A 72,089-nucleotide genomic window follows, 5' to 3' on the forward strand; every position below is an offset into this window, starting at 1 on the left:
AGTCACCAATCCAAAAGAACCTAGCCATCCTTATACTCACAGCAGTGCTATTCACAGTAGCCAAGAGCTGGAAACAGCCTAAATGCCCATCTGTAGATGAGTGGATCAAAAAACTGTGGTACATTTACACAATGGAATACTATGCAGCAGAAAGAAAGGAGTAACTCATAGTTTTTGCAGCAGCATGAATGAAACTAGAGAATATTATATTAAGTGAAATAAGCCAGTATGTGAAAGACAGATCCATATGACCTCACCTATAATAGGAATCTAATGAGCAAAATAGAACAAAATAAACTGAAGCCAAATAAAACCACAGGCATGGAAACATTAAACAGACTGACTGCAACCAGAGTGGAGTGGAGAGGGGGTAATGGTGGAAAGAAGGGGAAGGAACTAGTCAACGAACATGTAGGCATGACCCATGGACATAGATAACAGTATGGGGATTGACTGTGGGAGTTGGGGTGGGCTGGGTGGAGGACATCAAAGAGGGAAAAATTTAAACAACTGTAATATAATAAAAATTTTTAAATTTTAAAAAGAGAGACTATATGGAAGCATGGAAGCCTGGGAACAAATGTTTACTTCACCATTCCTAAGGCATGCAGATGGGAACTCATGGATTGCCAACCTTGTCCAAGCAAATTCATTCCATGAGGTCTCTTCTGAAGCAGTAAGACCTGGCTAATTTCCTCATCCTGTTTTCTGGATATCTTTTATACAATGAGAAAGAAGTCTAAATTCTTCTTTCAACCAATCCTGGATAAATACAAAACCTAATAAAACAATAAATAAAACATACTGCCATTTGCAGCAACATGGATGGACCTTGAAAATATCATGCTAAGCAAAATAAGCCAGTCAGAGAAAACTAAGGACCATATGATTTCACTTATATGTGGAATACAAAACCAAAAGTCATAGACACGACAAACAGTGTGGTGATTACCAGAGGGGGAAGTGAATGGGGGGGTGGGTAAAGAGCGCTAAATGTTTGATGGTGGAAGATTATTTGACTTTGGGTGGTGGACACACAATGCAATACACAGATCATGTATCACAGAAATGTACACTTGAAACCTATATGATCTTATTAACCTATGTTGATCCTGATTAATTTAATAAAAAAAATTTTTAAACCACAAAAAATTGCAAAGACTGTAAAGCACTGTTCATTAAAAGCTGTTGTGAGGTAGATTAACCCTTTGGAAAACATGCAGAAGAGTAGCAATATCTTGATAAATAAGCCAAGGCTGCAATGTGCTCGTCCTGATAATAAGTAGCATGGAAAAACTTCCTTCTCTGCAGAACCTTGGGAATTATGTTCAGTCTGCATCGGAAACTGGAAGATGCACTCGGCGAGGGAGTGGCGGCAGATGACATTATCGAATCCAATTGGCCACGTCTCCGCGACGCCATATACAACTCCGCCATTATTGCTTACGGGAAGAAAGAGCGGAAGAACGCTGACTGGTACGAGGCTCACTGGGAAGAAATGGAACCCGTGATCAAGGCTAAGAGGAAGGCCCTACTGGCTTACAAGGCCACGCCCACTCCCAGTACACTTCAAGCTCTACGGGCTGCCAGGAACAAAGTCCAGAAGACCGCCCGCCACTGTGCCAACACCTATTGGCTAAACCTGTGCAGAAGCATTCAGGAAGCCGCCGATATAGGCAACGCACGAGGAATGTATGAGGGTATCAAGAAGGCAACAGGCCCAATCCCCTCCAAGATCGCCCCCCTTAAGTCCAAGACAGGTGAGGTCATCACTGACCAGGAACAGCAAATGCGGCGGTGGACCGAGCACTACCTCGAGCTGTACGCAACGAAGAACACCGTAACAGACACTGCTCTTAACGCCATCCCAGACCTACCAGTCATGGAGGAGCTAGACACCCCACCTACTGCGGCAGAGCTCAGCAAAGCCATCGACCGCCTCGCTTGCGGGAAAGCACCAGGAAGCGACGGAATCCCTCCAGAAATCCTAAAGAGCGGGAAACCAGTCCTGCTACAGCCGCTCCACCATCTACTCTGTCTCTGCTGGAAGGAGGGTTACATCCCCCAGGATATGAGAGACGCCAACATTATCACCATGTACAAGAACAAAGGAGACCGCAGCGACTGCAACAACTACCGGGGCATCTCTCTCCTCAGCGTCGTCGGCAAAGTATTCGCCCGGGTCGCTCTTGCCCGCCTGCAGACCCTTGCTTCCCGCGTCTACCCAGAGTCCCAGTGTGGCTTCAGAGCTGGCCGCTCAACAGTGGACATGATCTTCTCCCTACGCCAGCTGCAGGAGAAGTGTCACGAGCAGCATAAACCACTCTACCTCGCCTTTATTGACCTCACGAAGGCGTTTGATCTGGTCAGTCGAAGCGGACTCTTCAGCTTGCTACGGAAGATTGGCTGTCCACCACATCTGCTTGCTGTGGTCATGTCCTTTCACGACAACATGCACAGCACGGTGTCCTACAACGGCGCAACCTCTGAGGCCTTCCCAGTCAGCAGCGGAGTAAAGCAGGGCTGCGTCCTCGCGCCTACGCTGTTCAGAATCTTCTTCTCCATGCTCCTCCAATACGCCTTTAAGGACTGCAGCGAGGGTGTCTTCATTCACACCAGATCCGATGGCAAGCTCTACAACCTGGCCCGTCTACGAGCCAAGACCAAAGTCAAAGAGGTGCTCATCCGTGAGATGCTCTTCGCCAACGACGCAGCTTTGACATCACACTCTGAAGAGGGACTCCAGCAGCTAGTCACTTGCCTTTCCCACGCATGCAAGGAGTTCGGACTAGCCATCAGCCTGACGAAGACGAATGTTATGGCTCAAGGCACGGGGACGCCCCCATGCATCACCATCGACGGATACACCCTGGAGGTTGTCAACGACTTCACTTACCTCGGGTCCACCATCTCGAGCTCTCTGTCAGTCGACTTGGAGGTCAACCGGAGAATCGCCAGGGCAGCCACAGTTATGGCCAGACTGAACCGGCGAACGTGGAACAATTCCAGCCTCACTGAGAAAACCAGACTGCGCATCTACCAAGCCTGCGTACTCAGCACTCTCCTCTATGGCAGCGAGACGTGGACCACCTACGCAAGGCACGAAAGGAAACTCAACAGCTTCCACATGAGGTGCCTGCGACGCATCCTGCATGTCACCTGGCAGGATAAGGTCCCCAACACCGAGGTGCTGAAGCGAGCCAATATGAGCAGTTTGCATGCAGTTCTTAGCGAGAGACGCCTCAGGTGGCTCGGCCATGTCAAAAGAATGGATGCAGGCCATATCCCCAAAGACCTCCTCTACGGCGAGCTAGCAGAAGGCAAGAGGATGACAGGGCGCCCAAAACTGCGGTTCAAAGACATCTGCAAAAAGGACATGACACAATGCTCCATCAATCTCAACACATGGGAAGTTCAAGCAGACGACCACCTAGCCTGGAGGCTCGCGGTCAGGCAAGGTACATCACGCGCGGAGGCTGTGCGCAACGAGGAGGCGGTCCAGAAAAGATCGAGGCGGAAGCAGCGTCAGCAGCAGCAACAACAGCCATCTGCCTTCACCTGTACCAAGTGCGGCAGGGATTGTCACTCCCGAATCGAACTGCACAGCCATTCTCGGCGGTGCAGATAGACTCTCAAGAAGCTACGCCATCGTCTCTCGAGACAGACGGCTGCCGCCGCCGCCGACGACGACGGCATCGGAAACTAGGGAATTAACTCATGAAACTCATTCATCGATACATGGAGAAAAAGGAACCATAGTGCAGAAATGAAATTAGCATGGAATTAGTTAGCTGTAGGACATGAAGAGAGGTACTGGTGTTTTCGTGCATCTTCTATATCAAATATCTTTGGAGAACTCATCCAGTTCATGGCCCTTGTGATTTGTTTCAACATTTTCTACCGAAGGCATTTTGTTCACAAAGTCCTTCAAGTATCATTATGATGAGTCAGGAAACATCTATAATTCTTCAAGAGAATGTGATCATAGGAAGACACTGCTTATACAGAATATTCACAACGTGCCATTGCAGCCTCCAGAACAGTGCATTGCTCTATTTATTAATCCATTGCTACAGAGATCACCACAATCTGACATGGATCCCTAATGAATTTTTGGCACGTTTGGAAAATTGTGACTGTCATTGCCCAGGGAGCCTCTTAAATCAACTGCCATTTTACTGCAGCTGCCTTTCCACAGTGTATATCACATTGAGAAATGAATTACACACCCATAGCTTTAACTATCCTGCATTAGTTGATCTCATACTATGGATGTGTGTTGCACAGTGTATGAATCATGTTGCAGCTAGGATATGTTGACAGATAATTTAAACATGAAATTGATGATGCCTGGGACCGGAAAGGAATAATAGAGAAATAAAGGCAAAAGTTAAGGCAAATGGATGGGAGAATCCAGGTATATGTGATTAGATTAAAACAAACTTATTAGTGAAGCATAGCGTTTAGAAAGAGTTCTAGTTCACCATTCAAGGAGATGATTTTTTTAATACTTCCCTTTGTCAATGGTTTGCATATGGATGTTTTAGGGCAAAGGTAATTTAGTTCCAAGAAGTCTTACTCTTTAAGGAAAGCTGCATCTAAGATAAAAAAAGAGGATCACAAACTTAATTTGCCCAATATATAGGCACACAGTATGAAGTCAGGTGGTATAGGGTCCAGCTTATCTCCAGTTACAAACTTGATTTGAGAGCTGGGCTAAGCCATTGAACTTATCCGTATTTTAGCTTCCTCACCATCAAAATGAGATAATAATAACCAACCTTCTAAACTCATTAACAATGAAATGAGACCTTATATACTCTTCTAACTAAAACATTTGGGAAGCAAGAGGTAGACCTCAGGGTGTTTTCAGGATAGACAGGAATTGGGAATGATGAGGAGCATAATTTGAGATTAACTTTCTGAGCTCATCAACTGTTTAAAGGCTATATGGTATTACTCTCTCAAGTCGGCTCCATTCGTCTGTCTAACTATGGCATACAAATGAGCTCCTCCCACAATGGCAACTCTGAACTTGAATTTATCTCATAACTTCAGTTTGGCTACTATACAAAGCCACCCAGCTTTTTTATTGTTTTTCATGTATGTCAAGCTCATTCCAACACCAGGACCTTTGTACTACAGTTCCTTCTTCCTGAAATGCTCTTGCCCCAACTCTGCCTGGCTTGCTCCTTCACTTCATTTAAACTTCTGTTCAAATCTCACCCTTTTAAAAAGGCCTTCCCTGACCACTCTAATATTATAGTATTCTTTTTTTTATCTAGTTTTATTTTTCTTAATAGTGTCTATCATTATCTTTTTTTTTTTTTTTTGACCTTTATGCCCTCTAGAAATTAGGTTGATGAGGTTTGGGAACTTTATTTTTCATTTTCTTGTTTGTTTTTTACTGCAGTACCACTCTTGCCTAGAGCAATATTTCACACAGTCGACATTGCTTAAATGATACATTTTATGTATAAATGAAATAATGAGTGCCTAACTTCTCAGAATTGTAATTCCAGATTTCTCCAAGAATTAAAAGGATCCATTTCGTATTCTTCAAAAAGAACCACTCCAATCAAATGATAAGCAGACTGTGAGTTGACACTGGTCTACTTGGAGACAATTGAGATGGGATCACTTCACAGAGTACAGAGTGCAGGTACTTACAGTGTTAGGCAAACAGATTTCCTCAGTGGGGCTTAAGTGGCCCAATTCTGATGGCACCTTAAGTTTTGTGAAGCACCAGCGCAGCCTCTAATAGACACAGAGAGGCCTTATACATTTGACTAGAAATGTCAAGGTTAGAAACTAGTTTGGCTCCTCTAGATACTAGCTCTCTGGCCTCAGTGATAATATTCCTTAATTTTATTTTTTATCTACTATGAATTTTATATTAATTTTTATGAGCAATTAGTAGTAATCATAGTTAATATTTTTTGAAATATCCTATGAGCCTGCTGCTACTTTATGAGAATATTTATGTAGTTAACTCTTGAAATCCTCACAATCATCATCTAAGGTAGATGTATGATTATCTTCATTTTGAAGATAAAGAAATGTGGGAATAGAGAGAAAATAAGTTGCCTGAGATCTCATAGTGAGTTAACAGAACCAAGATTCAAATGCAGGAAGTTTGGCTCAACCTCTTCATCTAACAAGACTATTTCATTCACTTATTCCCCTCTGAGGCTTAGCAAGAAGTCCTTATTTTATTAGAAATCACATTCTGAGGGAGTAAACACATGAAAATATGCTCTTAAAATGTCAAAATATTTTGGGTAAGCTATTATTAATAAACACTTAAAATACATCTAATATACCTTTGAGTCTGTGCAGTTTTACAGACTTAAGATCTAGTGTTCTCTATGACCCTTGCATCTGCTTTTATGTATGTACACCAGAAATTTAATATTTTGCCCAAATTGACAGTTTTCAATGAAGACATTTATTTTTATAAGCAAATACAAAGGCCCTAAAATACTGTACTCTAAGTAAGTTAAGGTTTATACTAATACTAGGGCAATGGTTTTGTTGGATTTCTTGAGCTATGTTTGCAGTAAGAATATAAATACATAGGTATAAGAGATACTTGAGATGTAAAGACTTCACTGAAACCTATTATTTAGCACCTTCCATATGCATGGCACCATGTCAAACACTGGGAAATGTACAATGATGTGTATATATATATATAAGTGTTCCAAATTCATGTTGCAGGCTTTTTTTCCCCCTGAATCTCAACATGAAAAGTCAGTATGTGACTTCCCTAATCCTTTGTACTATCTAATGCAGTATAAGCAGAAACCAATAGTTTCATCCCTCGTATCCTTCCACCACCAACTGGCAGATACTCATGGAGATTTTCTTTTAAAAAAGGCTCAAGTGTTCCCATTACATTACACTGAAGCAAGTAAGAATTTATTTATCCTTGTATATTTTATAGTATGGGCTTTATAGGGGTAAGAAAAGACTGTATATATTTACAAATATCCATCTATGGAATGCTATTCTTTTCTATCTTTAAGTAGCATGTTAGTTCTATTCTTGTTTTGTTTTGCAAATGTGCTTTTTAAAAAAGGCCATAATTTACTCTGTAGAACCTTGATTTCCATTGTTTTGGCAAAGTGTTCAAGGTCATCATGGTCCATATTCATCAATCATGAGTGCCTCATGGATTTCCTCTGTCAGTGGTACATATCAGTATGATTAATGACTCAGGGTTCATATTTAGGAAACTGATTGGATAAATGTCATTTCATTTGTTGGAACTTATAATTCAAAAAACATTAATGAAGTTGTCTACGAAAAGAGAGCAATGCAAGCCAGTTTTAGTTACTATGAACAACAAAGCTTACTCATTTGTTAACACAAATAGGTCTGTACTCCAGTGTACTTCTGGGCCTAAGCTAAAAGATTAGGGAGGGACACTAACTCTTTACAGTGGCTATACTGCAGCATTAAGTAGTAACTCTATAATGTGAGTGACTATCATACTGTGTTGAAGGCTTCATTACACAGAAAGTGAGGGTTCATGAGTGCTTTAGTAAGGCCTTACTTTTGTGTTGTTTCTAGCAGGGAGTAATAATTATTTACTTACCTTAAAAATATATTTATTAATTATAAAATTACTTAATTATTTACTTATATAAAGAGATACACTATTTTAATAAGAATCATAGATGTTTATTATTAAAAATAAAATAAAAGAACATCAAATAAGTTTTTAAAAATTCCCTGAAATCTTACTTTCCATAGATGACTCTTGGTCTTAGAAGAGAACTTAGAGACATAAAGGACTATAAAGTACGACAAAAGACTTAATGTTTTCTAGAAATTTAATAAATGATAAGAGGTACATTTTAAGTCAGTGGATTTTTAAAAGTTAATTGTGTTAATATAGCTGGCTTATCTTTTTAACAAAAAAGAGCTTGTTCTCAACCTCACTCATTACACTTATATTAGTTTCAAACTTATCAAAAATTTATTTTTAAATGTAAAACCATAAAATTATTATAAAGTTATTTCTAAATGATTTTAGAAGGCCTTTCAAAATGTGTCAAGAATCGAGAAATTTAAAAAAGAGAGAAAAAACTAAATTTGACTGAATAAAAAAGGAAAACTTAAGTATGTTAAAAAAGAAACAAAACACTATAAAAATCATGGATGAGACTAAAAAAAAAATACGAGAAAAAAGAGCAGCACATAAATTAATTTTACAATGTCCTAAGAGTTTTTACTTTTCATAATCAATAAAAATAAGATATCAACTACAATAATGTACAAAGACAAATACTTCTTCACAAAAGGGGAAAAATTAATAACCATATACTTTTTTCCTGTTAAAAGTATCAAGCATATACTTTATTAGTATTTAAAGAATCCATAGTACATACTTAATTAGTGTTCCAGGGAATTCTAGTACAATCATCAAATGGAAAGAATTTTATTGTTAATAAGCCAGTGGAACTTAGTTTCTCATTTTTTCTGCTGGAGAAGAGATGGCATACGATCAGCAATATCATTTGTGACTGTACGTGGAAGTCCAAGAATGTCTTGTAATTTTCTAGATTTTACATATAAGAGAAAATGTTCTATTTATATTATGAAATGTATTTGTAATTTTAATACAGAAATAAATGATCAACATTGTTTAAAATATAATTTTTGAATACATTCTCATGATTGATATTTATGCCTCAACCACTATGAAACTCAGATTATTATTAAAAAGAACCTTTCCGTCTTTCTTTACACTGAATCCAGGGTCTTGCAAATCTTTCCTAATTTCTGCTTTGAGATCAGGTGGTGCTGTTGTATTAAAGTTGCAGGTTTCTGTCACAAAGTCCCAAAGCAGGTCTCCATTTTCATTGCCATCAATAAAACAGTCAGATATATCCATGGTGGACAGAAGGTCATGACACTCATATGTAATTCCCATCTTGTCCAGCATCTGAGTGAGATCAGTCGATGTGATGTACTGGCAGAGGTCATCTTTGGGTAAGCGGGGTCCATACCTTTTCCATAGCTTGTCCCAACCACTGGTTCCTGTGAGACAGAACGAAGTTCATGCTTTTGTTTATTCATTCTTTCATTTACCTACTCTGCCAAGCAGTGCATTAGATACTTGGGATAGAGTGGTCAAAAAAAAAAAATTCTTACCTTGGTGTAGCTTAATTCAAGGGGTAAAGAGTTTGGGGATATGGAGAGAGAAAGCTAAATCAATCAATCAATCAATCAATCAGTCATGTATCACATGGTATTTAATGCTAATGAAAAAACAAATCAGAACAAAGAATAGTAGGGTCAAAGAGTTGGGTTTCTGTTTTATATATGGAGTTCATAAAAGGTCTTATTACATGACATTTGAGCCAGATATAATAAGCCATGTAGATAGATCAGAGAGAAGATTACTGCTGGAAGAGAGAACTGCAAAGGACTTGAGGCAGGAACATGTTTAAGAACTAGCTAGGAAGCCAGTGAGGTTGGAATTGAGTGAACGAGGGGAAGAGTGGCAAGGGATGGGAGGCCATTGAGGTGCTGTCTGGTAGAACTTTCTGGACTGATAGACTCAAAATGATTTACTCAAACTAAAGACTAAGTAGCTTCTCATGTCTGTTCATTTACTACATTTTGCCTTGAACTGCCAATAACTAGGTGGATTTCTACAGACTTTGTCCCCAACTTTACAATATATTTTAGCAATCAATGTCTGTTGTATTTAATTAAAGACTCAGCCCAGTGTAGAAGCTAAGAGCTGCAGCAGCTGAGGGGAGAGAGAGACATAGATTAGCTTATTCTTTTGACACTTCAAAATCGAGATGAGGTTTGTTATTTAATCTTTACAAATCTCAGTTTTATCATCTATAAGATGGGGATAACCATACTGACCTCAACTGCAACTAAGAGTATTAAATGAGACACTTTAAGTGAATCGTTGCACAATGCTAAGCACATAGCAGATGTGTAATAAGTACTGACAAAATATATGAATATTACACGAAATTAATTTGATAATGTATTTCTACTGGCTGTGAAAAAGCAAAGTACTGTTTAGAATAGCCAAGTGCTGGAAAGAGCCTAAGTGTTCATCATTACATGAGTGGATCAAAAAACTATGGTACATTTACACAATTGAATACTATGAAGCAGAAAGAAGGAACTCCTACATTTTGTGACAGCATGGATAGAAATAGAGAATATTATGCTAAGTGAAATCAGCCAGTTGGTGAAAGACAAATACCATGTGATCTCACCTATAAGAGGGATCTAATGAACAAAATAATGAGCAAAATAGAACCAGAGGCATGGAAACATGGAACACACTGACAGTGACCAGAGGGGATTGGGAGGGGGATAATGGTGGAAAGAAGGGGAAGGGACTAGTCAAAGAACATGTATGAATAGTCCATGGACATGGACAATGGTGTGGGAATTGACTGTGGGATCCGGTGGTGGGCTGGGAGGATGAGGGCAAAGGGGGGAAATTGGGACAACTCTAATGTAATAACAATAAAAAATAAAAAGAAATCTGTGAATTATAATAAATCAAAACAAGTGAATATTGATTTGTAGACTTTCCAATATATGCTTGTAATATTGGGCTGTTACATACAGTCAGTGTAATGGATTAAGTGTGGTGATTAAAGCCTGACTGCTTGAGTGTGAAGCCTGGCTTTTCCTCTTACTAGTCTTTTGAACTTGTGCCTCAGTTTTATCAAATGTAAACAGGAATAATAATAGAATCTATTCACATAATTACTGCAAGAATTAACTGAGTTAAAAAGGGAAGGCACTTAGAACCATGACTGGCACATACTAAACATTGTTGAAGTGTTGGATAATTAAGTTGGACTTGACCAAAGCAATATAAAAGAGAACCTAGATTTTCTATGAAGTTCTAGGCTTAAAGGTGAAGATTTCATTTACATAATGGAATACTATGTGGCTGTAAAAAAAGAAGGGCCTCTTACCCCTTGCGAAAGCATGGATGGACCTGGAGAATATTATGCTAAGTGAAATAAGCCAGTCAGAGAAAGACAAACACCATATGATCTCATGCATACATGAACTCTAATGAACAAAATAAACTGACAAATGAAATAAAACCAGAGGCATGGATACATGGAACAGACTGACAGATCTCAGAGGGAGTGAGGTGGTGGAAGGACTAGAAGAGATTAGCCAAAGAATATATGAGGTCTGTGACAGCCTCGGTTCCCATGCCCTCCCCCCCGCCCCTCGCCTGCTTGCAGCTGCCTGGGAGTTTCCCGTGATAGCGGGGTGCATCAAGCCAAGCCCCGTTTGGCCTTGATCAGCCCGTCATGCTTACAACTGCAAGATATTAAATGACTAAATTCAATAGTTTCTTTTTTCTTCCCCCTATAGAACAACCCCCTCCTTCCCTAGGAGTCCGGAGTTGGAGCCATTCTCTCACAGCGCAGCTCCCAGCCTGCTTGCTAATTCCCTCAATAAACTTCTTTTTCTGCTCATTGCATCTGATAGTTCTCTGAGTGACTCTGCTCTTACATTATGGTGCCGAAACCTGATTGGGATACCGGCTCAATCGGGACTCCTGAGTCGAACTCAGGCCCAAGCTGGCCCTAATCCCTGGGCCCAGAGTTGCTCAGACCTCCATGAGTCGGCAGCTCGTGCTTGCTTCCCCTCTGGCTTGCTGACCCCATCCGCCTCCTTTTTCCTCCAACCCCTCCCCCAACTGCCATTTACTCCCAAGCAACACCTGCCCTCGGATTCATACGTGAGTCTCCACCTTCGTTTCCTCTGGTGGTTCCGTTTCCTGGTCTATCCAAGACCATTCCATGCAGTCTGGCCCTAAATCTCAGCGCTCAGTCAGAACCACTCTCGGGGTCAATCCGGACCCTCTCTCTGGGGTCTGATGACTCCCAGGGATGCCTGGAATAAATCAGCATCTCTCCTCTCGGCCTTTGGCCTTCCCACTCTGGTCAAAAGGGGGGATGATCATCTCAACAGCGTGCGGAGCCGGAACGTTGGCTTGGATTTGCCCTTCTTTTCCTTTTCAGACTCACATTTAACCCTAACTGTCACCATGGGAATCGGCCAGTCCCTCCAACCCAAAGATAACCCTCTTGGGTGTTTAGTCAGTAACCTCAGATCTCTCCAACTAAGTGGAGAAGTCAAGGCTTGTCGACTTATCTTTCTGTCCACTGTCGCGTGGCCCCAATATCCTCTAAATAACCCAAGTCGGTAGCCGGAAAACGGCACACTTAACCTTGAAGTTCTCCCAGATCTCCAGAAGTTTCTCCAGCAGTCAAGTAAGTGATCAGAACTTCTCTGTGCTTAGGCTTTCTGGACTCTTCAGACCAAACACTCTTTCTGCAAACAGCTCACTATCCACCAAGTTCTCCTTATCCGGAAAAAGCCACCTTCCTCTCAATCTTCTGTGCCCTCCGCCTTCCTCCCTCTCCCTCCTTCTCTTCAGTTTTTCTATGCTGAACACTACGGAGTTACAATACAACACAATTAACTAAATTAATTAAGGGTAATCTGGTTATAGGTCTATCTCTTGTCCTTCTTTAGAGTTTCCCTGTCTTGCTTGCTGAGCTGCCTGGCTGCATTTTCCTGTTTCCCAGGATTTAGTAATGAATGTCCTCCCCTCATTTTTCAGATGTCCTTTGTTCTCAGAGGCATTTGTGCTAAGCCATGGAATGTCCCTTTTCTAATGTTAATATTGTTAACTCCGCTCAAAACAAACAAACAAGCAAAATCCTCTAATTACATTTGCCCTTTACTGCTATTTATTTTCCTACTGGTCCGGGAGCCACCAGTTTCCTTGTTTCTCACACTTGGACACTTTTGCTCCCACTCTGCACCACCTGGCCCTGTGCTTCTGCCTCTGCTGCGCTGGTGCCAGATCTCCCCGGCTGCGCCGTGACCAGGCTGCCCAGGGAGGACTGAGGCATGTGGTTTCTCCGCCCTCCGCCCCCTTTAGGATCCCAGTCCCTGACTCCTCACAGTTCCCAGCCCTCCAAGACACTGGACCTTCTCCTCCCCATACCCATCACTACACTCAACATTTCTCCTCCTTTTTACACCCCTTCCCCAACATACAAGACACCCCTCTACCCCAGGTGGGATCCTGGTTTATAGATAGAAGCTCCTATAAGACTGGCCCAAAAGAAGCAAAATATACCATAACTACCCTCACCTTCATTAAGTCATTAAGTTGGAACACTTGCCCTCCGGTACCTCTTCCCAACAGGCATAACTTAGTACCCTAATGTAGGCCTCGGCCCTTATAAAAAATCATCAGGTCACTATATACACTGACTCCAAATATACCTATCACATCATACATTCACACATAAAACTCACACAAGCCCAACCCTCCTCTAAATAAGCCTTCCACAGGCCCTACTCTTTACTCACCTCATCTTGCAAGAACTCCCCCAGACTATGTCTCAGTTTTTAGAACGCATCTCAGATGCACGGCTGTAGGGCACTCTCAGCAACTACACCCCTGATGAAATTTACTTTTACCCTTTCATCCTAGTTCTATCGCTTGCTAACTTACTCGAATCACCGTAACCATACTAACTCCCCTCACAATTACAATTATCGCCCTTCTAACCTTTACCATCACCTCATATCAACATCCTTTAGCCCCCACAATACAGCAAAAATGTGCTTAACCAACAAAACCAACTACTAAATCTGCCTCCACTCCTCCCACCACCCAGACATTGAGGTAACAGCCTTCCCATCCAATCTCGCCACCTCATATAACCTTACTGCCTACTTTCTCCCATCCCCCTACTACACGGGTTCAGCAGGTCTCCCTGGAGCAGCCCAGCCAGTAGCCACAGTCACTCATATTATAGGTCCTGCCGCTCTCTGCATCTGCTTCAGACATGTCAATGGCACCCACATTCAGCCTTGCTCCTTAGGCGCACTCAACCCTTCCCTTCTCTGCAACCACATGCTAGACCTAACCTTCATAACTCAGCTCCTACTTGATCAAAAACTCCGACTTGTCCTTACATTTTAGCCCAAATTCACAATCATAACAACACTTCAGATTTTCCTGCTACCCCTACATGGATCATGAATTTTCGATTTAACCAATACAGCCAAACATTTCTTCACAAAATCCTCCATAATATTTAATGCCAGTCAATAAAAAACAAAACTCACCCCAATTACATTACCATCAACAAAGCAAAACATAGCACTGCTATTTCCCTTCAAGGGACGGAATATCGCTTCCTATATAGCACGCAAGCATACCTAATAATTCCTCCTTACTAGACTGGCACCTACATAATAATCGCTCTAATACTAAATATATCTATACTAGGTCCCCAGCAAATGGCCACTTCTGAGACAATCCCCAACCTTGGTTCCTTCCTCAAGACCTCCCTCTTGTCCCGCCCCCAACACAAACAAGACTGGCAATAGTCTGAGTTTAGCAGACATACATACAGCAACCTTATCCTTAAACAACCGAAAATAGGGCATTTCATATATAAAAGCTTCTTCTTGTTCGTAGGAATACCCCAATTAAAAAAATCAGTACTAAATCTCTCTTTATCCCTTCAAAAAACTTAAAATGCCACCCTCCAAGCTCTAAAAAACAGCAAGAATCCCTAAACAGCCTAGCAGATGTAGTTCCCCAAAACAGGAGGGCCCTAGACACACTCACAGCCGAAGGAGGAAAACCTGTGCCACGCTAAACGAAACTGCTTTTACATTAACAATACAGACATAATAAAAACTTTACAAATACTTAAAAAAAAAAAAAAAAAAAAACACATTAACATTATTGCCCAAGCTAGGAAACGGGCATATGAAAAATCCTGGTTCGGAACCTTCCTCTCATACTTCTCCTCTCCCTTAAAGTGATCCTAGTGCCTCTCATAACCCCACTGCTTCTCCTCCTATTATTCCTTACCCTTGGCCCTTGCTTCCTCACACTACTAATTAACTTTATTCAAAAAATGGTTCAATCCGTAACAGCCTCTACTGTCCATATTATACTCTTATTACGATCTTTCAGCTATCAACCCATGGCAAGAGATAACCCCCAAACCGGCAGTCAACCCCCTACCATCGCCCTAACTCAGCAGGAAGTCATTATAGAAGAGATTCAATGACCCTTCTCCCAACCAGTCTCTGCCACCCCCCAAAAAAACACACCCACCCCTTGCCTCCTTTTATTAAAACAAAAAGGCTAGAATGACAGCCTAGGTTCCCATGCCCTCCCTGCCTCGCCTGCTTGCAGCTGCCTGGGAGTTTCCCGTGATAGCGGGGTGCATCAAGTCAAGCCCCGTTTGGCCTGGATCAGCCTGTCATGCTTACAGCTGCAAGATAAATGACTAAATTCAATAGTTTCTTTTTTCTTCCCCCTATAACAATGCCCTCCTTCCCTAGGAGTCCAGAGTTGAAACCATTTTCTCATGGCACGGCTTCTAGCCTGCTTGCTAATTCCCTCAATAAACTTCTTTTTCTGCTCACTGCATCTTGATGGTTCTCAGAGCAGCTCTGTTTTTACAGTCTGTTTAGAGGGTAACCAGCCATGTAATGTGAAAAACAGAGATATCTATTGAAGAAGATACAAGATACAAGAAACATTGTACATAGGACAATGACACCTCAGTCTCCTTCAAAATAGACACCTTGTGACCTCACACAATTCTCCCAATGGCCATCAGCTGCCTCATTGTATTTTCCTGAATCTCATCAACATTCTAAAATCTCTTCCCTTTCAAAGGTGATTTTAGTTTTGGGAAAAGGCAGAAGTTGCAGGGCACCAAATCTGGGCTATAGGGGGCTGAGTCACCTGGGTGACTTGATGTTTCACCGAAAACTTTACAGGAGATGGAGGGCACATTGTGATGAAGCTGCCAATCACCAGTTGCCCATAGCTGCGGTCTTCTGAGTCATCCAAATAGTTTCCACAGAGGAATTTTCAAGCTAAATACAAAATCTGATGCAGGTTCATTGCTCTACTCACTCACTCCTTTTGAATGTGATGGCCACACAGTACACATATTCACTCAACAACATCTACTGTCTCCACTGACTAGGGCAGTGAAGTCATCATTGTTCACACATGTGCATTCCAGTCCACTCTTCTTGGCTGCCAGGTTACATCGATCTGGTGCAAATCATTCTCATTATATTAACTATGGCTGGACTTTTTCTAGACAGACCTTGTATATGCATATATGGATAGCTCATGGACACAGACAACAATATGGTGAAGGCTGGGGTGGTGGAGGGGGATATAGGGGGGAAAATTGGGGGACATCTGTAATAATGTCAACAATTTAAAAAAATGAAGATTTCTTAAAACTTTCTTGGTTCCCAAACCTATTTTATGATCTAATGAAAGTAACTGACTTTCCAGAAAAGTACACAAATAAGACACACCCACACCGTTGTGCATATAATTACAGGATGCTCAAAAACTACTGATCCTCATCCAGGGACTAGGTAGGCTCAAGTCCCTGATTTAACTCAACAAAAGAGACTATTCAAGGCAGAAACAGTAAATAATAGCCTAAATAATTGATGTTCCATTTATAGTTCAGAAGAGGGAGTGATAACTGCAGAATATACTCTAGGAATTGGAATGAAGCAAAAAAAAATAAAACCTTAGTTCAATGAAAAAAAACAAGGGTCATGAATATATATATGTATATATATATATATATACATATATATATGTTCATGAATATAATATCTATATCTATATATATCTTTTATTCCAAATAAGAATTTGCCTACAAACAAGAATTTATATGATGATAAATATTTTAACCTGGCAAAGAAAAAATAGCAAAACACTAATGGCAGAAAATTTGCTGGTGTCAGTGTTCTGTGATCGGTTGCCATTTCTGAGCTGAGCAATTATACACTTTCTGACTGATGCATTATCATAATGGCTCTCAGTAGGCACAACATATGGTGTTATTTTTGTTTTCAACATGATCTAAACCAGATTCTTTTTCCCACTGTATTAAAAAGAACACACCATGATTTGCCTCCTAGGTAAGGAGAGGGAAGGACAGAAAACTTTAATGATCTCCTTCTGGCTAATATCTCTTAACCAGATAGATTGCATTTTATTTAGCAACTCATTCAACTAATACCTGGCTACTACATTGGCAGAAAAACATGTCAGTTGACACATTTTAGTGTGTATACACCTCTTTTGTTCTTATTTCTCTTCTTTTTATTTCCAGATCAAATCTTTTATCTTCATCATCAGAAACTTCTGCTTGTTATAATTAAGTGAATATTTAATGAAGCTGGTCTAGTTCTGTAATGAATACTTAGGAACACAGATGAAAGCCTCTCTTCCCTCAAGCAACTTGTATTCTAATAGGCTGACCAGAGATGTCATTTAATTCTGATTTTAATTTCTCTTTCTTTCCCTAATTAGTTCCACTTGCCTACCCCTCATTGCTTTTATCCACCTATTTCAGTTTGTACTTTGTGTGTGAGTGTGAATGTCTTTGTTTTTTGTTTTTTAATAAGAGAGAGGCAAGGAGAAAGAGATAGAAAGGGAGAGAAACATGGATCTGTGAGAGAAAAAAATCGATTGGTTGCCCCTTGCATGCCCCTAACCAGGAACATGGCCCATAACCCAGGCCTGTGTCCTGACTGGGAATCAAACAGGCAACCTTTTGGTTTGTGGATGACACCCAACCTACTGAGCCACACTAGTCAGGGCTTATGTGTCTTCTTTAATGAGCCTTTTATTTCTGTTTATTAAACCTATCTTCAAATCTCCAGAACTTTCTGTATTATCTGATTCCATGTCCATAACATAGTAGGTTTTGGCTAAAACATGTTTTTGTTTCTTTTTCTTTTTTTTGGAAGAACATTTGGAACTAGTTGTATTTTAGATATCATAAAGGAGAAATAATAATTATTCAGTTCAGTTCAAACACATTTACTGGAAGTCTTCTAGGTGCCAAAAGCTTTGCAAAGATCTGAGACTGGAGACAAGAGGCAGAGCCTCCTGTTCTCAAGGAACTATCCCTAAACTCCCCATATGCCTCTGATAGGAAACTCAGAACACTGCTGCAAGTGTTTACATGTCTGAATCCTGCATGAAATTAGCAGCCTTTCAAAGGCAAAAGCAAAGTTATCTTTGCAACCTTCAGAGCCTAGCAGTGACTGACCATAGCAGCTCAATAAAAGCTGAATGAGCGAATTCTATACTACTATCCTGTGCAGCCAACCTGGAACTGAGTAGTCTGTGTTTTGAATAAGGCTGAACACACATGACTCCTGAGCCAAGCAAGGTACTCTGCATAATTAAATCGGGAAACTGACCCCTATATTTCATTATCTTATAATCTAATAAATTGCAAAAATTAGTTCTCAAATTACAAAGAATTCAGCCTAGTCAGAGAAATAACTCATAAATTCAGTGATAGGTTAGTGTCTGACTGAGATGGACAGGCAAGAGCCTTAGTTGTGTGGCATATTTAAGATGACCACATAGAGCAAGATGTTAATCCAGACTCCTTTATATGCCTAGATTAGGCATTGGCTACATGAGTGCTCTCAGAAATTTAATTTAATTTAATGACAAATCTTAATTTAGGCTATCTAAATCTGTCTACAATGAGCACTCAGTTTTCTGCATTGCAGTGCAGCTATGAATGACAATATTGCCCTGAAAGAAAAGATATATACACACAGGTTTCTTCACTTCTAGGTAATTATAGAGCAGATTCTGTTTAGAAGGTGACTGCAAGAAACCAGACGAAAACAGAGCCTAATGTGAACTGTTTTAGCATAGGTGTTCCAAGTTTCGGGGTAATATTTAACTTTAAGGAATGTTTTCATTGGACATGTATGGAGAATGGGATTTCAAGAATTATAGTTTGGGCTGAGAGGGTCGTTTAGGGCAGTGGTTTTTATACAGAGGTGGGAAGGGAAGTTGATTGGGCACCTCCAATGCCCTGGAGAGCTTTCTAAACTTGTTTACTATCCACAGAATGGTATGGCAGATAGGAATTTGAAGTAAAAATGAAAGATAGAAAAAAAAAGACTAATACAAATGTGGACCAACCCTACAAATGTTGATTGACAATGACATAAGTCATATCTGACTGGACATTTCTTGTGATTAAATTTGTCTCCACTATTGGAAACTGACCATGACTATTTTTCTAAAAGCTGACCTATATATTTATATCAGCTCTATTAATACAACAAAGCAATTACTGATATTTTTAAAAAATGAAACCGCAATCACTTCTATATTAATATGTTGTTAGTGAAATAAGCCAGGCAAAGAAAGCAAAATACCATATGATATCACCTAATACAGGAACTTGAAGAGCAACACAAACAAACTAAATAGGACAAAGAGTAGAATAGTAGTCAGTAGGGGGGAGGGGGGAGGGAGAGAAGGGGGATAAGTAAGGGAAGGGTCTAGTCAAGGAACGTGTATGAATGACTCATGGACATGGACAACGGGGAGGGATATGATTGTGGGAGAAGGGGTGGGCTGGGTGGGGGGAGCAATGGGGGAAAATGGGACAACTGTAATTGAAAAACCAAAAAATAAAAGAAATTAAAAAAATGCTTTTTTATGTACACAGGTTTATTGAGATGAGAGAGAGCAAAAGGGAGTTTGCTCTATGTGATAAATAAGAGGGATGGAAGGGAGAAGTGAGGAGTTAGTATCTTTGAAAAAGTACTGAGCTAAGAGGATATGGGTGAGATCTGAAAGAAGTTATAAGTAGGTGCAAGGGAACTGGGTCCCAACTGAGCAAGAGAAAAGCTGGAAAAAGAGTGGCTGTGAGACGCTGATGTTCTTCCTCTCCATAGATGTCAACATCTTCCAAAATCAAAGAACAGTGCTTTGGTGAATGAAAGAAACAGAGCTATGTCCATGTTTGGAGTAAAGCAGAACAGGATCAAAAAAGGTAGCAGCAGTGCATACAAGGTTTAGCCATAAGAAATCAAAAGTTGAACTGGGAGCAGAAGTTGAAGCAAATGGTTCCTGGCAATCATTAGAAGCATTGACCCCCAGGTGTCCTCACGAGTCACAGACCAAGTGATAGAATACCAAGTTACTTGGGATGAGGGCTTCAGTTACTTACTCTGGATTTTTAAGAGTTAAGTATGAGCCCATAGACTAGGAAATCTGGAGACATCCAGGTCACATTAAGTTGATGACAATTTTATTTAACTGAAAGGTAGAATCTTTTTTTAATTGAAAAGAAAACTATATTGAACAAGATAGTTTGTGTTTTAAATTTATACTCTTATATAATAAATTCCTGTACTTAACAACTCTTCTGGTAAATAGAAACAATAAAACTATAACTTTTAGCCTTAAGAGAGAAATACAATACCTAAATCTATTTTTTTCCTTTTGCTAAATCTTTCTTTAAGAAGAAATGTATGATATTTCTCCCAAACTGTATAAAATCTTCTAAGAAAGAATGCATATGATAAAGGAAGGAAGTAATGAAAGTCCCTTTACTAATTGAACAACTGTTATCTGTTGCATGCTTATGTCTAGAAATAGTATTTATTAACAATGTTTTCCTCTTTGGGATACCTGTCTACCATGCTGTGTACAGTAATGAGGAATTATGAACTACATACTGAAAAAGTAAAATATTTTCACCATCAAACCACACTGACTGAATAATATTTGAGTTAAAATATATTTTTTAATTAAAAAGCTAACTGATTTTTAACACTTTACTCACTTTCTTTGATTTTTCCCAGTGAAAATATATATACATTGTACATATGAATCACATATATGCATAGATACTATATAATGTAGGTATGATTATCCAGAAATAGCTGTTGGGTGAACAGATTCATAGAGAAAGGTCACACAGCTAGAAAGTGCCTCAGCATTCTTGCTTCGTGTATCATCATACATTTCACTGGGCCTGTTTTGGTTTGCATATTTCTTGATGCCAATGAACCATGGATTATATTAACATATTCTTGATAAAGCCAGCAGAATCCTGTATCCATAAGGGCATTTAGTCAATTCTCAGTTGCTTGTAGACTGCTCATGCCACTTTCTAAACCTTAGGCTGGCTTTTTCTTATTGGTAGATATTTGCTCATAGAAAGCTGACTTTTGACACTCAAATACCTCTGAAAATATTTAAGAATATATCAAATATAAGTAAGACTGGATCTTCTATGGATATTCAATATGCTCTAAAATCAAACATATGTCTTCTGGATAAATTGCTGTTTCTGTCTACAATGCTTTTTCTGTATTATTGATAAAGATTATCAAAAATAGACTGCCTTCAATGTTGATAACTAAGTTTACTTTGATATTCCTAAATGCAGAACAAAGTATTTTACCTAAGTGTCCTAATTTAGAGAGAAATTAACAGGAAGCATCTAGTTTCCATAAGCACTTCTAAATGGGAAAACAGAACTCTCCCATTTAAATAAGTATTTTTAACTAACCAGAGATAAAAATAGTATATCAAAATGTTCCCTTGGGGAAAAGGTTGTTTATAGGAGTTCTCATTTGCCAAACTCCCACATGGGTTCAAACCCAAGATTAAGGATAGCCACCATGTTTGTCATCCTTAAAGTCATTGTTCATATTTAAGAAAAAATGAATGGTGTGACATATCATTTTTTGAGTATGGGGTCTGGTATAAGCTTAAGAAGATGTAAATTGTTTTATATCTACAGTCAGCCTGCCTAGTACTGCATGGATAGTCCCTAAAAATTAAAGAATAAAAAAGTTATGAATTAATGAATTCACCAATATCAATGTTTCATTTGCTAATGTTTACTTATGCTCTCTATGTGGTACTTATTATATCCCTGGAAGCAACATGAGATGATTAAATGTCTTCTTTGGAAAATAACATAAAACAAGAGGAGAAGATGGCGGAGGAGTGAGGGGAGGCTGCGCTTTCTGGCTCCCGAGACCTGTCTGTAGTTTGGGCTAATTGCAGACAGAACATCTCAGTGAGCAGCTGGACACCAGTAGGAGTCGAGCCTTGGCACTGCTGGATTAGAGAAAACCAGCTGGGAGCAACCTGTTTGGTGAGGATAGCGGAGGAAAAAGGGACGAGACGGGATTTCTGACTGGGGTAGCTCCCTGAGCAGCGGCTAGAAGTACACTAAGACTTTTTAGCGACCACAGGCTTCCCCAGAGAGGAATCGGGAGGAGAGTGGACCTCTGCCCGCTGGCAGTGCCAGGAGAGGACCAGGTGACATCTGGTGCTGAAAGACAAGAAACAGTATACTGCTGTGCATGTCAGAACGTGATTTTCCTTTATTTTTTTCTCTTGTGAACTGCGGAGAGGGGCAGAAAGGCTGGGGGCGATAGGACATTCTTGAGGAGCACAGGCACAGAAGTGTGCTTGCCCACTCCCCAACCCTCCCCTTGGGTAGCACGGGCGTGCACAGGGAACTGCCCTCATTCACTGGCCCAGGCGTGCAACCAGTACGTCGGCCGCGCGTCTGGGTGCCCCTTGGACACACCCCAACAGACATAAGATTAGTGCCCCAACGGGCGCAGGGAGGGCCCGCTGGGCACGCAGAAGACCAGGCGCAGACACCCCTGGCCAGCCCCAGTGGGCACCAGGCCGGAGCGCAGACCACTTGCGTGGGCTCTGCTCATGCCTGCCCAGACAGGTGAGGGAACAGCGGGAGGCTGTGGCGCGGGAACAGTGGGCTAGCGCAGGCCACCTTGCTTGCACACATGCGTGCACAAGCACCCCAGCTGGCTCCAAACAGGCACCAAACCTGCAAAGATCAGGAAGCTCTGGCCCGTCTCATGAGACCAGCTGTGGGTCCAGAAAAAGAAGACAACACACAAAGGCTGAACTGAGTAAAAACTTTCCTTTTGTATATATATATACATATATATATATTTTTTAAAATTTTTATTTCTATTTTAGTTTTTTTATTTGTATTTTATTTTAATATTTTTAAATTTCTTATTTTTTATTTTAATTTTTACTTATATTTAAAAATTTTTTTAAACTATCTCTTTAATTTGTTTCATACCATCTCTCCTCATCCTTCCTCTTTAATTTTTGTTTGTTTTGTTTAACCTCCCTTTTACACTAAATAAATAGAATAGAACTACTATATAAATCTAATACTATACAATTTCACTTTTTTACTATATTCTGCATTCTTCTCTTTTTCTTTTATTATTATTAACATACAATGTAAATATTTCCTACTGTCTTACATAGTCTCAACACTACTTGCTACTATTACTAATCTATCATCCCCTCTCTCAAAAATCTTATTTTTCCTCTTTAAAAACAACTCTTATCTATTCTTCTGATAGTATAAAAGCCCTAACCTCTCTATATTTATATTAATACTACCTCATTTGCTGACGATAGCAGGATAGAGGGTGGGGGATATTTTTGAGGGTGTGGGTTTCCTGCCTGGGCTGTGTGTTTATGTTTTTAACAGTATCTCCACAAAATAACTCAAGACAAAGTGGACAGAGTGACTCTCAATCATCTAGCCAGAGGGAAGATCCCACCAAAGAGCATCTGAAATATAACCACACGGCATAAACAAATGACATAAAGGGTAACCCAAGGACATCAAGCTCAGGAGATCAAAGAGACTGCAGCACTGAAACACTCAGATCTCTTATAAAGAATCTCATACCACAAAGGTGGGAAGTCAAAGCAGACAAAAACAAAAACAAACAAGAAGAATCCAACATGGTAAGAGGCAGAAAAAACCTCTCAATGAAAAGAAAAGAGGAATCCCCAGAAAGAGAGGTAGATGAAATAGACATAGCCCAAATGTCAGACATGGAATTCAAAACAATGGTGGTGAAGAAGCTCAATATACTCGACAACCTCAAAAACAACTATGACAACCTCCAAGGAAGTGACCAACAGCTCCAAGAAAATTACAGGGAACTTATGGAGAACTACACCAGCATAAAAAAGGACATAGAAACTATTAACAAGAACCAGAAAGAAATGAAGAATACAATCTCTGAACTGAAAAACATAGTAGAATCAATCAAAAGCAGGCTAAACGAAGCAGAGGATTGGATCAGTGAATTAGAGGACATTGTAGAAAAAAACACCCAGACAATACAACAAAATGAAAAAAGATTGAAATAATATGAACAAGATGTAAGGGAATTACAGGATAGCATGAGAAAAATAATATGATCATTGGAATAAAAGAGGGAGAAGAAGAGGAACAAGGAATAGAAAAGCTGATAGGAGAAGTAATGACAGAAAATTTTTCCGACCTGATGAGAGAAAAAGTTATGCAAGTTCAAGAAGTACAGACAGTCCCAATGAGGAGAAACAAAAAAAAAAAAAATACCACTCCAAGGCACATCATAATCACAATGGCAACATTCAAAGACAAAGAGAGAATCCTAAAAGCAGCAAGAGAAAAATAGAAAATAACATACAAGGGAGCTCCGATAAGGCTATCGACCAATTTCTCAACAGAAACACTACAAGTCAGAAGGGAATGGTCAAAAATATTTCAAGCAATGAAAACCAAAGGCCTACAACCAAGAATACTCCACCCAGCAAGGCTCTCATTCAAAATGGAAGGTGAAATAAGGAGTTTCCCAGACAAAGGAAGACTAAAAGAATACATCTCCACCAAACCAGCATTGCAAGAGATGCTAAAGGGAATATTTTAAGAAAAAAAAAAAGAAAAAAAGAGGAGAGAAATACAGGTACAAAGGGAAATGAATAAACGCATGTCAATAATAACCTTAAATGTAAATGAATTAAATGCTCCAATTAAAAGACATAGGGTAACGGAATGGATAAGAAAACAGGACCCACATATTTGCTGCCTACAAGAAACACATCTCAAAACAAAAGATTCACACAGACTAAAAGTAAAGGGATACAAAAAAGTATTCCAAGCAAACGGACATGAAAAAAAAAAGCTGGGGTAGCAGTACTCATATCAGACAAAACGAATTTCGAAGCAAAGGCAATAAAAAGAGACAAAGAAGGACACTTCATAATACTTATGGGAACAATCCATCAAGAAGATACAACACTGATAAACATATATGCACCCAACATAGGAGCACCCAAATACATAAAGAAAATACTAGAACACCACAAGAAGGATATTAACAGCAACACACTCATAGTAGGGGACTTTAACACTCCATTATTAACAACAGACAGATCTTCGAAGCAAAGAAACACCAAGGATATACAGGCATTGAACAACACACTAAACCACATGGACTTAACTGATATATATAGAACTTTATACCCCAAAGAAGCAAAATATACATTCTTTTCAAAAGCACATGGGACATTTGCAAAGATAGACCACATGATAGGACACAAAACAAACCTCAACGAATTCAAGAAAATTGAAATCATATCAAGTATCTTTTCAGACCACAATGCCTTGAAACTAAAAATCAACCTCAGAGAAAAAAAATCAAAGACATCCAAACTCATGGAGAATGAATAACATGCTATTAAGTAATGAATGGGTTAACAATGACATCAAAGAAGAAATCAAAAAATTTCTGGAAACTAATGATAATAAACACACAGCAGCCCAAAACCTATAGGACACAGCAAAAGCAGTCGTAATAGGGAAGTTCATAGCAATACAGGCATATCTAAAAAGGATAGAAGAATCTCAAATAAAAAATCTAACCCTAAAGCTACAAGACTAGAACAACAACAACAACAAAAAAGCCTAGGGCAAGAAGAAGGAAGGAAATCATCAAGATCAGAGCAGAATTAAATGACATAGAGACCAAACAAACAACTCAAAAGATCAAGGAAACTATGAGCTGGTTCTTTGAAAAAATAAACAAAATCGACAAGCCTTTAGCCAGGCTCATCAAGAAAAAAAGAGAGAGGACCCAAATAAACAAAATCAGAAATGAAAAAGGAGAAATCACGACTGATACCACAGAAATACAAAGGATTTTAAGAAATTACTACAAACAACTGTATGGCAAGAAATTTGACAACCTAGAAGAAATGGACAAATTTCTAGAAACATATAACCTTCCAAAACTGAATCAAGAAGAAGTAGAAAGTCTCAACAGACCAATAACAAAGAAGGAAATTGAAACAGTAATCAAAAATCTCCCGGCACACAAAAGCCCTGAACCGGATGGCTTCACAGGCGAATTTTACAAAACATTTAGGGAAGAAATAACTCCTACCCTCCTCAAACTATTCTAAAAAATCCAAGAAGAGGGAAAACTCCCAAACTCTTTCTATGAAGCCAGTGTTACCCTAATTCCAAAACTGGGTCAAGACACAACAAAGAAAAAAAACTACAGGCCAATATCACTGATGAAAATAGATGCGAAAATCCTCAATAAAATATTGGCAAACAGGATCCAGCAATACATCAAAAAGATCATACACCACAATCAACTGGGATTCATCCCAGGGATGCAAGGATGGTTTAATATATGCAAATCAATAAATATAATACATCACCTAAACAGAATGAAAGACAAAAATCACATGATCATATCAATAGATACAGAAAAAACATTTGATAAAGTACAACACCCATTTATGATGAAAACACTCAGCGAAATGGGAATAGAGGGAGCATACCTTAACATAATTAAGGCTATATATGAGAAACCTGAAGCCAACATCATACTCAATGGACAAAAACTGAAAGCATTCCCCCTGAGATCAGGAACAAGACAACGCTGCCCACTCTCTCCACTCCTATTCAACATAGTGTTGGAAGTCCTAGCCATAGCAATCAGACAAGAAAAAGAAATAAAAGGCATCCAAATCGGGAAAGAAGAAGTAAAACTATCATTATATGCAGATGACATGCTAGTATACATAAAAAACACTATAAACTCCATTAAAAGACTACTCGACATAATAAGTGAATTTGGCGAAATAGCAGGGTACAAAGTCAATATACAGAAATCTAAGGCATTTCTGTACACCAATAGAATATCAGAGACAGAGACAAAAAAGACAATACCCTTTACTATAGCAACAAGAAAAATAAAGTACCTAGGAATAAACTTAACCAAGAAGGTAAAAGACCTGTACTCTGAAAATTATGTAACATTGAAGAAAGAAATTAAGGAAGATACAAATAAATGGAGGCAAATACCATGTTCTTGGATGGGAAGAATCAACATCATCAAAATGGCCATACTACCCAAAGTAATTTATAGATTCAATACAAACCCTATTAAAATACCAATGACATATTTCAAAGACCTAGAACAAATACTCCAAAAATTCATATGGGACCAAAAAGGACCCCGAATAGCAAAAGCAATCTTGAGACAGAAGAACACAGCAGGAGGAATCACAATACCAGACATCAAACAATACTACAAAGCAACGGTGATCAAAACAGTCTGATACTGGCATAAGAACAGACATATAGGTCGGTGGAACAGAATAGAGCCCAGAAATAAATCCAGAAATCTACAGTCAACTAATATTTGATAAAGGAGGAAGGAACATAAAATGGAGTGAGAAGAGCCTCTTTAACAACTGGTGCTGGTAGAACTGGACAGGGATGTGCAAAAAAATGAAACTAGACCACCAACTTACACCACACACGAGAATAAACTCAAGATGGATCCAAGACTTAATTGTAAGCCGTGGCACCATAAAAGTCCTAGAGGAAAACATAGGCAGGAAAATTTCAGATATCCCAGGTAACAATATTTTCGCGGATACATCTCCTAAGGCAAGAGAAATAAAGGAAAAAATAAACAATTGGGACTACATCAAACTAAAGAGTTCTTCTCAGCAAAAGAAAACATCAGCAAGATGAAAAGGAAACCAACCATATGGAAAAACATATTTGCCAAAGATATCTCAGACAGGGGACTGATCTCCAAATCATATAAAGAGCTTATACGACTCAACATCAGGAAAACAGACAACCCAATAAAAAAATGGGCAAAGGACCTGAACAAACACTTCTCCGAAGAGGACATACAGAGGGTTCATAGACACATGAAAAAATGCTCAACATCACTAGCCATCAGAGAGATGCAAATGAAATCCACAATGAGATACCACTTTACACCAGTCAGAATGGCCATCATCAACAAATGAACAAACAATAAGTGCTGGTGAGGATGTGGAGAAAAGGGAACCCTACTGCACTGTTGGTGGGAATGCAGACTGGTGCAGCCACTATGGAAAACAGTATGGAACTACCTCGAAAAACTAGAAATGGAACTGCCTTTTGAACCAGTGATTCCACTGCTAGGATTATACCCTAAAAATCCTAAAACCCTAATTCAAAAGAACTTATTATGCACCCCTATGTTCATAGCAGCACTGTTTAGAATAGTCAAGTGCTGGAAACAGCCTAAGTGCCCATCTGTAGATGAGTGGATCAAAAAACTGTGGTACATTTACACAATGGAATACTATGCAGCAGAAAGAAAGAAGGAACTCCTGCCATTTGCGACAACATGGATGGAACTAGAGAGAATTACGCTTAGTGAAATAAGCCAGGCAGAGAAAGAAAAATACCATATGATATCACCTAATACAGGAAACTAAAGAACAACATAAACAAACTAACGAAATAGGACAAGGAGCAGAATAACAGTCAATAGGGGGTAGGGGGAGGGAGAGAAGAGGGATAAGTGAGGGAACGGTTTAGTCAAGGAACATGTATGGAGGACTCATGGACATGGACAAAGGGGGGGGATATGATTGTGGAAGAAGGGGTGGGCTGGGTAGGGGGGAGCAATGGGGAAAAATGGGACAACTGTAATTGAAAAATCAAAAAATAAAATTAAAAAAATAAGTTAATAAAACTACATAAAACAAGTGAACAGTTTTTAATAGTTATTTGAGAAACCTATAAAGAACAATATTGGTAATGGCTCTGGAAATGCAATTTAGCCAAAGATGATCACATTCCAAATATTTTAAATGTTATTTATTTATTTATTTATATCTATAAGTATCAGTCAGAAAAAAAGAGACATTCAAGGGGAGAAAAAGGCGGTAAACAGAAATATTTAATGTTTCTAGCCTCATTAAAGATTACTAGCTGTTATATTTGCTCTATGTTATATAAAAATGAATTTATATTTGGATAGCAACAACTTTCCTCAAGAGAAAGAAATATATAGACATTTAATTGCACTAGGCCCCCTAAATTAGGAGCTGTTGTGAAGGACTTGCCTAATACACACTTCAAACACATGCATCCATACATATATGCAGTATTGCTGTTTTAAAATTGAAGCTGGATGAAAATAACTTACCTGACACAACAATAATAAGAATCTTAGCATTGGTAGCTAAGAGACTATGGAAGAATTTCAGGGTTGCTGGGATGTCTTTTACATAATACAGCATCTAGAAATAAAGGAAAAGAGAAGTGAAACACTTTTCTATGTCAATATCTTTGTGTGCTTGAACTAGATACAAGTAGGTTTTACTAAACAAAACACTTAAGTTTAAAAATTAAAGATGTGATGTGGTGAGATAGAATAATAATGTGAGAAAAATCTTGAGGAAAGGGAAACTATGTTATTTGCTCAACTAGAGCCAAATAGTTTTAAATTTACTCTCTCTTACTTTAATAACACAGGTAGGTGGAGACACTTAGTCTCCACTCCACATGGAGGCAATGATTCTATCCTTACTCTGTATTTTGTGAATTGCAGTTTTTCTGGGAGAAAATGGTGCTGGCACTATAAACACAGACTCCGTTTCATAGAATGTTGCTTTAAAATTAAGCCCTTTGTGCTAGCTTCACCATGTGTTCAGATGCTTTTTTTAAATCACAGAAAATGTTGCAGGCTCCTATGTTGACAGAGTCTCTAGGAAAGGACTGGATAAAGCATGAAGTTTCATGCTTGGTCACAAGACGCTAAAAGTCAGTCTATCCATTTTTAATAATTCTGGGCCATCTATGGTGAAGTGCAGGGACAGATCTTTACACCTAACACAGCCAGAGCTTGGAATTTTACCTTGGCAGTGGGAGACTTTCCCTAAGGACTTGTATTCTTGCAATTTACCTCCATAGACACTAATTTCTAATACCTCATCTTTGTCTCTCTTGGATAAAAATTCAATATTCTATGTAGATTCCCATGATAGAATTTATTGCATAAAACAAAACCAACTTAATCTATAGCCCCTCTCACTTAAATAAATTGAAGGAAGTGGGCTTGCACATGGCCTATGCTGCCTTGGCAGCCATATTTAGTATTATGTCATTCCATGTTGTCCACCACAGGGACCATACTAAGACAGGTACCCAGATACAGCTAATCCATAAGACCATCAACAATCTATGACATGGCCTGGTTAAAAAAAAGGGGTGGTGTGCCACTATGGATGCTCTGAAATTTGATCTAATAGACCCTGAGATTCTCTGTAGTTGACTGTGAATATTAAATTAAAAATGTAATGAGAGTGTCAGGACTATAAGGAACAATGAAGAGACAGAGAAACAGCACAGAAAAATGCAGAGCAGACAGAGAGTAAGGGAGGAATACTCATAATGCGGTGGAAACAGAACTGTTGTAAGAAAAACAAACATGGAACATTTGAGAGAAATGAGAGAATATCTGAAGCTGCAAAATTTCATAGCAGGAAAAGAATGGATCCAGAACATAGCTGGAGGGACTGGCTTTCGTTAAAAGGAGGCTTTTATAATAAGATAAAAGATATGATAGGTACAATTGCAGCCTTGTTTGTAAATTTGGAGGGTGAAAAAAGATGAGTGTCCATCTGATGGCTTCTCTTTTCCCTACACAGGATGAAGTGAGGCCGTCAGTGGGGATGAGTGGTAGGAAAAGGGTTAGAGGAGGTATAAGGAGAGAGGGGAAGGTACGAAGCAGTTGTGTGAGGAGGTGGGAAGCAAACCTAACGGATGACTCTCATAGGCTTGCTGCGCATTCCCTTACAGGTAAAGGACTTTGTCATCTAAGAGAGCAGTGGGATTGCCTGAATATGCCAATCTTGGAATCATATCTTCTTTTGATTTCTTTTAAGTTTATTCCTTTGCAGTAACCGTACTTGTGGACTACAGAAAATAAGAAACATCTTGTTGTTAATTGTGATATTTCTAAAATATACTTATCTTCTAATGGATGCCTATACACCCATATGCTATACAGAAATATCAGTGGAAATATGTTCCCATAACATCTCCTTTCCAAGAAATACACTATCAGTGCTGGACCATGGAAATAAATTCCTACTGAATGACTAACTGATATTAATAAAACTTTATTAATCCAAGGAATCATTTAATCTGCCCCTTTTGTCACATGCACACTAGCCAGGTCATTGAGGGAAGGCAAAAGCAAGAAAATTTGGAAAAACTCTGAAACATTGGTCCATCCAGACCATTAGAGCTATTGGAGAACTGTGGTAGGATATGTTACACTCTACTGTCCTCAAATCTATCTATACACTTTCGGTCTTATGGAAAAAAATCAATAACTCTGGATGTATTTTGAGTAGAGAAAACTGGCTTTTTTAATGTTACAGAAGATTTTATAGTATTATTAATATATATATCCTCAACTTGAATATGCTCACTTAGAAAATCAGAAATCAGATTCTCATTTTTCTTTTTAAAGTTAGAATATTAAGCACTCTTCATATATATTTCTGAAAAATCTCCTTTCTGAGAGTATATAACAATAAATATTTCTTACCTGAATCATGTGTATAAAGTCCCACTTCTGAAGTTCTTTTTTCTCCATTATTCTGTTTTGATATTCAGATGATGTCTCCTTATGCCAAGCAAACTTTATGTTCTCGAGGTTTGAAGACTTGGCTACAAACTCTGAAATACACAAAAGAGGTGGCACACCATCAATTTAATTGCAAATTTGGAACCTATTTCCATTTAGAATTTTAATGCAATCAATGTTATATACATAACAAATATAAAACACATTTTTCTTTTTTATGTAGCTCTAGAAGACCAGAGAGTTCATCCTGATTTTCATCTAGTATTAAGTAAAATTAGAGATGAAAAAAGAGTAAATAAAAAATAATTATGAGAACCCTGATCAAACATAGTCTACACTACCTCAGTATTAAAGGGGAATTAACTGGTGGATTTTATCAATGAAAAACTGATGTAAAACAGGTTATATAATTCTGTAACCCAGGAGTCAGCAATCCATGGCCCATGTGCCCATATCTGGCCCTCTACCTATTTTTAAATGCGCTGCAAGCTAAAAACACACTATTCTATTTCCTGACTTCATGCCTTTGTCTTTCATATCTCACACTACTGTATTTTTAAATGACTGAACAAAAAAAAAAAAAAAAGAAGAAGAAGAATACTATTTTGTTGCATGCAAAAATAATATCAAAGTCAAATTTTAGGGTTTATTAATGAAATGTTATTGGAACATACCCACAGTCATTAGTTTATGTATTGTCTATGACTGCCTTTGTGCTACTGTGGCAGAGTTCATTAGCTGTGACACAGATTCTGGAGTCTTCTAAGTTTAAAATATTTAGTACTCTTCGGCTTTTTGCAGAAAAAGTTTTCAGATTTCTACAATCACCCATTAAACATAAGCTCTTTGAGGATAGCAATTCTGATTAAACACTTCTAAATGAATTGATAACTGTATCTAAGAATAAACACCAAAAATAATAGTTCATGACCAGTGAATGGATAGACTCAGAAATAAAAGGGTTTAATTATTCACTGTTCATATTATTAGGTATTTAGTTATCTCTGCCAAGAAAACAAATTAATTAAGTTCTCTCAATAAGCTTACAAAGAACATATCACAGTAATGATGCTATTAATGATTAGAAGGACAAATTTAGGATAATAAACCTTTTGGGATAGAATTTGACATATAGCACCGGGAGTTACAGGTACCTTTGTACTTGGAGATTTGTTCAGCACTTGGTTCAATAACTTCATTGTTGATAGGGACTCCTGGGTATTGAGCCTGAACTTTGGAGAGAATTTGAAGATCAATTTCACCTAGAATACAAGCATAAGGAACAGATCACACCAGTCCAGAAAAAAATAATGAAAAATAATTTCAAATAGTTTATCTGTTTTAGTTTTACTAGAAACCCTAGCATATATAAGGAATAATGCTCAATTGTTGCCCTGCATATCATTTATGATGCAGAACAGGTAGGTTATAAGTAGGAATAATAAAGTAATTTGAGAAGTGCTACGATTGCTATTCATTGATTCATTCATTCATTCATATAGTTTATTCAATATATATTATTGTATTACATTAAATCTAAGATGTCATTGATCATAGGATGCAATCAACCCTTCCTTTTGTACCACTAAGTCAAAAAAGCACTCTTAATTATAATTTTAAGGTATCATTAACTGGAAAATATATCCCAATTTCACAGATGTTAAAATATGAAAAAAGAAGTACCTTAGAATAAACTAGGCTAGGTCAGAAGCATACAAAAATATGTCTGATGCAAAATATGTCAGGTACAAAAAAGAATACAAAAATATGTCAGACATCTATCTTCAAAAACACCATGGTCTAGTGGAAGAGATAGACATGGAAAGAATACTGTCTGGGTTGAGCTGAGGTGGGGAGAAGAAAGGAGACAGTGAGGGAGAGGACAGGAAGACAGGCGAGCAATAGAAAGCTTCATGGAGAAAGATCACTCCTGAGCTCCATGTTACAGGGTAAGTGGAAGATAGCCAGAGACTTCTGGGGAAATGAGGAATTGCAGGTAGAGAGAACAGGACAATGGAGGAATTAAGTCAGGAAGCAGAACAGTCTATGAGGGGCTATTGGCAGTTCAGAATTTTGAAATACTAAGCAAGGCATGACCTGTAAGAAAGAGATGACACCAAAGAGGTAAATTGATAGAGGGTTATAGCAGAACAGATATCTGTTCATTAATTCATGCATCAATGATTCATTGATTGTTTACTACGTGCCAGACACTGCACTAGCCACTAGCAAATGATGATAAGAAGAGACATACATTCCTGCTGTGATGAAAATTTAGCCTATAAGTGATTGCACGAGAGAGATGGTGGTAACTTGGATGGACTTGAGTCCCAAATCTGTTTTCTCCACTTACCAGGAATATATGACTTTGGTAATTTGCTTTACCTCTCCAAGCTGTATTTTTCTCATCATAAAAATAGCAATGATGATACATAATTTATTAGTTGTGAGGGTTACATGACGCAAGGCATAGAAAGCACAGTGCAAGACAGAGTTGGCACCCAATAAATGTTAGCTGTATCTTTTTAATATTATTGAGGTCCTTTTCTTTAAAAATATATCTTCTCTCCCTATCACTGATGCCCCCAACGTAAATTTTGCTCTCTTAGATTATGATGCTGATACCTTCACTAAAATAAGCATACGTGCTGGTGAGACTTGCATATTAAAATGATGTTAGTCTTTAATATTTTGGCATAAATTACATTAACAGAACCTATTTAAGGTTAGATATGATAGGCAACAAAAAAGCATAGATCATAAGATTGGGAGGTCTGAAAGAAGGAGATCAGGAAGATAAATCAGGAACAAAATATGCTAATGTAGGAAAAAGAGCGAGTACAATGGTATAATGAGAGTATGATAGTATAATAGGAGATGCTGAAGTGTTATGGGGGGGGTGGGATATAAACTGAAATGGAGGATGAAGAAGACTATGTGATAGTTTCCTTTGAAGCTGTCCCCACCAATACGAAACTTTAATTTCTCAATTCAAGCTGTCATTAATTGGCCCCCTACTATTTGACAAACCCTATACTTTACTTGGAACATCTCATTTAACCCTGACATTAATACTACTGCAAACTCCACAAGAGTATTCCCAGTCAGAAAAGGTGACAAGTAATTTGATACTCCGTGGATATTAATATGCCTGAAATTTAAGGCACATTTTTCTGATTCTAAAGTATTTTCTAACAATGTCATACAAGAAATAGGAGAATAACAAATACTAAAATGACACAGGAAGTTTTTTTTGTTTTGTCCTTCTCTACGATAACAATTTTTAAAGAAGGAAAAATAACAAAATAAAGGAACTAAGGCAAAAGCAGCTAAGAAAAGCTGTGAGTTAATGAGAAATAGAGATTCCTGCTTGCTCCAAAGGACCAGAAGCCAAAAGTTCTGTTCTTGGCTCCACCAGCCTAGCCATATATTTTTAAATAAATAAAAAACAAAAACAAAAAACAATTATGAGGATCTGAAATCCAATATTTTTAAACTCAGGTAGTTGAAATGCAATCATTCCCCACTCTGGGGCTTAATGAGCTCTTCTCCTAAGATGGATCTGTTCAAATGGCAAAATGCACCTAGGCCATTCCCAGCATATGTTCCCACCAGTCACCTTCCTAACCAGCAGAATGTTCTGCCACAGTCAGAGCCAGCCAGTGCCTTCTCCTATGGCAGTGATGGAGGACACAATGCTAGAACTGCACAGAAACCATGGTTCACATAATAACCCCTAGCGTATGAGCTCATGCGTGGACATGACTCATATGTGTATTCACTGTTGGACCCCTATGAGAAATGAACTAACAACAAGGGGAGATAATGAAACTATTTCTGCAAGAGTTAGCACATTAAATCCATTTCTGACTTCCTAAGTTGGTGGCCACACCCCTATTTGCCAGGGACAGTTCCACTCAATGCTCCCTGTTCTGGTGTCGTATCTGGTTTTGTTACAGAACCCCTGGGCTGCTCCAGTTGAAAACAAACCCACGGGCTCTTTAGTTAGGGGCCCGATTGCCCGCCGCCAAAATTATAACTCTCAATACCAGAGTTTGGTGAAAAGAAAAAGAATTGTTTATTTAACAGTTATATAGATTTAGTTATTTGCGGATTTCTGTTGTTAAGTCTTATGCTCTTTAAAATACCCACAAACACATATCCTTGCCTCCCCCCCTTCCAAACCAGGCTAGTTTTCGGAAAGTCAGAGAAACTGTTTCCCTACTTTCCAAACACAGTTCAGCTTTACCAGCAGCTGCCAATCATTCAATCCTGATTGGGGAGGTCCTTTCTGTGCTGTGGTGCCCTCCAGCTCTCAATGCAGGACCGCCTGGATTCTCAGCCTCCTTGCAAACTGCCTTCTTCCTGCAAACCGCGCAGATCTCCTCTCCTCCTCAAAACCGCATGGCGAGAGCCTCTTAAAGCAGCCCGGAGACCCCTTCTCCAAGCCACATGGAGAAGGCCCATTCACCAAGCCACGTGGAGGGAGCACACGGGAGAGCGAGAGAGCGAGAGAGCGAGAGTGCGAGCGCGAGTGAGAGCCCGAGTCAGAGCGCCAGAGCGAGAGCCAGAGTGCCAGTGAGAGCCAGAGCCCGAACGAGAGCTTGAGAGAGTCTCAGAGTGAGAGTCTCAGAGAGAGAGCACGAGCGAGAGCCAGAGAGAGTCTGAGAGCGAGCGTCTGAGAGTCCGAGCGCCAGAGCCAGAGCGCGAGTGAGAACCCGAGTCAGAGAGCGAGAGTGTCTGAGAGTCAGAGCCCGAACGAGAGCTTGAGAGAGTCTCAGAGTGAGAGCACAAGCGAGAGTCAGAGAGAGTCCGAATCAGAGCGCCAGAGCGAGAGCCAGAGCCCGAACGAGAGCTTGAGAGACTCTGAGCTAAAATGTCTGCAGCTGCTTATATATCCCTGACTGCGTCATCGGACGCAGTGGGCGTTGCAAACAGTTCTGACCATTCACAGAACCTTACGTAGGCTCTGTGTGCTTTCCATACCGTCCCCTGGTTCAAGACTCCTCCCATCTGCCTGAGGCTTTGGATGCATTAAAGCCATTTGCATAAGAAAGACAGTAGCCACCAGCCTCAGGCATGTGGAAGCATTTGAAAAGCTGCTTACTTCTCCCCATCCCCCAGCAGCAAACTCTGGGGATTTTTGGACTCCCTTGTTTCTGTAACAGTTTTATTTCTCATTTTAAGTTGTTTTTATTTCTAACAAAGTATTATTAAAATTTATTTTTGAAAATAGGTTTAAAAAAACTATTTAATAGACAAATATAATAAAAACTTGTTTGATAAATATTTTAACAAGTTATTTTAATTATTTTGCCCACTCCCTTCAGCTGTCACTCTTAAAAGTATCCTAGGTTTGACAATAACTATTGCCACCATGCTCATAAGGCACTTATTTTCAGTGCTCAATTTGTTTCTTATAATAGACTCTATTATTTCTTAGCGTGAGGAGAGAGAGAGAGAGAGAGAGAGAGAGAGAGAGAGAGAGAGAGATTCTGTAAGATAATATATTTTTGGTCTCATATCCTACATAGTTTGCTTTTTAGCATCCTTCAAAAACAGGAGACATGCATATATTTAAATGATTTATATAAAACTTTTCGGTAATGAAAAGAGAGTCAATAGAGGTAGTTCAGATGTTCTATAGTATTACAATCTAGCCTAAAACTATAGCATTTTGTTATATGTATTTTCTTGATACCTCATCTATACTGTTTAATATCCATCCAGTCACTCAAGCTTTGCTCCTTCCTTCATCCTTCTTCCCTGTCCATCTGCAAGTTTTCCTGCTGTTTACTTTCTCTCTCGTCCCTACTAGCAATGCTGTAGTTCAGGACCAAATTATCTATCTCTTGAAATAATGCAATAATATCCTAAAAATTCAATCTATGTTTTCTGAACTCTATCTTCCTCAAAGCCATCCCTACAACAACCATTTAAAACCCTAAGCTAAACAGATCCATTACTTCCCTACTGAAAACCTTCTAATGATTAATCAACCAGCTTAAAGGCTAAGCTTCTTAACTAAGCATAGACCACCCTGCTTAGTTCCTTTTTCTCATGTCTCACAACTTCATATTTTGAAACAAGAAACCCCAAATTTGTTATATTTCTACCTTTCTCATCCCTCCTTTGCACCCCTATACACCATGCTCTTCCATGCTGTCTTTTGCCCATCTTCTCCTTTTACAGGATTATTTTTCCCTCACTTCCTCACTTCATCTGACTAACTCCTATGCATCTTGAACATGCCCACACAAGACTAAATGCCTTGGTAGTCTTGCCCAGAGCGTGCAAGTATCATCAGAACCCTTCAGACAGAAGCTACCCATCAAGTGACTGGAGATGACAACCCATATGGAAACCTTCTTGTGTTCCTAGATCCTATTTTATCCACTAGCAAAGGCTGAGTCCAATGAATTTGTTAAGTAGCTTCAAAGACTCTAAAATGGCAGACTGAACAATTGAGCAAGTTTGACCATCAATCACTGAGAAGCAGACAAGGGGTTATCAGACCCTGTAGAACCATGAACCAACAGTAAAGATATATTTTTTTTAAAAGAAGACCATTTGTTCTTTCTCAATTGAATCCTTCGGAGAAGGACCTATAACATTATGAACGTACCGTACCCAGTATCAGACATTAAATTCTCCATAAATGCTTTTATAGAGCACAGAAGCCAAACTAATGTGCTAAAGAAGAATGGGGGAAAGTAAATTAGAAGTGAATCAATCAAATAATTCAAAAAGTCTGAGCAAATTCAGGGGTAAACAAACAAAAATGGGGAAGCTTGTAGTTTACTTTTTTATTGTACATTTCAAAGCCCCCTGGAAATCTTATATTTGAGATCCAGAAAACAGCATTTAGGGGAACAAGGCAATACATTTTTATTTCATAGTCAGTCTCCTTTCACATATAATTTCATTACACATTGCTTGATCATAATCCTGACAACTGTAGACTATATATTTTGACATCCTAAACCTTTATATACATAAATGCAAAACATTGTTTGGGTTAACTAAAGCCTTATTATGTGCTCTTCCTAAAGTTTTGGAACAAAATCTGCAAAGTTTTTGTTACAAATGGAAAAATTATAATGATTAAACACTCTATTCCAATATATCATCCTTTTTTTCTTCTTCTCCCCTCCCCCACCCTTTCCCCTTTCTTTCCTCCCTTCCCATCTCCTCTCTCGACTTCTATTCTGCTCTCCCTCTTTTGTGACTACCAAAGCAAATGAATAATTTTAGAGTCTACATATTATGATGATGTAACTGATTTTCTCAGTTGGTCAATATGTGGTACTTGAGCAAAATTAGAAAAATACAGATGTGCATCAGCACCAAACAAAAATGATTTTCTATTAGGCTGGGCTGAGGTGGGTTTTTTTGGTTTTGTTTTTTTGTTTTTCCTGTTCTGTTTAGTTCCATGCTACTATCTATCAAACAGAATATGCTGACTTTTTGATTTGGAAAGTGAAATGAAAACTACATTTTAAAACTCTCCTTCCTTGCAAATGTCTGGGTTTTTTCTTTTTTCGTACCATCCTTTCCTTCAAATCAGCTGCAACTAGAATATTGCCTCTCCTGTCTCCTTTCTGGAGTAAAATAAATGTTTTGCTTAATTTTTCAGGCAGATATTTTTGTGGTTATAATAGCATGCTTTCATATGAGCCACATTTTAAATGCATCATGTCTATATTTTAAAAGGGACATATAATTGACATTCCTGACACAGAATTTATAAAAAGCTCAAAAACAAGAAAGCAGGGGTGAATCTCATCTTTTAGACAACTTTCTCTACTCCTTGAATTTCAAGTATATATTTAATGAGATAGCAAAGAGATGTATTTTTTTGCTTGAAATCCAAGGTCATCTAATTAAAAATGGAAAATATATGAAAAGGAAACCGTTAAGGTCTATATAGAGAAGAAACCAAACTTAAATACAGTGTTCACCATAATTAACTTATGCAAAAATGTTTAATATCTCTACCCTTTCAATTGTACATCTCTAATTAGAAATAATATGGTCTATGCTACAGGATCATTGTAAAGGTTAGAGGCTTTATATGGAGATAATTTACCACAGTTCACGATATATAGTAATTACTCAATAAATAGAAGCTATCATACATTAATTCAAGAAATATTGTTAATTAACTACTAAACTCCAGATGGTAATCACTGGAGATGCAGCAACAAATAAAACAGACAAAAACATCCAACCTTTATTGATAGTGTTAAGTCCCATGGATAAAATCAACGCAAAAGAGTGAGAGGAAGCCATGGAGGGGATCTTCGTGATTTTCCACTGGCTAGTCAAGTTTACTTCATGAAAACAGTGACATTTAAGAGAGGCCTAAAGGAGACTGGGAATGAGGGAAATGTCTTCATTTCCTAAATGGAAAGCTCCATACTAAAATGACAACTTGGAAAAGCACTCATCATGTGTTCATAATAACTTGTCCTTCTAACTGAGCCTATGTTACATGAAAAACAAATCCCAAACTTGAGAACGCGGTGGTTTCCCAAATGAGAAAATATGCAGATCAAGAAAATGGGGGCTTAAAGACTGTTGAGGTATCTCCTGCCATTTGATTTCCATCTATTCTTGCTTCATTTCTCATGTCAAAATATATGTCAATTCTTTAGATTATCAGCAGGAAAATTTTATCTTATTACACATTGCATTAAGATTATTATCTTCCCTGTTCCCTCTACTAGAATACAGGCACACACAAAAGTATTTCTAGGGAGAAAAATTGTCCAGATAACCCTATGCTTAGTGAGGAAAAATAATTTCTGCTACGGTTTGCAACCAGAGCAAGAACAATCTGACTGTGAGTTGCAGTGTGAAAGGTGTGATTCTTGACAAGATCTCCCCCTACCCCCCGGTCCTGGTTGCCTCAGTATTGAGGCAGTTTTGTCAGTATGGGAAAATAAGAGAATATTAAAATATCTGTAGGATATCAGGAAGGGGATTATAGATATACAGTATTCCCTCACTTATCGTGGGTATTATTCTAGATCCAACCCCCCCGTGAAAGGTGAAAATCCATGAAATAGGAACCTTACATTTATTTTAGTATTTATATATATTTTAAGGCTTTATAAACCCTTCCCACACACTTATAAACCATTCCTAGTCCCTTATTAACCTTTCCCACTCCCTTATTAACCTTTTCCACATTTTTATAAACACTACTTATGTTCTTAAACATATTCTACATTCTTAAACCTATGTAACTTTAACAACATACATATACGGTACCGCAAAATCCTGTGATTTAGTGAAAAATCCGCGATAAATAATTAAATATAATATTTTTTAAAATCCCCCGATACAGTGAGGCCGCAATAAGTGAACCACAATATAGAGAGGGACTACTGTAAATTCTGAGCCAAATGGGCACTGCCATTTACTTTGGTGTGTGTTCTGGCTGTTGGCCCAGGAACAATACTGCCTGAATGAATGCTTGCAACTGCCGGAGGCCTAAGAAAAGCCATGCTACTAGTTCTTATGAAATAGAAACTTAGAGAAGATGTCACAAAAGGAGCTGAATACTGAAGTATAGATATTTGATAGACAACTCAGAAAAGACTAAATGTTGTCTTAACTTTTAATTTATAAATTTTAAACATATAGTTGACTGCTACTTCAGCACATACATAGATAAATCATATATACAATATTGTAAGTTATGTTACACTGAGCTACTCTTAATGAAGTGCTAACATTCTCCTACTTTGTTCATACCAATGAGAGGATTTACAAGATGAGAGTAGTCCTAGGTGATAACATAGTTGGTGAGTTAATGAATATCAGTGCTCTTGCGCTTCTCCAGAGCTCTTGCGGGCTCGCTCTCTGCCTCTTTCTGCCGTACATAAACTTCGCAGTCTGTCTCTCTTCTGAGCTTCACTGCATTGGTCTACCACATTAATAGTTATTAAAAAGCAAATATTGCTGAGGAAAATTATTAGTCATTTACACCTTAGTGTGAGTAGGGAGTCTGAGAGCCTGCTGTCCTTGTGGAATAAGAAGCAAGAAATAGTCAACGGAAAACATCAAGTACACCTCAAGGAACAGACAGCAGACAACTATGTACCCTCTTTTGATCAACATCACCCTCAGCCTTGTCATCACGGCTAACATACTCAAAGCAGGCATGGGAGAATCTATGGGCTCTGCAGAGAGATCCAACTACAAGGCAGGTGAAATTGTTCTTAAATAAAGCATTTGTACAGGTATAATTCTCTTACTGGTGAGTCAGACATGGTCAACTGACACCAGTCTGTCATGAATGCATGCGTCAGAACAGTGTTCTGTGCGTCAAATTGCTGAAAGAGCTATCAAAGCCAGTGAGTCTACTCTTTACCATCACCTCTCAGCAACTATAAAATTATTGTTTTCATTTAGTTCATTTTTTCCTGTCCTTGGATATTAAATTACTACTATAGACAACCTAAGACACAGACAAAAGTGTAAGATAGAAAATAAATATCTCACTTCTAGAGAAAGAAAAAGTTAATCTTTGGTTTATTTCCTCCTAAGGTTCTTTTTCCTCCCTTTGAACAAATAATTTTCTTTAGTCTGCACAGGTGAGATCATCATGTATACAGATTATTTTAACTTTCTCACATGAGAGTTAAACCACGAATATGTCAAAATTTATTAGTCTGTTATTTATAGTGGTGCCACTATTTTCTAAATATATGTAAAAAATTAATTACTAACCTTTTATAAATGATATAAAAATATAAAAGTATATATTTATGTACAGTTTTAGATAGATAGTTATACTTAGTTTTAGGAGTTTTGCTATTATGAGGAACTCAACAAGAAACCATGAGTTTTATGCAAAAAAATCTTATTTTTTTTAGATTAATTCCAAGAACCAGAATTAATCATTAGAATGAGACCCTTGATCTTTGGTGATATGGAAAAACAAAACAAAAATCCAACCTAAGGGGCCAGCTGCTGAGAAAGGATGCAGGCTGGAGAACTGTAACACATTCTCAGAGGCTCTGCGGGTGGAACCCTTGCAGGTGGGGTCAGGGGCCCAGGGTAGGTGTGGGCGGGATGAACAGGCGTCTAGGAGAAGGGGATGAAGCCGCAGTTGGGGCTGTGGTTGGGCAGCAGGGAAGTGGCTATTTACCAAATGTGTCAATATTTTAACAAACAGCATGACCAAGCCTCTGTGTATTAGAATATCAGAACTGTTCTTGATACATAATGCCATATTATTTTTAACATTTTTGTTTCCTTTCATACCCTTATCTTTTGTACATGAAAGATTTCATATTGCAGTACCCTCATGACTATTGCATATTAGCTTTCTAAAACTTCTCAAATTATTCTCAGTATATATTTGAACTTTTCTCCAAATAGTTTTTTTAATATTTTGTATTAAATATATTATCAGCAAACACTTTTTGCTGAAAATATATTAGCAAAACATTTTCGTTAATATATTTTTATTAACAAAATATATTTGTACTTTTAAAACATTTCTATCAGTTCTTTACTTGTTAACAGAAACTAAGCTGCAGAAGATCCTCGGTATTGACTCCGATCTCTATAGCCTCCAAATCCCTTGTCACATGTATTATTAGGTTCAGTATGTATAAAGTGAGGATGACAACAGAACCCCTACACCAAATCTACATGAGTGCTTGTATTGAATCATAAAGTTTTATTTAACAGTGAATGTCAAATGAAAGACTATTCACTAAAAGACTGTGTCCCAAATTGGCACAAAACTGGCAAGGTACAAATTTGTTCTTCAAAAAATTATAGATATATGTCAGGGACTTTCAATTACATGGCAGATTACCAAAACTGCACGAAAAACACTCAAATGTTAACAACAATAAAAGAATGTGTGTCTACCATTGTATTTCACCTATTTTACTTGTATCTAGGCCATTACTGCGTTGTTATTGACCCTGGCTGGTTTGGCTCAGTGGATTGAGCGTCGGCCTGCGAGCTAAGTGTCGCTGGTTCGATCTTCCACTCAGGGCACATCAGAGAAGGAAAACTCTGACTCCAAAACACCTCTGCTGCCTTGCGGCATACCTCTTGAGGGGAAAGGCTAAGGGAGTAAACCCCGACAGAAAATCCGGAGCCGGAGTCCCTAAGGCGGTTTGACGTTGTAGTCAACACCGGCAACTCCTGCGGCGCACCTGAAGCCAAGCTGTATTGACTCCGTCTTTCCCTTGGATCCTTCAGCTGCGAAGAGAGGGGGGGTCTGCTGCATGGGCAACAGCAGACCCTCCATATCACCCTGCCCAGGCTCTGTAGCTTCAGCTTCACTGGAGAGGACACTCCAGCGTCATCGCAAGATGTCGATTCAACACGGGAGGAGACAGATACCGTGTCACTCCCGAGTCGGACTGCACAACCATTCTCGGCGGTGCAGATAGACTCTTAAGAAGCTACACCATCGTCTCTCGAGACGGATGGCTGCCGACATACATACTGCGTTGTTATTTAATTCTAAGGCTGTGCAACCGAGTTCGTTTTTCTACGTATATAGTCATCCAATCTGCCAATAATGATAGTTTCGTCTTCACTCTGCCCATTACTCCATGTTCTCCTGTTTCAAGCCTTACCAACTTAGCCCAAAACAATCTTGTTTACTTTGGTTTTAATGACAATGGCTCTAATGTTGTAGCATCATATTCAGTTCTCTCAAATCTGAAATGTATCTGTCTTTAACAATATCTTCATGCTCACTGAAAGTTTTAAAAACTTGGTAAAAACGTATATGGAGAATAGTTTATTTTTAAATAATATCATTATGAATGCCTTTATACCTGAGGCCCCAAACCGGTTACCTGAAGTACAGTCCTAACCCTGTTATATTAGTGAATCACTAAGGTACATATCCTTCTAACCACAGAGTAATTGCTAATATGCTGCACATGAGTAAAACAGTTCTTACTCATTTCAAGTTGTATATACTTAGAATGAAAACTAAAAATCGTCTGTATATCCAGAGGTCCCATGTAAATTATACTTCCTTAATAACCAAACACAGTATTCGCCACACCACTCTGGAGAAATGCCTACCTCCTTCTAGGTTACTCATAAAATCATACAGTTTGGGCCTATAAACTCATTTAACAGCTCAACCACACAAGAAATCAGTGCCTAAGTCCCTCTATAGCATGTCTGAAATGTATTTTTCCAGCTTATGCTGGCAGTTAGCTCTTCAGCTTCTAAGATATATGCTTTTATTTCTGGACAGGCTTGATCATTAGAAAACTCTAATACTGAACCAAGAAATCTCTCTCTCTCTTTCACCATTGGCCCTTCAGGGGAGTATGTTCTGTAATTTGATCAACAAGAAATACCTGAAAATGGCAATAAGCACATTCATATTCTTATTTTCTGGGCAAAACTCTCAATTTCCTGTATTTCTTCATTCATTTCAAATTTGCTGAAATAGATTGTTGGCTTATTATGAACCACTGGAAAACACTAACCTTTGCTATTTACCACCTCCTGGCTGCTAAAGTTGACATACTGGCTCTTCCAGTTCCTGTCCTGTTTGTTTCACGTCTATCTAACTAGCTTAGAAAACTAAACCTCTGTGTCACCTTAACATGTCATTTATGAAAAGAGATTACTAATCTGATAAAATTAGACTTTCAAGTAACTGGTCATAACTGAGTACTTAATCTCTCCTTGGACAAGTCAAAAATTAACTTTTATATTGTTTAGCACAATTTGTTCGTCTGGACTAAAATCAAGAGACCTGAATTTTGTTCTGCCTTTGTGAGTCTGTTTTCTTACTTTTAAAGTGAGGGTATTAATGATCTTCAAACTCTCTATTTTTTAATCTCTGTAAGAATACTAGTGTCCATTGTTGTAGAACACCAAAACCACCTAACTTATGTCAACATGTGAGAAAAATTATTAACAACAACAAAAAAATGGTATGAGAGTTCAAATCACCTATCCTTAATATGTGAGTTGCTTCAGTGGATTAAAAACTGTATACAATATAACATATGAGGAGAATTCCCCAAAATGGAATTTATTTATAAAAGTGTATTCTTACATGTTTAAACTTCAGTCACCTTCAAAGTACTCTCCATTTGATGCAATACACCTATCGAGGCATTTTTTCCACTGCTCAAACAGTTTTTGAACTCATCAATTTTGATGCCTTTTAGCGCTTCTGCCGTTTTCTGTTTCACCTCTTCCACATCAGCAAAATATTTCCCTTTGAGGACTTTTTTATCCGGGGAAACAGCAACAAAATAAAGTTGCTCGGGGTAAGATATGGTAAATAAGGAGGGTGAGGCACCAAGGCCATGCTGTTTTTTGTCAAAAACTGCTGAATACCAACAGTGGTAAGGGCTGGGGTATGTAAATCACCCATCATGAAATGGACAAATGTGTTGAAAGAGTCTTCAAAAAAAAAAAAAAATAACTGAAGCCAAACACAGCCACTTACAACAATGCCAGCTGGTACACTGATACAAATGGGTTCCCAGGACACTCACCTAGTGGGGAAAGCCTGTATTACAAGGGGCCAGCCCTCCAGAAGATAATTTCAGGTTTTTTTGTCCCCCCCTTTGTATGAATGTAGTAGTAGATTATATAGGGTATGGTAATTGAGTTGGTACACAATAGGTTAATACGAACAGAAGTAGAAAGCTGGGTAAAATGAGATTGAGTTATACTTCTGTTTAACCCTTATAAAAATTTCTGGCATTTGAACACAAGAACTGAACAGTTCAGCAGATAAAATGATTCTCTTTTAAAGAGAGCCCAGATCAAGGAGAACACATTGCCCACTACTGCCTTCTGAAAATTTTTTCTAGGCTTAAGTTATGCCCTGTAAATTAATAGCATTCTTCTTTACCAAAAACCGTGTAGATTTCTTTTTCTCTATGTACCATCTAGACAACACTCTTTAAAAGCTGAAGAATCATGGAGTTCCACTGAGTGACTTAATTTTAGAAAGCATTGATGTTGAAGGTGAACTAAAAAGCATATTCTATGAGATTTATAATACAGTGGGATTGCTCTCAATATCTGAAAAGCAATGCTGAAAGAAACTTGATATGAATACTCTGAGACTTCAAATGAAGCTATCTCAGCTGTTCATTGTATTTCATTAAAGCACATATCACATAACTTTATACTTCCCAGTTTGACCTCCGTAAAATCTACAAGGTCTATACTTCTGTTTGTGATTTGTTTCTCCTAATTATCTCTCTTTTTGGGGGGGTTGGGGGGTGCCACATTGATTTCATACATCTTCCTGTGTAATCTATGAATAACAGTACTATTTATCAATTATATTTTATGGGTGTGGTACATTACTTAAAGATGACATCAAAAAGTTGGCCACCAATTTCCTTTCTTTTGAACTGCTTGGCTTCTAGCCTGAATTTCCAAACACCTCTTCAAATACCTTACATTCTCTCTAAACTGTGAAACCTCTCTTCACACAAATATCAACCTCTACACAAGAGTCAGGAGACAGAAAGGATACATATGCACCCTTGCTTGTGTTTCTGAAAAGGAAATCAAATAAGCCATCAAAGAACATGAGCATTAAGTGATATAAAAACAGCAATTTCACATATGATTGTTTGCTTTTTGTATGTTTTTCCATTGTGGTGGTGAGAAGTGGTAGCACTATTATGAATGCAGAGAGAATATTTACATCAAAGATACGCAGAATATGACCTGTAGGCTGTCTGGGCAAATAAGAAGAGAACATCTAGGAGGTAAAACCAGAGCAGACTATAAGCTAGGACTGAAGTAGAATCCTGTAAGATGCATTATGAGAGCTGAGCCAAAGGTACCAGACAGGGCCAGTGACCTTATTTGCCAGGGACTGGAGTTCAGTGACTGATCTGGAAGGATGCTTAAGATAATGCAAAAGTCTCAGACACAATATAGAACTTCTAAGGGGACCATTTCTCTAAGGCAAGGATAGGAAGATTCACACTTATTGTTCTATGTAATGTGCTTACATTTGGGCAATGACAGGTTATCAGATGAGCATCTCCCAGTGTGTGCACACTCAAATTGAGTGGGGTGTCTCTTCCCTCCAAAACACTGCTCTTTTGTGCCTGGAATATCTAGACCTAACGATTTTAAATTATTGCTTTTGATTTCATGTAGCTTACTTCAACAGTGAAAGCTAAGTATCTATAGCTTGGATTTCTCTTGGAGTTCTTCTTATATTTATGATCAATTTCTTGTGAAGAGTGCCCTTAATGGGCACCCGTATCCTACCCAAGGCATGGCCTGCTTTTAATATAATGTTAGGGCTCAGGGAGAGGAACTCCAAGTATTGTATCCTTTGTTTTGATAAGTTCTCTATATTAGTTCCTATATGAACCTTTATGTCAGGAATCACTGTGTGGGCCAGACGTTCCTATTTCTAGATAGCTTAAATGTATCTGGACAAAGTTACATTAGAAATTCAATTAACTTTTATTAAAAGGTCAATTAACTTGCCCATGAAAGAGATTGTTTATAATTATGTTTCCTTGTAGGGCTCCTCTCCTTGTCCAAGTACAGTGACACTATCAAATGATAGTTGCCTGAAACTCATATGCAAAACACACTGGAAGTGACTATTTTGGTTAAATAAATTAATAGGACACACTCTGGGCAACTTATCTCTCTTATAATCCTTAAGACTTAAAATACCAGTAAGTGATAAAATATTTTAGCTTAAACTTCTCTATAAGATCATTCATGATGAAATCTTTTATTATTTGTCCTTGTTTTCTATTTTCTTGGTGAAAGATGATAAAAAAAGTAAAATGATTTTAAGGGCTACATTATATCACAGTGTATTTTATGAGAAACAAACAAATAATGGCATAAAAAAGCAGCTGTCCTATTACATTAGCATGTTCTTGGTTATCTTTGTGTTAATATGGGCCAACAATTCATTCATTCATGTGGTGCTAAAACTATTATACTTAAAGAGACTCAAGAGATTACCACTTGTCACTATGTAGCATCTACTTGCTACCAAGTGCTAAACAAAGCAGTGATTATTTCAATGGAAAATAATGAAGAAAGAGTAGGAGAGAGGGAGGGAGATAGAAATAATATATATAACTACATTTTATATATTAACATACTAACGTCGGCCTCCAGATGACTAGCAACTTAAAAATAAAGCAAGCACAACTCAGAAGTTTGATATGAAGCTAAGCCTGGGGATGAAATTTTTTGTTTTTGTTTTTGCAAAAGGGAGCAGCATGCACATTATAGGAGCAGTAACAATGTGCTAACCACTTTATAAATGTTATCTATATAATTCTCATTACCACTCTATGAGATATGATTCATTGTTCCCATTTTACTGATAAGAAACCTGAAGGCTGTGTTTCAGCCAAGGTCACACGGTTCATTGGTGGCAGTCAGAAACTACACCCACATCAATCTGCCTTTCCAGACTTTCAATTTTCCCCTAAGATAAAAGCACTGGCTCTAAGAGTAGTGATGGCATGAAAAGCTTGTAAAAGGGGACTGGAGAGTGTGCTGAATTCTAAGAGGGCACTTTTGGAACTGAAGCAGAGGAAGGGAATGGTTTGGGCAAGTGCAACTCAAAAAGCAGAACCACGAGAGGGTAAATTAATTATGTCATTAAGCATATTTTTCTCAGAGCAATACTTTTTCAATGACTGGAGCTGTGCATTTATTTACATTCCAGTACATGCTTCTTATCTCCTCATGGACTGGCAACAGTTTGCAAACCAGCAACCAGTCTATGGACCACACTTTTAAGTGGGACAAGCTTAAGGAATGTTTTATGAAATCTTCCTTTTCTGTGAACAGTTAAATTATTTTGGATAATAGTTAACCAAATATATTCTATATGTTTTTCCATGTGTAAAAAAGAAAGCTACAACTTATTACATTACAGATAGTAACAAATGCTGAAGTCCTAAACCCTACAAATCTATGGGGGTATTGGTCTTAGTTGAAGTGATATTGCCCTTACTAATTTTAATAAGCTGATCTCTTCCAAAAGTAGCTTTCTGAAAAAATGAACAATATTGCCATCAAACAGCATGATGTTTGAAGTGAAATACAAAATTTAAAACGTGTTATTCATACCTGCACCTCCACCAATGCTTAGAATCTTAATTTCTGACTTTTTATCTCCAATCCTGAAAAAAGAAAAATTATGTTTTTTAAAAAAAATGTGCTAAGTGTTTTGAGAAAATCTGATTATTAAGTCTAGGTGAAAAGAACAGCCTAAAATTACAGGGAACAAAAACTAGGCCAACATGAAAGATTCCAATTATTTCAGTAGTTATATTGCTGTCTTTAGAAATCTTTAGAAATACAGGTTCCATTCATTAGCAATCTTAAACTGGGAGACATTTAAAAACACTATAAACATCTCAGAGGTAAGGTAAATCATTTGTTGAGAATTTATTTGGAGAACAAGAACAGAAAAAGTAGGTCCTTGAGTTTTGTAATATAATTAGCTATTCATTGTACATGGGCATAGGCTGAGGTGATTCATATGCTCTCTGTGATAGCTGCCTTCTTTCCTTTCTTCTTGCTAACTCCTTTTCAACAAACAGATGTTTATTAAACATTTATTATATGCATATTCTAAGCACTGAGAATATAAAAATGAATAATATACTACTTTTCACTCTAGTGAGATGTGAGATAATAAAGCTGTAGTACTAGAAATAGAGTGAAGTTGATGTCCTAGAAAACAACACTACAACTTGCTTTAGGTTGATGTAAAGGGGTCAGAAAAAAGTATGAGTGCACAATGCCAAGTTTCCAGCAAGGAGGACTTGGTAAAGTGTGGTGCCAAAAAGGAAGCTGGTGAATATCATTTGATGACAAGTGTATGTTTTGTTGGGGTTTTTCTTCTTGCTTTTTGGTTTGTTTTGCTTTGATGAATCTGAATTCAATAGGCATTTGGATATGCAAGAGTTAATCTGGGTGAAAGAGATATTAGGATAAGTGATGTATTCTGGAGAAATATTGTTATAATGGTCAAAACTAGGAGAGTAGATTCCATCAACCAAGGATATTGCAAATAGTTAGAAGAGCAGTGGGATGATCATGCAATACCAACTTTTAAGTCCCTGGATTATGCGACATACACAAAGAAGCAGAGGAAAGAGCAAAGCCCAGAGATATGAGGAGTATTAGAGAAGGAGAAAGCCATCAGTAGTGTCAAAGGTGGAAGGGTGTACTACTAAAAAATAAAAAAGGGAAAAGATCGCCATTGAATTTGGCAATATAGATGTATTTGATAATAGCAGTTTTAAAAGTAGGCTGAGGGCAGAAGTCAGATGGCAGTAGGATTAAAAGTGAAGCCAATAAAGAGAAAAAAGGATCTAGAGAAACTGCTGCAATAGGATGAAAGAGTGAGAAGAAAAGGGGAGGCTGCTAAGAGGGGAAACATGAACTGAAGGTATGTTTGCTTGTTGGGTTGTGAACAAGTCTGTTCCTTGGCTATTAAAGAACCTGCACAGAGTAATAGGATGAAGGCAGAGTTTAAAGCAAGGTTCTTAAAGAAATTGGGAAGTATAGAATCAAAGACATTTATCAATGAGTTGCCTGCCTAGTTCTAATTAACTTACAACTCATAATCATGAGTCTTAATATACCCATCCCTATCTATGTTCTGGGTTAATTCTTTAAAATGTTCACATCTGTGGCTAGTGTAGTGAGGCTATAGGTCAGAGCATCCAGGTCGAAATCTCAGCTTACTGATTTGTTACCCTGAGCAAGTTATTAAACTTCTCTGCATCTTTATTACCGATGAAATAAAATAATAATACCACCTGCCTTATAGGATTGCAATAATGGTATCTAACTCATGAAGGAATTATGAGGATTAAGTGTTTTAATTCATGTAAGTCCCTTAGATCAGTGTCTACTTACTCATGACAAGCACACAACACATATTAGCAATTATTATTCTAGGTGCAGCTAAGTGATTTAAATTAATTAACTGTTTGAATCCTCGCAACTCCTCTGAGAGTCAGATACTAGTATTATCCCATTTCATACATTACAATGACAACTAATAATTATTGAAAACTTACTGTTTAGGATCTAAATACATTACATACAGTAACAATAAAACAACTATTTACAGCTATAATTTTCACTCTCTCCACCCTACTAAGAGTTAATAAACTTACGTATATTGACATCTGAGAATCTCCCAGCAAACAGCTGAGTTAACATTCAATTGTCACCCACTCAAACTCTTCCCCTACATATTAAGTAGAGGATCTGAATCACTTTTAAGCGCCTCATTATTTGATTAGATGGACAACCAAGGATTATCAGGTAGTTTGGGAGCTCCCCTAACATGAAAAACAGAGACCAAAACAAAACTCAGAAAAAACATGCAAAGAACAGTGGAAAATTTTCTAAAAGATAAAATAAGGCATTACACGTGTGCAAAATGAACAGAATGTGATAAAAAATAACATTTTTAAAATTAAAACTATAATAGCAAAAATTAATAGAAAGGCTGAAAGATAAAACTGTAGAAAACTGAAAATATAAGAAAATTAGGGAATCGATTCAGAAGGTCTAGTGTTTGCTGACTACAAGTTCCAGAAAGAGAAAAAGAGAAGGGAAGAATGATTTAAAAATACCAAACTTTCCTTGAAAAATCTGAACCTCAATTGAAACAGCCAAGGCAATACAAACAAAAATTGGTAAGAGAAGATCCTAAAAGCTTCTAAGTAGGAAAAAACAAACAAGAGACAAAAAAGGCAATAAGCCAAAGATGACAAATTTGAATGGTATCGGGTTTCTCAACAGTAAATCTGGTAGGTAAAAGGCAATGGAAGAACATATTTAAATGTATAATATAAAATCATTTCAGCATAGAGTCTCAGACCCAGTCAAAATGTCCAAAGATGAGTATAGATTGAAGGCATTTTTAAACATACAAAGTCTCAAAAAATTTACCTCTTTCTCAGGAAGCTGTTAAAGGATTACCTGAAGGATAAAAAAAGAAGAAAGAAAGAAGCAATAAGACTAAGCAAACCAAGAAAAGAGGGACACGGGATCCAGGATCAGGGAATCCATTACCAGACAGAAGAGAATTTATAGAAGGTGAAATAAATTCTCTTATCAATAATTGTATAGCAGGCCAATAGCAAACCACAGACTGTAGGGGAAAGCAGCACAAAGAACTTTAGAAGAGATGTTCCCATGGGGAAAAAGGAACAGATTACTTGATTTGCTGGAATATGTTGAGAGGAGAGTAATACTTCTGCTTGAGGTATAAGTAATGATAGGTTCATAAAAAACTAAGGAAATCTAAGGTTCATAGAAAACTACAATCAAAGACAATAGTCAACTCTAGGAAAAACAAAAAGCTGGACATAAAAGGAAATGTAATTGTAGTATAATGCATTGTTTGAATATGAATATACATAGGCAAAATGATATAATTACTCAAGTTACTTAACAAAAATATTTTACATAAATATATTGATATGATAAGGGAGGAAATGTATATGTTTATTTAGCTATTTTAACACAGAAAACTGAAGAAAGAAAATAACATGTTACTTAGAATTACGAAAGAAAATTCCATAAGAAACAAAATACTTTAGTGTGTGGAAAGCAGTTGCATTTGGAGAGTGGGAGTCAGGGTTGGGAGTGTGTAGGGCAAGGAACAAATATATATATAGGCTGTCGTAATAAGCTTTTCAGAACCATTTCACTTAATTTTTTTTTTTTTAGAATGAAAAATAAAGCAGTCATGCTGAATACTTATATAGCTTAGAAACAACTTAAAGCAGCAATTTTAAAGGTCCTTCAGCTAAATTTCATTCCGAACATTACTTTCAGGAAAAAAATTACTTTTAAAATAAATGATAGTTTGATTTAGGTTATTTCTAATTATATATTACCGACATAATGCAAACCTATTTATGTCTTTGAAAGTTTTTCATTTTTTTACAAGTTCTATATTTAACAGTTCGAATTGGATTGCATATACTTTGAAAAAAAAGGGTCATCATTTATTATGTTATATCCATTCATGGTGCCTCTTCAAACCAAACTGACTGCTAAAGAAATCCAATTATCTTGATCAGCTATAGACATGAATGCAAACTTTTAGTTCTGCAGAATAACTCAGAAATTAACTTGTTACTTTTAATTTTAGAAATGAACAAGAAGTCCCAAAGAAGTAAACTATAATTAGTTTCCATTTATGAAGTATGCCTGTTTACTGCCTGCTCTGATTTTGGCATCATTATTCCATTACTTTTTAAATTAATAAATTATATAATACTCTACTTTTAAAAACCACATTTAAATTGTATGTCAACTGTAATTAAATTTAAAAAATATTTTAAAAACATATAAAAACTAAACTGTAAAAAAAAAAGAAAAATAGGGAGCAAAAACGCAATTCTATATACATCCAGCAATGTCTGTTCTGGTCAGGCATAGGTACCATTCTGGTCAAAGAATTTCAGGCCTATAATAGAGAAACCCAGCAAAAGATAAAATTTCAGTTTCCTTTGCTGTTGCTGATTGTATCTACAGTCAGTCATTTCTTCCCAGTTTTCCATCATTATTTTCTGAAGCAGAGTAAGTTATACCAATCCACCCCTAGATAGGTGATTTGATTACCTTTAGCATGTGGAATCTGTTACTCTCACAATGCTTATCAGCACTGGCACAAATTGAACACATTAATCATGAAAAAAAGCAGTCTGCAAAAAGGATAGGAACTAGTGAGTTTCACTGATAATAGGAAAATGCTTTTTCTTTTCGGCCACATTGCTAATATTAAGTTGAAAGGAAAAGACAAATTTTTTGGAGCGTGATAACAGGTAATAATGGATAAGAAAAAATGAATTTAAGTGAATACTAGGAGAACTAAGAAGTAGCCACATAATCCTCAGGAGCAAATAGTATTTGGTAATTATTTGAGTCAAATGAGAAGAATATTAGACTCCATTTGGGACATTTTTGAATGAGAAATTTATAGGAGGGCTCAAAAATCTGAACTCAAAGATATGCATCTTATCTTTTCCCAAATAAACAGATTTGTGCCTTCAAATGGTTAATGTTCATTTCCATGCAGCTGTAAACGTTGCATAAATAGGTTCTTTTGAATGTTTAAAGCAAATGTCTAAGGCGCCACAGGAAAAGGGACACAGTGGGGAGAGGAGGGAGGGGAGCTGCTATCGCAGTAGGTTCTTATCCCCTGGCCCAGCTGCACGGCTGGGCTCCACCCATCTATCACTGAAAAGAAAGCACGGAGGCTCGTCCCTTTGACGAAAACGTCCTTTTTTGTTACCTTGCTATTATGCCTGGCAGCTTCTTTTCCATGAATTCCTGCATGCACTGGTGTTCCGTGGAATTGCTGAGAAACCTCCGAAAAGATTCAACGTATCTGCTGTGATCAGAAAACAAGCTCCTCATGGAAGATGCCATATTTGGCTTCCTGAGGAAGACAGGGAGGGAGGGAAGGTTTAACTTCCCCTCTCTTTTCCCAGTTCCTTTTTGTCTCTCCCCGCCCCCACCAATTTGTTTTCGGAAAAGAAAAAAGCTTGCTTTGAATTTAACAATCAATGCAAAGGGGTGTGTGCAAAGTTCATTACTAGTCAGTAGGAGTTTCACAATGATACTTTGAACCCCTACGCAGTTGTTTTGTAAGAATTGGAGGCAGTAAGCAAGGCAGTAAATCCACAGCTAAAACTTGTTTTACTTCCAAAGTTCAGAGAGTTGTAAAAAAAAACTACAGTCTAATCATTTCCTGTTTTGTGAGCAGCTACCTGCTACTAAGTTGCAAGTGGGAAAGTGGTTGCTTCTAATGGGTGACTCAAATGTTGGAAAATTTTAGTTTCAGGTAATAGCTAATAAGCTTTAGTAATCACTATATGTCAAAACCTGTTGTTCCAGGAACTGGAGGTATGGCCCAGCTTGACTCCAGGTAACCATAGCATTTCCACCTTTGTGCCTCAGGAGGACGGCAAGCAATCAAGACGGTATCTGAGCCATTGTACTCCAGGGTGACACTAGCACCGGCCAGGACACAGATACAGGCCACCACCTAGGACACAGATGAAAAAATGCTGCAGCTTTTTTCTGATTAACTTTTTCCCTATATTCCACACCCCTTCTCTATGCTTTTCTCCTCCTTATGCAAAGGGTTCATTTATAATGGAATTTAAGATGGTCTGTTAGGGTACAAACCCGCAGTCTTCTGAGATTGCTGACCATCTGAATAAAGCGCACACAAAGATTCAATCCCTGTCTCTGCTTATTGGGTCTGGTAAATGACAGGCAGCAGGAACGCTGGCTCTTCCAGTTTCACTTTCTGGGCTGACAAACAGAGGAGTAAACTCGCCAGCTACAAAACTACAAAGCACTTTCTACATTTATAGCTGTTGAAATTTTCGATATGACTCTCATCACTTGCTTGCTTTCTGTGGAGAGTTTCATGCCTTCATGTCCCTCAACCATTAACTTAAAACTCATCTGCTGCATTTCTTAACATACTGATTAATTTGTTGTGATTTAGAAAGTCTCTTCAGAATAAAACATCAGAGAAGAACCAGAGAACTATGAGCTAGAAGGTCTCAGAAGCCTATGGGAGAGAAACGAGGGCACTGAGAGAGGAGTCTTAGCACAGGATTGCAGGGTACTAGGGTAAAAGCTGAGTCCGTTGGATAGCTTTCTGAAGTATTTCTGAAGGTGGGATCATAGATCCTTAGGGTTAGATGAGTCGTTCGAAAATCCAGTAGTGTCACCGATCAAAAGACTCAGCGGTAGAGTATCCAAATGCCGAACCTTTCACTTGGGAAATGGTCTGGTAAGAAGCCACCCTTTATCCAACTAAGGATTACTAATAATAGTATACAACTCATAGAGGAGTTGTGAGAATTAAATGAGTTTATATACATCTCTTAGAAATGTGTCTGCCTAAACCATTCCCTTTTCTGATTTAGTTCCAAAATTGCCTTGTAGGCATTCAGCATACTCCTGACCCTCTTTTATAAGCATGTTATGGTCTTGTTACTTTCAGAGCCATAGGTTTTATCCTAGGGGAAAATGGGAAGTCTGGAAAACAGGCTGATGTGGCTATAGTTCCTGACTCGGCCACTAATGAAATCTGTGACCTTGGCTAAAACATAAGATTCTGTTTTCTCATCAGTAAAATGGCAATAATGAATTATATCTCACAGAGTTGTTGTGAGAATTATAGAGATAGTTTTTATAAAATACTTAGCACATTAGTGCTGCTCCTATAGGTGCAGGCTGCTGCCTTCTGCAACAATAATAAAACAGCAAAAAAGACTTCCGGCCAAGATGGAGGCTTAGACGGACACGCTGGGTCTCCCTCTACAACTAGAGAGGAATACAACTACTTCAAAACAAAGGATAACTAGAAATTCCAGAAAATAAAACTACACGGAAGTCCAACATATGAAGTTGTAAACCAGCGGTGCCATTTGGGCAGGTGAGAGTTAAAGAGGGCGGTGCTGTTTGCGGTGGCGCCCAGAGCGGCGGGCGGCGGGGAATCCCGGCTGCGCGGGCCCCTGGCGGTGCGCGACCCCGGCGAGGAGTCCCGGCGGCCAAGCCCCTGGTGGTGCGCGACTCCGGAGCTGGGGAGAGCGGCCGCCGCATCGCCTTGAACAGTGAGGCCCAGAGGGGCGGGAGGACGGATCCCGGTCTCCTAGCTGAATAACTGTGTGAATCCATCTTGGACCCCTGCCCCCAAAGAAAGCACCACAGGGCTGCGAAATAGGTCGCGGGACAGGCAGGCGCCGGTCGCTAATTTGTGACGCGTACACAGGCACTGCCCCCGACAGCCAGCCCAAGAAAACAAAACGCATCTGTCAAAATGAGGCAGGCAACTTTAGAAATACCGGTAACACAACTCACCAGGCAGCAGATAGAGAACCTGACAGATGAACAGATAAGAAACCTGTCAGAGGCTCAGTTCTGGGCCATTGTTATCAGGTGGCTTACAGAATTCACAAAAGAGCAGGAAAAAGATATGAAAGAAGCGAAAAACTTTCATAACGAAAGGAACAAAACCACATACGAGACAGAAGGAAAGGAAATAAAATCCAGAGTTCATTTCAACAAACTGGAATATGGAGAAGGAACAAGCAGTCAACCAATGCAGCGAGAGGAAATGGGAAGCAACAATGAAAGGATCAGAAACCTCTGGGACAGCTATAAAAGGCCCAACATAAGAATCATTGGTTTGCCAGAGAGTGAGGAAGATGAACTAGAACTTGAAAAATTGAGTGAAAATATAATAAAGGAGAACTTCCCAGACTTGGGGAAGGGAATAGACCTGCAGGTCCAGGAAGCAAGGAGAGTTCCCAAGAGACTGGACCCAGGGAGAACCACTCCAAGACACATTATAATCAAAATGTCAAAAATTAAAGATAAAGAGAGAATCTTAAAAGCAGCAAGAGAGAAGAAAAGAATTATGTACAAAGGGGTCCCAATTAGACTATCAGCTGACTTCTCAAGGGAAACCCTACAGGCAAGAAGAGACTGGCAAGAAATATTCAAAGTAATGAAAATCCAAAACCTACAACCACGAATACTCTATCCAACGAAATTGTCATTCAGAATAGAAGGACAGAGAAAGTGTTTCCAGGACAAAATAAAACTGAAAGAGTTCATTAGATCCAAACCACTGTTATATGAGATGTTAAAGGGACTGGTTTAAAAAAAACAGAAGCTAGGGAGATGAAACAAAGGCAAACTAAATAGGCAACGAGAGTGGAAAAGGAACTGTGGGTACGGGAAGCATATTGGGGGGAGGTCAACAGGGAGGGGGAATGGGGAAAGGGAGGGAAATGATATAGGAATTGGGGATCAAGGTAGGAGGGAATGGAATAGACGGAGAGAGGTTGGGAGGAACTGTATGCACAACTAATGGACATAATCTAAAAGGGGGGGACAACTGGAGGGAGGGGGGCCACCGGGTGGAGGGGAGCAGAGGGAAGGGAAATTGGCACAAATGTAATAATTTAATCAATAAAACACATTAAATCTGAAAAAAAAAAAAAAACAGCAAAAAAGTTGTTTTATTTATATACACCGAAAATTGATTTTCATATCATTTTCACATGTTTTGAGATATTATCGTTCTTCGGGTTTTCTTCAATCATTTAAAAATATAAAAGTTATTTTTAGTTCATGCACTGCTTGTACAAAAACAGTTGCTGGTCTGGATTTGGCCCATGGGCCTTCATTGGCCAACTCGGAATCTAGCTCCTAGGCCTCCAAATATTTGCTGCTTAACTCCCAGCTCTATCCAATCAGCCTCACGTTCCTCAAACTGACTCTCTAAGCTTTTGTTTTTCTATTACTCTCTTCCACAATTCTCTTTAGTCCTCAATACAAATTATTTATTCATGCATTCATTGACTGAACAAATATTTAGTAGGGGTCTAATGTGTGCTGTTCTCCTGAGAATAAATATCCTTGATCTTATCTTAAAAGTTCCTACCTTTAACTAAAACCCAGTGTTCTCCTAAATTCATTACCTGCCTCACTTGTCAAATCTTCACTAAAAATCTGCTATTCATATAAGTTTCATTAAGGATTTTCTCTCCGTTCTCATTGCTTCCACCCTACTTAAGATTCTCTCTTTTTTTCAGTTGCTGTGCTATTTTTTTTCTTTTTTTTAAAGAAAAATGTAGTCTTTAACACACTGTTTTAATTTGTTTTTAAATATTTTTAAAGTTTAAAGGTATTTATTTCTTTTACAATTAAATCTAGTAGAGCTTTATTCTATTATGATCATTTCTTACTTTTGTTCTTTTTTTCAGTTTTTTAAAGAAAAGTAACCAATTAATCTCCATTTTTTGGAATTTTTACTATTTTACTTTTTATTGAATTTATTGAGGGGACATTGGTTAATAAATTAATATAGATTTCAAGTGTACAATTCTATAATACATCATCTGTATTGTGTATTGTGTGTTCACCACCCAAAGTCAACTCTCTTTCTGTCACCATCTTTCCCCACTTCACCCTCTTCTCCTTAACCCCATCCCCTTTTTCCTCTGGTAATCACCATAGTGTTCATATTGTTATCTGTGTCTATGAGGTGTTTTTTTTCTTACTTCCTTCACTTTTATCACCCAGCCCTGCAAACCCCCTCCCATCTGACAACCGTCATTCTGTTCTCTATGAGTTTATTTCTGTTTTGTTTGTTAGTTTATTTTGTTCATTAGATTCCACATATGAGTGAAATCATATAGCACTTGTCTTTCTCTGACTGGCTTATTTCATTTAGCATGATACTCTCCAGGCCCATCCATACTGTCACAAAGGGTAAAGTTTCTTTCTTTTTAATAACGAAGTAGTATTCCATTGTGTAAATGTACAAGAGCTTTTTTATCCACTCATTTACTGATGGACACTTGGGCTCCTTTCAAATCTTGGTGATTATAAATAATGCTGCAATGAACATAGGGGTGCATATATTCTTTCAAATTAGTTTTTTTGGTTTCTTCAGATATATTCCCAGAAATAGAATTGCTGGGTTACAAGGCAACTCCATTTTTAATTTTGTGAGGTAATTCTGTACAGTTTTCCACAGTGGATGCACCAATCTGCATTCTCACCAAAAGTACACGAGACTTCCCTTTTTTGTGCATCCATGCCAATACTCGTTTGTTGATTCATGTCCATCAAGATTATAGCCATTCTGACAGGTGCAAGGTGGTATCTCATTGTGGTTTTAACTTACAGTTCTCTGAGGATTAGACGATATGTCTATTGGCCATCTGTATGTCTCCTTTGGAGAAATGTCTATTCAGGTCCTTTGTCCATTTTTAATTGGACTATTTGTCCTTTTTGTGTTGGGTTTTTTAAGTTCTTTATAAATTTTGAATATGAACTCCATATCAGGTATGTCATTGGCAAATACGTTCTCCCATTTAGTGGGTTGTCTTTTCACTTTGTTGATGGTTTTCTTTGCTGTACAAAATATTTTTAGTTTGATATAGTCCTATCTATTTTTTTTCTTTCTTTTCCCTTAGCCGATGACATATATCAGAAAAAAATATTACTATGAGTAATGTCTGAGATTTTACTGCTTAGGTTTTATCTACAGTTTTTATGGTTTCAAGACTTACATTTAAATCTATAATTCTTTGTCAGTTTATTTTTGTGTATGGTGCTAAAAGGTTGTATAGTTTCATCTTTTTGCACATATCTGTCCAGTTTTCCCAATACCATTTATTGAATAGACCATCTTTAGACCATTGTATGTGCTTGCTTCCTCTGTTGAGTATTAATTGACTATAAAAGTGTGGATTTACTTATGGGCTCTTTATTCTGTTTCATTGATCTCTATGTCTATTTTTATGCCAGTACCATGCTGTTTTTAATACTATGGCCTTGTAGTGTAGTCTGATATCAAGTCATGTGATTCCTCCAACTTTGTTCTTCTTTCTCACGATTGCTGAACTATTTAAGGTCTTTTGTGTTTTCACATACATTTTGGGAGTATTTGTTCTAGTCCTGTGAAATATTTCATTACTATCTTGATAGGAATTGCATTCAATCTATAGATTGCTTTGGGTAATATGGACATTTCAGTGATGTTAATTCTTGCTGTTTGTGAATATGGCATAAGCTTCCACTCATTTGTATCCTTCAATTTCTTTTTTCAGTGCCTTCTAATTTTCTGAGTACAGGCTTTTTTCTTCCTTGGTTAAATTTATTCCTATTTTATTTTATTTATTTAATTTTATTTTGAAATGAGATTGTTTTCTTAGTTACCCTTTCTTACAGTTCATTATTGATGTATAAAAATGAAACTGATTTATGGATATATTATTTTGCATCCTGCTACATTACTGAATTCATTTATCAGTTCTGGTAGTCTTGGGGCAGAATCTTTAGGGTTCTTTATATACAATATCATATCATTGGCAAATAACGGCAGTTTTACTTCCTCCTTTCCAATTTGGATACCTTTATTTTTTTTTTCTTTTTGTCTGATTGTTGTGGCTAGGACTTCCAGTTCTATGTTGAATAAAGGTGGTGAAAGTGAGCATCCCTGTTTTGTTCCTGATCTTAAGGGAAATGCTTTTAGTTTTTGACTGTTAATATGATATTGGTTGTGGTCTGGTCATATATAACCTTTATTATGTTGAGTATGTTCCCTCTATTCCCACTTTGCTGAGAGTTTTTGTCATAAATGGGTGCTGGATTTTATCACATGCTTTTTTTCTGTATCTATTGTTATGATCATGAGATTTCTATCCTTCATTTTGTTTATGTGTTGTATCACGTTTATTGATTTGTGAATATTCTACTGACCTTGTTTGCCCAGAATAAACCCTACTTGATCATGGTGTATGATCTGTTCAGTGTGTTGATGATCTAGTTTGCTAATATTTTGTTAAGGATTTTAGCATCAATGCTCATCAGGGATATTGTCATATAATTTTGTTTCTTTGTAGTGTCTTTATTTGGTTTTGGAATTACTATAATGTTGACTTCATAAAATGAACTGGGGAGTCTTCTCTTCTTTTGAATTTTTTGAATAATTTAAGGAGAGGTTTTAGTTCTTCTTTGAATGTTTGGCGAAATTCACCTGTGAAGCCATCCAGCCTAAAGCTTTTGTTTATTGGGAGTTTTTGGAGGGTTACAGTTTCCATTTCATTAGTTGGAATCAGTCTATTCAAATTCTCTGATTCTTCTTGATTTGGTTTTGGAAGATTGTATGATTCTAGGAATTCAGCCATCTTACCCCAGTTGTCCAATGTGTTGACATATATTTGTTTGTAATATTTTCTTAAAATCCTTTAAGAAAATATTTAATACCAAATCCTTTGGTATTAGTTGTTACTTCTCCTCTTTCATTTTGATTTCATTTGTTTGGGTCCTCTCTCTTTTTATTCATGATTCTGGATAATAGTTTATCAATCTTCTTTATATTTTCAAAGAATCGGCTCTGGATTTCATTAAGCTTTTAAAATGTTTTTTAGATTCTATTTTGTTATTTCTGTTTTGCTATTTAACATTTGCTTTGTTCTGCTCACTGTGTGTTTTGTTTGTTGTTCTTTCTCTAATACCTTTGAGTGGAAAGCAGATTGCTTATTTGAGATTTTTATTATTTCTTTTTAGGTAAGCTTGTAATGCTATGAATATCCCTCTTAGGACAGCACTGAGTGTGTTCTTATTTTCATTTTTTAAAGGTATTCAATGGTACCACTGTAGTCATCAATAATTCATTTCGGAACTCATGATAACTGCCAAAACTGGCTAGTACTGAACAGTGAAGCATTTTCTCTCGTCGGGCCATGTCATGACTCATACAACTTCTAGCAAGTGTGATGAGTCCCAAGCAAATGGCAAGTGCTGAAACATTTTTTTCTTCAAAATGCAACAAGTAGAGCATTTAATGAGTCCAGAAAACAACAAGTACTGAGGTATGACCGTATTTTGATTTCTTCCTTGCTCTTATTTTTTATTAATATGTTATTTAGCTTTCATGTCTTTTTGTGTTTTTCAGTTTTTTTTTGGTGATTGATTTCTAGTTCATATGATCAGATTTCTAGTTTCATTATGATCAGGAAGATGCTTTATATGAATTTAATCTTCTGAGATTTACTGAGACTTGTTTTGTGTTGTAGCATGTGGTGTATCTTAGAAAATGTTCCATATGCACCTGAAAAGAATGTGCATTCTGCTACTTTGGCATGAAATGCTCTGATGATATCAATTAGATCCATCTGGTCTAGTGTGTCATTTGGGGCCACCATTTCCTTCTTGATTTTCTGTCTAGAAGATCTATCCATTGATGTCAATAGGGTGTTATAGTTCCCTACTATGACTGTATTATTGTCACTCTCTCCCTTTATATCCATCAAGATTTGCTTTATATATTTAAGTTCTCCTGTGTTGGGTGAATAAATGTTTATAAGGGTAATATCCTCCTGTGGGATTGCTTCCTTTATTATTATGTGATATTTTCTTTGTCTCTTACTATAACCTTTGTTTAAAAGTTTATTTTGTCTGATACAAGTATTGCTACTTCAGCTTGTTTTTTTTTGCATTTGCATAAAATATCTTTTCCTATCTCTTTATTTTTAGTCTGTGTATATCTTTCATTCTGAGGTGGGTCTCTTGTAGACAGCATATATGTGGGTGTTGTTTTCTTATTCATTCAGCTACCCTATTATCTATTGATTAGAGCATTTAAACCGTTCACATTTAAGGTTGATTTTTGATAGGTATGTATTTATTGCTATTTTATTCTTTATAACTATGTTACTCTGGTCTTCTTCTTCATTTTAAAGACAACCCTTTAATATTTTTTGTAATACTGGTTTGGTGGTAATGAACTATTTTAGTTTAGTCTTTCATTTTATTTTACTTTATTTTTGTCTGGGAAGCTCTTTTTTTCTCCTTCAACTTTAAGTGATAGCAATGCTGGGTTGCTTTTCATCACTTTGATATTTCAAGTGAATCCTTTCTGGCCTGAAATGTTTTTGTTCAGAAATCAACTGACAGTCTTATGGGAGTTCCCTTGTAGGTAATTAACTGTCTTTCTCCTGCTGCTTTTTGGACTCTCTTTATGGCTTTAACCTTTGACATTTTAATTTTGATGTGTCTTGGTGTGGATGTATTTGAGTTCATCTTATTTGAGACTTGTGTTTCTTGAACTTATGTGTCTTTTTTTTCTTCACCAGATTAGGGATGTTTTCAGTCATTATTTCTTCTAATAGGCTCTTGATCCCTTTCTCTCTCTTCTACTTCTTCTTATACTCCTATAATGTGGGTGTTTTTATGCTTTATATTGTTCCAAAGTTTCTTTAAAACATACTCATTTTAAAAAATTCTTTTTGTCCCTTTGATTGGGTGTTTTCTAGTACCTTGTTTTCCAAATTGCTATTTATTTTGTTTTTCTCTAGCTGACTCCTGTCTCTCCCTGGTAGACAGAATCCCCACTGCTTTTCACAGCCAGATGTTACATGGGCAACTCTTCCTGGCTCCAGTGCTTTGGGCTTGGAAGCCTGAAGTGGGGTCGAGACATAATATTCCTCTGGAGGAACCTTTGCAGCTAAGATATCCCTTTGGAATGTCAGCATCCACCAGGTCGGAGCAGGGCCATCCCTTTTCACATCTCTGCCCTTCCTACCAGTTTCCATGTGGTCTCCTCTTTAAATCCTTGGTTATAAGACTTCGGTTCAGCTAGTCTTCAGTTGGTTATTCAGGTTGATTTTTCTCTATTTTTGTTGTAATTCCATTTTGGTCCTGGGAGAAGTTGAGTGTACTTTCCATCTACTTTGCCACCATCTTGTAATCCTCCAAGGTTTAGAAGTGTTTAAACTTTATAATTCATAGGGGAAGAACATTATCTGAAAAAATACCCTAATGGCAAACCACTGTAAAATGTTACAGTTGTATTTGGGGCAAAGGAGTAGGAATTCCCTTAAAAGTACCACAGCTTTCTTCATAAGGTCAGATATACACTGGTTTGTGTTACTAAAACATCCATTGGGTTGATCTAAGTTCTTTTCCTTCAGCAAGGACTTCATTCATCAGAAGGACATTATGTTTGACTTCCAAATTTGCCTGACAATTTACTGGTAAGATTCATAACCTTGCAGTTGCTCTGATATTTTGACATATTTGCTGAGCTCTGAGCCATATCCTGAAAGGCCACCATAACTTCTGGATCCTGCATGGCTATAAGACTCCCTATATCAATAAGAATTTCATTGAGCAGGCATTTTTGTCATTCCAGGCATGCTCCCATCCCTTCCAGGTGTGCTCCCATCCTTTCCAGTCATTCCTCCAGGAATATTGCTATGCATTCCCCAAGAAAGGCACATGGAAAAGAGCCATACTGAATTCCTGATTGTCTGACTTCTTTCTCTTCCTGGGCTCACTCCTGTTCTTCCCAAGACCTCTTAATCCTTTCTATTCCTTCTTTGATCTCTTACAAGTCACATTTGTGCTTATACTTTCTCTTATGTTCTGAAATTTTCTGTGCCCTTAGTTGAACTTCTTTCATCATTGAACTAACATCTTCATCATAATCCAATCTACATGCAAAGGCAAGATCATGGGCTACTTTTTCTTGATGGTCCAGGAGTCTGTGTGCTTTTTCTTACCACTTGTAAGGTGGAGCTGAATCAGGATTTATTTCAATAGCTCTGTCGCAGTCTTGGATGACAGTATTTGACTTTTGTAATTTGATGAAGAGGCTGGCTCTCTTTGCATACAGAATGGGCAAGTGAGGATTCAGCTTGATGACATCTGTGAACAAGTAGATGGTTTTATGTAGTTCACCATCATCTAGGGCATCAGTGGTAGCCACTTTTTTTTATCATCTGTCTGATCCATCATCTCCTCAGTTATCTCTACATTTTCATCTCCCATTTCTTGAGAGGCATCAGTGTCTGTTCAATCATATCTTCAAGGTCAATTTTTAGATCACTTTTCTCACTGGATGGTTTGTCTGTCTTTGTCTTCTTCTGCCTTCTTACTATCTGTTTTTCCTTCCTTGATATTTCTTCTGATTTAGCTTTTTGAGTAGCAAGAGGTATATTACCTCCCATGCTCTCCACCCATTTCCTCAAGAAGTGCATCTTCTCTGTGTGCAGAATGGTGGGATCCTGCTTACACAATTTCACAAAGGCCCAAAGCTTGCTCTCTTTTTGGGGGTAGGCTTTATAGTTAGGAAGTAGTGGGAGGCAGCGGGCACTGCTAAGTTAGCAGCCATATTCCAGGCCCTGGGTGACAACTTAGTGTGATTTGGGGATGGCTGCCACCAGGCAGAACAACTGTGCTATTTTTCTTATTAGTCTTCCTGCACTAGGAATCATGCAGATTCTGGCCTTTTTTTTTTTTTTTTTGCCACTGTCAAATTTAGTTTTTTAAAAAGCAGTTTTGATAAAGTGATTCCTCTCTCCTAAATATTTTCTCTGTCCCCACTGTCCTCCAAGTTAAGTCCAAGACTCATTCTGTGACTCCCCAAATCCTTTTTCTTTAGAGTTACCACTGGAACCGCTTAAACTGTGCTGCTTATCTGAATATACCCCTGTGCTTTCCTGTCTATGGCCTGTCCTCATAATAGTTTCTTCTGTAATGTCCTGCTTCTCCTCTTACCCTACCCACTGAAAATGTTTCCATTCTTCATGTGTTACCACACTCATGAAGCCTTCTATATTTCCCTTAAAAGGATGCTCACTCATGCTCTTAATCTTCTTAGCCTCTTGCAACTTTGATAGCATTTGTCCTTGTGTATAGTTTATTAATAATATATTTGCCTTATCTGTTCTACTAGTCACCACGTGATTGCTAGCTCATAAAGATAGGAACTGAATCACTACTACTTTCCCTGATGTGTGCTGCCCACAGTAGCCTTTCAGTTATTTTTATTTATTTATTTATTTGCTTGTTCGTTTGTTTTATTTTTTTATTTATTTATTTTTTATTTTTATTTTTATTTTTCAGATTTAATGTGTTTTATTGATTAAAATATTACATTTGTGCCAATTTCCCTTCCCTCTGCTCCCCTCCACCTGGTGGCCCCCCTCCCTCCAGTTGTCCCCCCCTTTTAGATTATGTCCATTAGTTGTGCATACAGTTCCTCCCAACCTCTCTCCGTCTATTCCATTCCCTCCTACCATGATCCCCAATTCCTATATCATCTCCCTCCCTCTCCCCACTCCCCCTCCCTGTTGACCTCCCCCCAATATGCTTCCCGTACCCACAGTTCCTTTTCCACTCTCGTTGCCTGTTTAGTTTGCCTTTGTTTCATCTCCCTAGCTTCTGTTTTTTAAACCAGTCCCTTTAACATCTCATATAACAGTGGTTTGGATCTAATGAACTCTTTCAGTTTTATTTTGTCCTGGAAACACTTTCTCTGTCCTTCTATTCTGAATGACAATTTCGTTGGATAGAGTATTCATGGTTGTAGGTTTTGGATTTTCATTACTTTGAATATTTCTTGCCAGTCCCTTCTTGCTTGTAGGGTCTCCCTTGAGAAGTCAGCTGATAGTCTAATTGGGACCCCTTTGTACATAATTCTTTTCTTCTCTCTTGCTGCTTTTAAGATTCTCCCTTTATCTTTAATTTTTGACATTTTGATTATAATGTGTCTTGGAGTGGTTCTCCCTGAGTCCAGTCTCTTGGGAACTCTCCTTGCTTCCTGGACCTGCAAGTCTATTCCCTTCCCCAAGTCTGGGAAGTTCTCCTTTATTATATTTTCACTCAATTTTTCAAGTTCTAGTTCATCTTCCTCACTCTCTGGCAAACCAATGATTCTTATGTTGGGCCTTTTATAGCTGTCCCAGAGGTTTCTGATCCTCTCATTGTTGCTTCCCATTTCCTCTCGCTGCATTGGTTGACTGCTTGTTCCTTCTCCATATTCCAGTTTGTTGAAATGAACTCTGGATTTTTTTTCCTCACCATCTGTCTCGTATGTGGTTTTGTTCCTTTCGTTATGAATGTTTTTCGCTTCTTTCTTATCTTTTTCCTGCTCTTTTGTGAATTCTGTAAGCCACCTGATAACAATGGCCCAGAACTGAGCCTCTGACAGGTTTCTTATCTGTTCATCTGTCAGGTTCTCTATCTGTTGCCTGGTGAGTTGTCACTGGGATTTCTATAGTTGTCTGCCTCATTTTGACAGATGCATTTTGTTTTCTTGGGCCGGCTGTAAGGGGCAGTGCCTGTGTACGCGTCACAAATCAGCGACCGGCGCCTGTCTGCGACCTATTTCGCAGCCCTGTGGTGCTTTCTTTGGGGGCGGGGGTCCAAGATGGATTCACACAGTTATTCAGCTAGGAGACCGGGATCCGTCCTCCCGCCCCTCTGGGCCTCACTGTTCAAGGCGATGCGGTGGCTGTTTTCCCCAGCGCTGGGGTCGCGCACTGCCAGGGGCTTGACTGCCGCCGGGATTTTTCGCCGCCCCGCGGTCTCAGGTGCGACCGCAAACAGCACTGCCCTCTTTAACTCTTACCTGCCCAAATGGCACCGCTGGTTTACAACTTCATATGTTGGGCTTCCGTGTAGTTTTATTTTCTGGAATTTCTAGTTATCCTTTGTTTTGAAGTAGTTGTATTCCTCTCTAGTTGTAGAGGGAGACCTAGCGTGTCCGTCTAAGCCTCCATCTTGGCCGGAAGTCCTTATTTTTTTATTTTTAGAGAGAGGGGAAAGGAGAAAGAGACGGAGAGAAACATCACTGTGTGGTTGCCTCTCACATGCACCCCCAACTGGGGACCTGATGTGCAACCTAGTAATGTGCCCTAACTGGGGATCAAACCAGCGACACTTGGCTCGCAGGCCAATGCTCAATCCTCTGGGCCACAGCAGCCAGGGCTAGCCTTTCAGTTATTTTAAATGATTCAGATTGTGCTTGATTATTTCCACTATTGAGATACTCTCCACCATCATCAGGTCTTCATCCTTCTCATTATTGAGCAACCTTAAGTGTTATTAATACAACTATAATTCCATTTATTGAGTACTTGCTATGTGCCAGGAACTATGTAACTCTATTTAAATTTAGTATAGGATTCTTACTTTGCAGTACCTCTGTGGGATTGCCTATATTCCAGATGAGAAAACTGATTCTGAGAGGTTAGTTCCTTTACTCAAGGACACCCAGCTAGGAAGTGGCAAAATTGGGCACATAATTCTAGTCTGTCAAATCTCAAGACCAGTGCTCTTATAAGTTTTTGTATTCAGCCAAAAGCTGCCTCTCTATAACTTCCACATAGTAGCCATATGGTTGCTTAAACTAAACAGAATGATTCTAATTCCTTCTTCATATAACACCCATTAAAAAAATTGAAATTGGCTCATAGGATAGCTCTACTCCCAAAGGTGTCTTTTTCATAATTATTAGTCCATTTGGACTTTTATAACAAAATACCATAGACTGGGTGGCTTAAATAACAAGCATTTAGTTCTCATTGTTTGAGGGCTAGGAAATCTAAAATCAATGTGCCAGCAGATTTGGTGTCTAGTGAGAGCTCGTTTTCTGGTTCTTAGCCATTTTCTCACTGCCTCACCACATGCTGGAAGGGGAAAGAAAGTTTTCTGGAATCCTTTTTTGTAAGAGCACCTAATCCCATTCGTAAGAGTTGCATCCTCATGACTACCTCCTCATGATCCAGGTGTTCCAGGAGTCAGGACATCTGAAGGTTCATGACCCACTGTGGGTTCTTGGTTTCATGCAGGAAAGAATTTAAACACCAGCGAGCACAAAGTTTAAAGTGGAAGAAAATTTGTTAGTGAGGCAGTGGGACAGAGAATGGACATAGTAAACAACACACCTGACCCGCCATGACCAAGAAGTGTCTGGAGTTTTTAACTCTATGGACTGTTTATTTTAAATTTCATGATATTGCCTCTCACATTCTATACCTTTACAACATGAAGATTATTTTCCATGTTAGAAAAGACTGGAACAAAGAAAATATGAACTATGCATGTCACCTATCACCTATTAATGTACAATTGGCTCTCCATATCTGCTGGTTTTACATCCACGGATTCAGCCAACTGTTGATTAAAAATATCTGAAAATAAAAAAATCTTAAGGATGTTTCAAAAGAAAAACTTGAATTTGCCAGGCACTAAACACTATGCTGAATCCACCCGAATGAAATGATGTGGAAGCATATGTAGTCTGTATACACTCTGTGCCCCTCATTCTCCATCTCTCTTTGATCCCCCTCCTTCCTTAAATTCAAAGCTATTTTCCATTTTTAAACATAGATCAAATCCTTATAATGCACAAACTATTTGGAAAACATAAGGATATTATAGTAATTACCCATATGCTCTCAGACAGTGTAAAATAATTAAGACCTGTTTATCAATATGACTAATTAAAAGCAAAAAGCATATATGTGTATATATGCATGTATGTTTTTATTATTTCCTATATAGGCATCTAAGAGTTGTTGTTGATACTGATAGCATTTGAAGAACTAGCTCCTTCCTCAAGATGTTCTATAATTGGACATTATACATGTGGTGTCAGCCAGTTTAAGTAGCTAGAAGATGGCCTCTCATAAACACAGTTGCTGTTAACATTTTAGAGTTATCAATTCTGAATGCATTTTGTGCAGTCAAGTGAAATTTGCAGTCAATAAACACATGATTAAATGAGGATGTGTAAAGTATACAAAGTGCATCTAAAACCTCTCTGAAGAAGTATACTTTCACTGGTATACTTCTAACCGTGATGAAATGCAGATGGGGCAAAGATGGTAAAGGTATATAAAATTAACTTGGTAACTTTTAAAAATATGATTTTGAGAATTCTGAATACACATATGTGCTATCTTGCATCTTAAATATCATACCAATGAAACAAAACAAAACAAAAAAAAACAACCGAAAAAAATCACAGAGTGATTTTTCCTCCTACCAATGTCTGCTCTTTTTTATCAACTGCTTTTAGATTGGATGCCAAAAGAAACTCTCGTTGGTATTTCAAAGTTGATTAAAACTTTAATCAGTATTAGGTCTTCCATTAGTCAGAAACACACTAAAAAGCTCAGCTGGTTTTCATAATATTGCTGCTAAAATTATTTTCCTAAGGTTCATTTTATCACCTTTTTATCTTTAGTCATGGTAAGAAATGAATGCATACTGGGATTTAATTTGTTGAGGGAATTTATTTTGTTTAATTTGATTTTAAAATACTAACCGCAATCTTGTATTTAGAAGATATAGCTTGAACTCCTTAATAACCTTATCCAGAGAGATTTCTATAGCGAAAATAGAGTGAAAGGTGGAAGGAGATATTGATGATATTTAAAAAAATAATTTTAGAAAATTCATAGAATGAACCAAAATTACACATGAAAACTCAAATTGGAATTAGAATTCCAAGCAAGGTCTCAGTGAATACAGAGCTTTATATACTGCTGTTAAATGGCAGACAGAGGAAAGAAAAAATGAGCTCCAGCTTTTGAGAAACTTAATTAAAAGTTATATGAAGCCTGGGATTCTCCTGAAAGAATTAGTACTTACTTTAATAAAGCCTGTTCCTCACTGAGAAGCAATTCTAATTTGATACCAGGATTGCAATTCTGTGCTGAAAATGGCCTTTCTATGAGATCTTGTTCATTTTTTCAAACACAATATATCTCCACCCCCAGACCTTCCTCTGGCATCCGGACAGGAGAGCATTTGCCAAAACAATGATAGGAATGCTTAGAGAACTACAGCTTTTCTTTGAACATTATTACTGTGAGCTATAGTGCAGTGGAAAAAAAACCCAGACCAAGAGTAATAATGAGATAAGAAGAAAACCATATTTACCACTCATATGGGGAAAAAAAAAATGAAGCTAAACATGCCCCAACTCAACTCCCAATTTTAAAATTCTGGTAAAGAGAGAGAAGAGA

At 37.9% G+C, this 72,089-nt stretch overlaps 1 protein-coding gene and 1 pseudogene across 1 annotated transcript; both read right to left on the reverse strand.

Moving 5' to 3' along the window:
* Window positions 1-8,432: 8,432 nt before the first annotated feature.
* HNMT (histamine N-methyltransferase) lies at window positions 8,433-55,271 on the reverse strand. The gene is made up of 6 exons (XM_090267239.1): window positions 55,016-55,271; window positions 49,810-49,862; window positions 32,850-32,957; window positions 31,657-31,787; window positions 29,245-29,338; window positions 8,433-9,048 (listed from the first exon to the last, which is right to left on the reverse strand). The coding sequence occupies exons 1-6, from the start codon at window positions 55,150-55,152 to the stop codon at window positions 8,693-8,695; spliced, it is 879 nt and encodes a 292-aa protein (XP_090123365.1). The 5' UTR covers window positions 55,153-55,271; the 3' UTR covers window positions 8,433-8,692.
* A 9,995-nt stretch (window positions 55,272-65,266) lies between these two features.
* On the reverse strand, window positions 65,267-66,914 carry LOC150021951 (hsc70-interacting protein-like; annotated as a pseudogene).
* Window positions 66,915-72,089: the final 5,175 nt, after the last annotated feature.

Source organism: Furipterus horrens, unplaced genomic scaffold (genome assembly GCF_987537825.1).
Source record: "Furipterus horrens unplaced genomic scaffold, mFurHor1.1.pri manual_scaffold_1, whole genome shotgun sequence".
Taxonomy (NCBI): domain Eukaryota; kingdom Metazoa; phylum Chordata; class Mammalia; order Chiroptera; family Furipteridae; genus Furipterus; species Furipterus horrens.

Coding starts and splice junctions, on each gene's coding strand:
- HNMT (XM_090267239.1), bottom strand. CDS start 55,152: ATGGCATCTTCCATGAGGAGCTTGTTTTCTGATCACAGCAGATACGTT. Junction 49,863..55,015: donor CTGCCAGGCATAATAGCAAG/GTAACAAAAAAG, acceptor TTCTTTTTTCAG/GATTGGAGATAAAAAGTCAG. Junction 29,339..31,656: donor ACTTTATACACATGATTCAG/GTAAGAAATATT, acceptor CTTTATTTCTAG/ATGCTGTATTATGTAAAAGA.